Below are 72,089 nucleotides of genomic sequence, written 5' to 3'. Positions count from 1 at the left end.
CAGTTGTCTTGTGCAGGGTGCCAGAGGAATTGTACGAGTTGTTTGGGTGCTTGATAGTGGAGCGTCAAGGCACATGACTGGCATGAATTCCCTGCTGACAGAAGTAAGAGAGGCAACTGGCCCTTCAGTTACTTTTGCTGACAATAGCAAAGGTCGAACTGTTGGATATGGCAAGTACAAAGTTGGAAAGATCATCATAGAAGAGATTGCTATAGTTGAAGGACTTGAACATAATCTCCTCAGTATCAGTCAGTTCTGTGACAAGGGATACTCTGTTCATTTTGAAAAGGAGACATGTACAATCAAACATATCAAGAATGAGCGTCCTTCACTATTTGGCATAAGGAAAGGTGATATCTATGTAGCTGACTTATCTTCTGGACCAGGAAATGCAATACAATGTTTTTATGCAAAGGCATCTACTGAAGATAGTTGGTTATGGCATAAGAAGCTCTCACATCTCAACTTTAAAACTATGAACTCTCTGGTCAAGAGAGATCTAGTGAGAGGCTTACCTTCCCTGGAATTTACAACTGATGATCTCTGTGAAGCTTGTCAGAAAGGAAAAGCGAAGAGAGCATCTCACAAAAGCAAGACCATCAATAGCATCACTGATCCATTGCAGCTATTGCATATGGATTTGTTTGGCCCAGTGAATGTTATGTCAATTGATGGAGGAAGATATGCTTTGGTTATTGTGGATGACTTCTCAAAATTTACTTGGGTTTACTTCCTATCTTCCAAGGATGAAACTCCCCTGACAGTAATTGATCATATCAAGAAAGTTGAATTAGAAAAGGGTGTTCCTGTAAAAGCTATAAGGTCAGATAATGGTACGGAGTTCAAGAATCAAACTTTAGTCAACTATTACTCTGAGAAAGGAATTAACAGACAGTACTCAGCACCAAGGACTCCTCAACAGAATGGAGTCGTCGAAAGAAAGAATCGTACATTGATTGAAGCTGCAAGGACAATGATTGCTGAAGCAAAGCTTCCTTTGTACTTTTGGGCTGAAGCTGTGAGCACTGCCTGTTACACCCAAAATCGAACATTGATCAATAAGGATCATATGAAAACTCCATTTCAGCTGTTTAACAACAAGAAACCACATGTCAAACATCTTCATGTCTTTGGAGCTAAATGCTATGTTCTCAAGGATGGAGAAGAGCATTTGAACAAGTTTGAAACAAAGGCATATGAAGCCATCTTTGTTGGTTACACCAATACAGCTTATAAAGTTTTTGTGATTGACACTCTGTCAGTGAAAGTCAGTGTCAATGTAACATTTGATGACACTAAACTCCCAAGTCTACAATCTGCTGATTCATCTGAGTCTCTTAAATTTGACAACTATCCAGATTCAGATTCAGATGATGATTTGCCACCTGAGGTTGCAACAGGAGATGACAACAATGATGGTGATGATCTAGGCAATGGTGGAGGAAATGGTGGAAACACTGGAGATTCCACTAATGCTAGTGGTGGATCATCAAGTCATCCTGGCAGCAACTCAGGGGGAGCTGATGGATCAACTAGTCACACATTTCAGCATAATGACAATACTGCTGAATCATCAAGATCACATCTTCCAAGGGAAAGGATCTGGAGCAGAGATCATCCCTTTAATTTAATTATTGGTGATCCTGATGTTGGTGTAAAGACTAGAAGTGCTACGTCTAATGAATGTTTATTTTCTGGTTTTCTATCTCAATTAGAACCAAAGAAAATAGATGAAGCACTTGCGGATCCTGATTGGGTTCTTGCCATGCAAGAAGAGCTCAATCAATTTGAGAGACAAGAAGTCTGGGCCCTGGTTCCAAGGCCTAAGGGTAAGTCTATAATTGGAACTAGATGGGTCTACCGGAATAAGTTAGACGGTGATGGCATTGTTGTGAGAAACAAAGCCAGACTGGTTGCAAAAGGTTATTCCCAAGAGGAAGGAATTGATTACGATGAAACCTATGCTCCAGTTGCTCGTCTTGAAGCCATCAGAATATTTCTTGCATTTGCTGCACACTCCAACTTCAAGGTTTATCAAATGGATGTGAAAAGTGCATTTCTGAATGGAAAGCTTGAAGAAGAAGTATATCTTGAACAGCCTCCTGGCTTTGAAAATTCAGAATTTGCTGACTTTGTCTACTTCTTATTCAAAGCTGTTTATGGCCTCAAGCAGTCACCAAGGACCTGGTATGACACCCTCTCTGAGTTTTTAATTGAAAACAATTTCACTAGAGGTGTCATAGACAAAACTCTCTTTTACAAATTGCATGATAATAATATGATATTTGTTCAAATATATGTTGATGATATTATATTTGGTTCTACTAACGATGACTTGTGCAAGAGATTTGCTAAGTTAATGCAGAGTAATTATGAGATGAGTATGATGGGTGAGCTGTCCTACTTCCTTGGTCTTCAAGTAAGCCAAAAGGAAGATGGTATTTTTATTTGCCAATCTAAGTATGTTAGAGATCTTCTGCGAAAGTACAATCTAGAAGACTCTTCACCGGCAAAGACACCCATGGCCACTGCCACAAAGCTTGACCAGGATAAATCTGGTAAGAAAGTTGATATCTCAAGCTATCGAGGTATGATTGGCTCATTACTCTATCTCACTGCTAGTAGGCCAGATATTATGTTTGCAACATGTTTGTGTGCTAGGTTCCAAGCTGATCCTAAGGAATCACATCTTATAGCCGTCAAAAGAATCTTTAGATATCTTAAGGGTACACCTGGCTTAGGTATTTGGTACCCTAAGAATACTGGTTTTGACTTAACTGGCTATACAGATTCTGATTATGCAGGATGCAGGATTGATAGGAAGAGTACGTCTGGAAGCTGTCAATTTCTAGGACGACGGTTGGTTTCCTGGTACAGCAAGAAGCAGCACTCTGTGTCTACTTCTACTGCTGAAGCTGAGTATATAGCTGCTGGTAGCTGCTGTGCTCAGATCCTCTGGATCAGGAATCAATTAAATGATTATGGTATTGGAGTAAACAAAATTCCTATATTTTGTGATAATACAAGTGCCATAGCCATTTCCAACAATCCGGTTCAACATTCAAGAACCAAGCACATTGATATCAGGTATCATTTTATTCGAGAACATGTCATGAATGGTACAGTGGTGTTACATTTTGTACCCACGACTGAGCAAATCGCTGACATCTTCACTAAACCACTTGATGAATCCACTTTCTCTAAGTTGGTTTGTGAGCTAGGGATGTTAAATATGACATAGTTCTCACTGTATATATTTTTCATATGCTTTATATGTTTTTATATATTTGTTGTGAATTATCTGTGTAATTATATTTGTGTTATTAGATTTTATATGATATCCTGTAAATTATCTGATAATATTTTGTGTAATTATGCATGTTCGTATATTAGTCTTTAATTTTCTAAATGCTTGCGTACTCCCCTGTATTAGTTTCTAAGCATCTAGATAATTATTTGTAATTATTTTGTATTTTTCAAAATTAATTAAGTATAAATATCAGAATTTAAGTTAATTCATTTTATTGAATTAAAGTTAAGTTCATAAATATTTATATTTAATTAAAGTTGGAATTTACAAAATATTTGTGTAATATATAAATATTGTTTTTATTATTAGTTTTATTTATTAAACGTTTTATCTTTTTTTTACAATTTTTTTTTTCATTATCTTCGATACTCTGGCTGTACTAACTCGGCATTGTGGAACTTTGTCTCGCGCGTGTCTCACCTACTGCCGCAAGACAAATCATACGTTTGTCTTAATCAGTACTCACCACTTCTACTCATCCAAGACTACCAATCCTCTAGTCAATCCTCACACTACTCTCCATACCAATCACCTTCACCACCACCTCAAACAGAACAACTTCAACACAACTTCTTCCCTGTACAACAATTATCTATCCTTCCATCACAATCTGAACCTACACCCTCAAATGTCCAAACACAATACTTCCCCCAAACACAATCAACCTCTCAGCCACTACCAACTGATTCTGACATCGACATTGAGCTACAGGAGTTTCATGACGACTTACAGGTAGCTGAGGTACTTTCTAACTTCTCATCTAATTTTACTGTTGATGTATCAGATTATGATTGTGATATTGATCTTGTATGTCAGACTGCCAGCATTGAACCTGAAAACACCCAGGTTCATAACCCAGCTGATGATTTTGTTTCAACCACTGATTCTTCGTCAAACACTTCCACCAACACTACTACACCTGTTGTTAAGAAGGTAGCCCGGAAACGGAGTGGGAGTACTATGATTCGTGAACCCGCAGCTCTGTCTCATAAGAAGCTAAGGGTGGATGAACCTGAGACAACTGCAGCCGCATCCATTTCCTCCCAAAAGGATTTGGATACTGAAATGGTAAATATACAGTCTCTAGATTCATTCTCTCAACAGGATGCGTTTATTGAAATTTGTCGTCCTACCGCGGTACCCTGTAAAGAGTCAAGCACATCACTAGCACTCACGCTAGTAAACACTCAACCTGATCCTTTTGTTACTACACTTAATGAGTGCACAGATTTTCAAAACATGTTTAATGAAAACTTTTCTGATCACTCTTTCTTTATTGATCAGGGACTACTTGGCAGCTTGCAAGTACATCTGCCTTCACAGGCATCTGAAGGACAATTTGTTCCTTCACTACCTATGGTTCCATCTCAGGGAACTTTGGTAGTTTATACAGGTACTGGTGACGGTGTGATAAACACGAGTGAAGAAAGGCAAACACCGAGCGAAACACATGCACGTGAGAATAGAGATCATTCTTCGAGTGTTCGTGAGGTGAGTGCACACACCAACACGGATCTGTTACTGGAACAAATGGCTACTCTGAGAGCTGAATGTGAACGACTTCTTGCTGAAAATGCTAAGTTGAAGAGTGGAGAGCTAGTCACTCTACAGAAGCAAGTTGCTGATACTTCCTACACTTCTCTACAAAGGAAAATGGACGAACATGTCAAGGGTATTTACTCTCGGATTGACAAGAATCATGAGCTCTGTATGTCAAAACTTCATAGCGTGGAGCAAACATTGGCCCAGGTTGTTGATTTTTTGAAGATTCCTAAGTCTACAGCTCAGTCAACTCCAGAGGATCCCTCAACTAAGGGGGAGAAGGATAAGGACAAAGATCAGGAGGATAAGGGTGGAGCAAGCAAAGGGAAAGAAAGTTCAAAGTACTCTTCTGAAGCAGCTAAACATGACAAGTCTAAAGGCAAAATGCCTGCATCTGATGACATCTTCTCTAATCAAGATTATGATAACATTCCTGAAGATGTTGCTGATGATGATGCATTCGATGCTGCCTACTTTCAAGCTGAAGAAGAAGGTCATTTTGAGGAAAGCTTCTTATTCACCGAAGATGTGTCTGTTGACCCTGAGCACTTGGAAAGGGTCAGAAAATTTAAAGTTGAACATGAAGCTAGCAAGGCAAAGCTTCGTGAATTGCAAAGACTGGTGGATGAAATGAAGATTACTGATGAGTTGATAAAGGTGGAGAAACAGAGACTTTGGGATGCTAAGTGCAAGGAGAAAAGAGAAGATATTTCCCGGAAAGTTGGTGAAAGCTGGGACATTGCAAGGCAAATCTTCTCTGGACCTCAAAGGGAACCTTTCGAAGATGGTAAGTTCAAATCTTTCATCTATGACCTCAGAGAGGCTAATCCTAATGAGGATATGTTTATGCGTGCTCTTGCTCTTGAGTTAGATTATATAACTATCGGTGTCAAGAATCTCCTCGATCTTTGGGAGATTATCATTTCTACTCAGAGGAACGGAACATTCAGGGTTTCAATTGGCTTATTCAAGTTATTATCTCTTACTGAAATCTGGGTGATTCGTAACAAGATTCGACGCAGCTCAAATCTGAATGAACTCCTTCGTGACCGACTTATGGAACATGCTGTTCATAATAGTCCACAAGTCGTCAGAAATCCATACTGTGTAAAGTTCATTCACGAGAGCAAGTTTGGAACCTTCTACTTGGATTATCAACGTCTTCTCAAATATGACGTTAATCAGATGGTTCTTGTATCGACTATTCTGCGTACCAAGGGCTTCGCTTCGAAAGCCAAAGCTAATGCTGATGCTGAGATTGTGGCTTACTGCACAAAGAGAAAGGTACATCACTACTTCAGAAAGATGAAGTATATCAACCCAACTCAGCCATCAGACTTTATCGAAGACCCTGTGGATACAGAAGTTCAGTACCAGTTGTCCTTGGCTCGAGAACGAAAGAAGCGTGGTGAATCCACCATATCTGAAGAGCCTACTCAGAATGAGCCGTCTACTCCTATTATTCATGTGTCAGATATTGAAGAAGGAGAAGTCACTCGCTCTGAGTGAAATAGATTGACTAGGATATTTGTAAGATATGTTCATAGAACATCCTTTTGTAATCTATTATTATTCTGGTTCATGTTTAATTTAATACCAGAAACTTTTGCTATTTACATTCGTATGTTTAATCCTTTGTCTTATCTGTTAGTTGAGTTATCCTCTAGGAAATTTGCCTGTTATGTTAACAAACAAATAGGGGGAGATTGAAAGGCATATGTTTAGCCTATTTGTATTTAAAGAGGTACAACTCAACTCAGATAAGAAAGCTCAGTAAATAGCAAGTCACCGGAATCCGTACGACGAACGTCAAATGATTTATCGGAATTTTATGTCAGAAAAATTCCAGGATGCTGCTGCAGTCCACTGAGAGAAGTTCATTAATATGTTCAAGCCTCAGTGCACAAATAATCTTTTGTGGCACGTCCAGGAGTTCAGAAGGTATGAAGTTTCTATACTTTATTTATTCAGATGATTCCAATTTATGAAGAAGAACTTACAAGACGAAGACTCGACGAACAAGCCACAGCTTAATTGTTTTAATGACGAGGAATATTTTATTCAGCTAGATACAGATGAACCAGACAGTACATTTGTGTGTCAGCTACATGGATTAAATATTCTACGTCAAACAAAGGTGGTAGTTCAATTGATTGACAATTCAAGACGAAGATATTAAAGTTTCAAAGAAGACAGAAGCTCTGCTAAAGAAGGAAAGTGATTAAATATTAAATAGATTATATATATTCACTTCTAATATAATTATATTAGTAGTATATTTTATTTAGTGAATTGATTCACTCTTGAATTAATTTATCTAATGAATATACTCAACTAATTTAATTAAGTGGATTATATTCTATTTATTATTTACTAAACAAATCACTTTAAAGCTTTCTACATCTAGTTAGACAAAGAAATGCTTTGTCTAGCTCCTTTTAAGACACTCCAAGACATTGAAAAGCTTTGTCCTACCTTGTTATTAAAGCACATGGTCAAGACAACTCTTTTCTTTGCAAAGACAAGCTAGCACACACCAAGTACAAGACAACCATGTCTTTCCACATGCTTTCACATGCCATAATCGAGTGGTACCAATCAAGGAAGATTCCTTGTCCTTTTGATTGATTATGTGATGTCATGATTGGTGACAACTAGCCTTGTCTTGCTTTTTGTTGTCTTTCCCTTCTTTGCTCTTGTCTTACCCTTACTTGTTTTGTCATGGCAAAGCTACTAGTTTGTCCTAGCTTGCCATACTTTGTCATGTCTTTCTTTAATTGTCTAAGCCTTAGTTGTCTTAGTAGTTCAAATGGTTTTGCCTATAAATATGGCCACCATTCTTCATTCCAAGGTGTTCATTCACTCTGACAAACACAAGCACTTGTAAAAGCTTTCAAGTTTTGCTAAAACTTGTTATTGTTACATCCACAGTTTTACTGTGCTTTGTTACCGGTTGTTTTAATCACTAATCTAGAATATACCATGTCGAATTTATTCTACGAACATTAGTGGACATTAAAACTGAACCAATTTAATTATATAACGACTTCAAACATTGTTATATTAATTAATTAAAATCTGATTAAAAAAAATTATATTCCAATCAGATTTACTTCCGCGATTATTTTGTGACGATTGTATTCAACCCCCCCTTCTACAATCGCTTCCGGACCTAACAAAAGCACATCAGTATAAGATATCATTTTATAAGGGAGCATGTGGAGGAAGGATCCATTGAACTTCACTTTGTTCCTACTGATCAGCAGCTAGCAGACATATTCACCAAACCACTAAGTGAAGCAACCTTTACTAGGCTGGTGAATGAGCTAGGAATGATATCAGGAACTGAGTAAACATAATGGTCAGATCTTTCAAATTTAAATTGTCAATTTACCATATGTATTGCTCACACATTGACCATGATATACTCTAATTGTTAAACTCTGATGACATACTCTGATGATATACTCTGATTGATATTCTCTGATCGTCATTCTCTGACGATATTCTCTGATGTTTGTAAACTCTGAATCTTGATTAACGATCTCATTCTTATTTCTCTGAGACAAATAACCTGTGAAGATATTATGAAGCATGATCTGAATTAGTAATCATGAATCTCAGTTCAGTTCTTTAATCTTGATCTCAATTTTGTGCTACTATATTACACCATATGCATGTTGATATCATTGAGACTCTATTACTTCACATATCTTAATTATAAGTGAGACTGATTAATTTGCATTTTCTCTCAGTAAATTAGACAATGATTATAAACTCTGATGCTATATACACCCCTGCAAATAAGCATAGTACTCCTTTGAGATCTTAGATGTCTATATGACAGTGACTGGGAAGACCCACACACTTACTGGTATTAAGTAATTGCCAAGATTTTATAATCTATGGTGACCAGTCACAATCTCTGATTACTGGAGAAATACTGTTGCACAATAATATTTAAAGGTCGTGACTCATTTACACTGAAAAGCGTCCTTGAAAAAAAAAAGAAAAAAAAAAGAAAAAAAAAGGGGGTTAGTTTATTTTATATGGTTCTCCATCAGAGTATGCCTATTGTCTATGTCCTGAGAGTTCAAATAAATTATTCTTGTCTACCTTATAATTACGAAATTGTGAAATTCTTAAGTCTCTGATCTCATATGTTAAATCACACACATTATTTCACAAGCACATTATTGAGCTATGGATTTTATGACAAACTCTGATTTTTCGATGAATTTTCTATAAATTATGTCTTTATTCTGAGGTATTAAGAATTAATTTTCTTTGATGTAAATCTCAGAGTTTAAAATTCGAGAGATTTGTTCTTGATTTTCTAAACTCTTCTACATTTCAGGAGTTCAAATATTCAGAGAATATGAAGGGAGTATTCCAAACGAATGTATTGTTAGTGGGTTTTCATGAAAAACATTTTAATAGGAGAACGTGTAATCAGCATTTATAACTGCACATGTTTTACTGCGCTCATGATTATTACTCTCTTTTCTCCATCCCACTAACTCTCATCTACAAGTTAAAATCTGACAGGTGTCCAAGTGAACAAAGAGCCATGCGTGTACAGCTACACAAAATCTGAAGGGTTTAACACATCAGATTTTATTGCTTATCATTCACTTATACACTTAATCCTTACACACACACTCTCTTCACAAACTCTTACTCTCGTCCCTCTGGAATTTCAAATCTTCTCTCACACACTTCCTCAAACACCTTCTTTCATAAACTCTGTTCTAATGGCCACTACAGCATTCATCTTTGCAGGTGTGGAATTTGTCCCCAACAACTATGCAGCCATTCTTGACACTGCTGAAGCCCCAAGGGATTATCATTCCTTCCAGCGCTTCTTGGCACAGAGTGCTCTAGCCACAGCCCTTACAGCTCCTACCAGACTCTCTGGAAGTCAGATTATCAATTTTTGGAGGACGGGTCACTATGATAATGGTGGTAAAAATGGATCTCCATCCATTATATTCTCTTATGAAGGGGAGGAGTATACTGTAACTCCAGGCACAGTCCGTCAAGCTCTTAACCTACCTGAGCATTCCACTTACATCACAAATGGCGATGCAAATCTAAGAACCATGATGACTGACTTGGGCTACTATGATTCTCTGGACAAATTGGGCCAGTTGAAGCGTCCTGGACTCAGGAAGGAGTGGAGTTTCTTCTTCGACTGCATAACCAGAGCCTTCCAGAAGAAATCTACCAACTGGGATGCAATACCCATGGATATGCTGCAAATTGGGTATTCTCTGATCTACTCTACTAATTTCGATTATGGTAGATTAATTATTAGAAATATTGGTGAAAGAATGCATGAAAATCGTCAAGTTGTCTATTTTTCTCGCTTTTGCCAATTATTGTTCAATGCATCTGTTGGAGAGGTAGCATTTGATGATGAGATCAGACCTTTTAAGCTGCATAAAAGGGCTTTCAAAGATCTCATCTCTAAAGATGAAAAGAGGCCAGTTCTCAGGTCATTACAAGTTCCAGCTCAAATTAGAGATAGACTGAACATGCTTCCAGCAAATCAACAATCTCCAGTCTCTTCTCAAGTAGACAGGACATCTGCATCCAAGTCCAAGAGGGCTGCAAAGTCTGATGCAGCCCCCTCTACTGCCAAAAGAACAAGAACCTTTGTTGCTACACATGTTCTGAAAGCAAACTCTGATGTGCCGACAAACGCTGATGAGCCAGTAAACTCTGAGGCTCATTTAAACTCTGAGCCCCAAGCAAACTCTGAGATTCCAGTAAACACTGAAGTTGCTTCTCCTCCAAAGCAGAAAAGAAGGAGGCTTGTTGCAGCATATGAATATGATGATTTGGAACCTACTCCTGCAACAACCTCTGAACCTGTTCAAACCAGTCCTCAACCAAAGCCAGCCAGATTCAAAAGAAGGGCTCACAAGCCTGCAAGGGCAAAGGTACCCATCACAGAGATAACAGATTTCACTCTTGAGGAAGAGCAAGCATCATCTACCACACTACCAGAATCTTCTCAAGCTCTGATGGTACTTCCTCTTCAGACTGTTCCAATCTCTGATGGTGCTACAGCATCTACTACATCCTCTGAAGTAGATGAAGAAATAAAGTGTGATGAACCAATTACATCTGAAGCTGGAGCAACAATATCTGATCCTCAAACTCAATCATCTGATCATGGCCCCTCCACTCCAATTCCTCATTCTCCAATGAAAATTCCTGAGGATGCCATTGTTCATGATACAGCTCCAGAAAACTACAAGTCTGATGTAGTTGATGAATCTGACAAAGTAGCTTTGGAAGCTCTGCAGTCTCTTGCTAAGGCTGGTGAAGAGCCTAGCAAATCACAGTCTAAAACTCAAGAACAATCTGCTCAAGATACTGTTGAGAAAGTTGCTGATCCTCCATCTGATAATGATGAGGATGATGAAAGTTCAGATGATGACAATGATGAAAATGATAATGAAGTTCCTCAGTCACATCTACAACAAAAGTGGGAGTCTACCAGCCAATATCATGCCAGGCTGCAAACTCTGAATACAGACTCTGAGCCACTTCCCAGGGAACTTCAAGTTGATCCACCAAATGAAGTCTGGGATAAACTCTGGCTGAGCCACCAACATTCTCTGGAGCCAGCAAAAGCTGAAGATTTTCTGTCTATGGCAGAGAATAAAATTTCAAACTCTGATGTTATGTCAAGCCTCAAAGGCACAATTCTTTATCTGAAGACATTTCATCCTGCTCATGCCCAGACATCTAAATCAATAGATGGTCTAAGAACAGAAGTGGCTAATATCAAGGAGACAAATGACATGGAGAAGAAAAGGACTCTACTACCTCTGAAAGATAATGTTCAGAAGCTGGTGTCTGCAAATGAATCTCTGGACAAGAGTATGACTATCATTGAATCAACTCAAGAGAAGATGTCCAAGCAGCTTGAAGCCATCCAATCTTCACTTTCTCTGATCACATCAATTCTGATTCCTGATGAGGATGATGTCAAAAAGGGGGAGAGAGTAGCTAAAGTCAAATGCAAGTCTACTACTCAAACTCTGAAGAGAAAGAAGAAGGATGATGATGATGATGTGGATGACTTCACAAAGCACAAGAGATTTCAAGCAGGAACTGGTGGAAGAGTTTCAAACTCTGACAGTTTAAAATCTAAGCAAATGTCTGTTCCAGTGCCAACACATAATGTTACATCTGGGTCAAAGCAAAGACCAGTGGCTGGATCAGATAGACCATTAACTGATGAAGAACTTGCTAGATTGGTTTTTAAACAAGAAAATCCAGAAGCCAAATTGGATTTGGAGTTGATTGCTGCAGAGGAAGCTGAGCTGAAAAAGGAACATATTGAAGCCATAAACTCTGGAAAGGTCCAAAAGCCTGCAAATTCAAATATCAAGCCAAAAGAAAAAGGGATATTGATCAAGGAAGCTACTGTTGCTGATCAGAGTTTACCAGTCAAAAGGGTATACTCTGAAGATGAATATACATCCAAGGGCAAAAGCAAAGTAGATGAACATCTGGACAAAGGCTGGGATGAGAAGAAGTCTACAACCTCTGACAAAGATCAAGTTGTAAAGGAAAAGAAATCAGAAGCTGCAATCTCTGACAAAGCTCATGTTGCAGAACCTCAAAAAGAAAGATTAACCTCTGACATAGCTCAAGTTAATAAGGATGCAAAGAAAGACACAACCTCTGACAAAGCTCAAGCTGTGTTCAAACCAACAACTACTCCATTAGCTGGATTTGCAAAGCCTAGTCTGATGACTGAGATAAGCTTTGAAAAGGGACCAATTCAACCAATCTCTCATCGTAAAGCCAGAAGAGATAAAGGAGGGCTGGGATCCAAATATGAAAAATTTGATCAAAGTATAGGATCAAGACCAGATGACCCCTCATCTCTATGTGCTCCCAAGACTGGGGCTTTACAAGAAAGAATGGACAAATTAGATTCAGTCCAGTTGGTGAAGAATGACAGAGGAGATAATATTCTTATCTACTTCATGTCTGATGGAACAGTGTTTAGAGTACTTGAAGCAGATCTCTATGCTAAACACTGGGAGGAATTGAGATATGTATCACACATATTTCAAGTGAAAAACAAGTCATGTCAACACATCTCCAACCTGCTTAAAGATCAAATCAGAAGAAAGATGGGTATTACAGGAAACAAAAATGCTGGACCCTTCATTCCAAAATACTTCAACAGTCAAGGACAACTGGTTGAGATGAAGAAAAATTCAGCCAAAATAGAGACAATAGCTGGAGTCAGTGCTCTGAGTTTCAATGAAGAATCTGACAAAGGCCACATTATGCTGAATAAGGACATGAAGAAGAACAAGATCTATGATCTCAGAGCTGCAATTTATCAAACTGGAGTTTCAAATCCAGAACTAAGAGATGTAAAGATACAGATGGTAGCAGCTCTTGAAGAAGCAGAAAAAGAACTCCTCAGAGGATACTTAAAGACTGCTCATGGTGTCTATGAAGTTAGGGAGTAAAGTTTCTGTAAGTTTTAAAAGTTTTCTGTTATATAGTTAAACTCTGTTGCATTTGACTTAACTGTTTTGACATCATCAATTATCTGTTAACTTGCACATAACATATTTATGCACAAGTTGGGGGAGATTGTTAGATATAATTGATGATTACTAATGTTCTTAAAGTTTGTTTTAGAACAGGAATCATCAGAGTTTAATCTGGAAGCTGATCAGAGTTTAGTAAAGTCTGACAGAGTTTGATAAAGTCTGATCAGAGTTTACATAGTCAAGACTCGTCAGAGTTTACACGTGGAAAGAGCTCAGAAGCGGATATACTTCAAGGAAGGATAGAAGCGGAGGAGTGATTTACTGGCTATGGAAACTAAACAGAAAACTGGAGCAATCTTTGATTGATAGAATTCATAGCTGATTTATAGGATATCAAATCAGAGATTGATTTTGTAACTGTGTCTATATAAACACAGATTAGGGTTACTCTATATGAGTTGAGTTATCAAGTACATTATTAAGAACCCTAGCAGCTCTTAGTGATACAATATAAATCACTGAGAGAGTTTTTGTAACCATATAAGCTTTGTGAATATAACAGTTTACTGCTTTCAATCTCTCATATTGTCTTACTGTGTTACAGATTGTGATCACTATATCATATTATATAGTGAGTTTATAGGACCTAACAATAAAATCAACAACTAGACCAAAATAAAATGTTACAAAATAATTCGAAAAAGATAAAACTGGTACATAAAAATAAACTAAAAAATATCAAAATATTACATAAAATACTAATTCTCAAAATTAGTATATTTTTCCACAAATTCTCAATTATAGCATTTTGAAGTTTAAGATGGGCATGTTTATCTTTTATTTTTCTGTAGCGATTGATAAATTGTTGAAATCGCTCATTTTCATCATTCGGAATCGATGATTTAGTTTTTATTTAAAATTGTATTATCGTTTAATTATCTATGTTGTATTATTTTATTCCATGTTTTTAATTTTCATGTATTTTGAAATTTTGATTTATAATTAACCGTCGTATTAATTATATTCTAATATTAATTAATCTATCTTTAATAACATTAACAAAATCATCAAATAGTAAAAGTAATAATATTTTAATGTTAAAAAGATTTGGATAAGTGAACAGTAGTGATCCAAATTTGGACCAGTACTATTCACTGATCCAAATTTGGATCACTTTTTAGTTTACGGTTGGAGTGGTTTGGGGCAAAAATGCCCCAAATTTGGATTTTTGGATCACGATTGGAGATGCCCTTATTGCCTACTTGCTACTAGCGATGACAATTTGTACCGAACCGATAAATACCCGAACCGTACCGACCCGATTGGGTTTTACCGAACCCGAATATTTTGGGTTCGGGTTTAATTTTTAAACCCGAATTATTTTCGGGTCGGGTCGGGTTTATGGTATACCGTTTCGAACCCGACCCGAAAACCCGGAACCCGTACCGAACCCGACATGAAACCCGTATATATATATATATAGGCAAGTGCTCAAATACAAACTCCTTAGTGTACAAACGTACAAACAATCACTAAATGACTAGAACAGAATCACTAAATGATTGAACAGAATCACTAAATCTACCAGGAGGGTCAGATGGAAAGATAAGGGGAGGGGAGCACTTACGGGACGGCATAGCCGAGTGGTGGTGCAGCGCGGCGGTGGCAACCGCGACGCCGGCGCGAGGGCAGTGCTAGAAACACGATTGAGGGATAGAGACACGATTGAGGGAAATGAGAAAAGCAGTGGTGAATGTGTGTGTAGCACTAATCGGTGAGGGAACAACCAGAGAGAGAAAGCCGCTGGCAGCAGTGGTGGTGGTGGTTGGTGGTTGGTGGTGGTGAGAGAGAGAGGCGCTGGGTAGTGGTGGTTGGTGGTGGATGGTGGAGAGAGAGAGAGTGGCTGGGCAGTCGTGGTGGGTGGTGGGTGGTGGGTGGTGGGTGGGGTGGTCGTGGTGGTGATTGGAGCTGATTGTGGTGCGGTGGTGATGGATGTATGTATGTATTTGTTAAATTAAAATATGATAATCACTAAATATTATTATCATAATCACTTGTTTGTACGTTTGTACAGTAAGGAGTTTGTACTGGAGTAAGACCCTATATATATATAGAGTCATGCTCCAGGGAGAACCAATATTATGGTGAGATATGAGATCTAATCTCAGCCACTCATTTAAATACATTATATTCATCTCTCATCATTCATTTAATATTTTAATATTTCATCATCTTCTAATTCAACTACCTATCACCTTCGGCCACCACTGACCACCACCACCACCTCCGCCGACCACCACCATGTTAGGTCCAGATATGATTGTAGAAGGGGGGGGGGGGTTTGAATACAATCAGTACCAAATCGTCGCGGAAGTTAATCTGATTGAATATGATTTGTTAATCAGATTATAATTAATTAATATAATTAAAATGGTTCAGTTTTAATGTCCACTAAAGTTCGTAGAATAAATTTGACAGGGTATATTCTAGATTTAGTGATTAAAACAACCGGGTTATCAAAGCACAGAAAACTGTGGATATAACGATCAAGCAAGTTACGAACAACTTGAAAGCTTTACAAATGCTTTGATTACAAAGTGATTGAACACTTGAAAATGAAGGATGCAATGCCATATTTATAGGCAAAGCATTTGTACTTGTAAGACAATTGAAAGACAAGACAATTGTGATTAGCAAAGACAAAGTAGCAAGGGCAAGACAATTTCAGATTGCCTTGCAAGCACAAGACACAGCAGAAAGACAATTTTAAGGCTAGTAAGACAATTTAACACTCGGTCAGACAATCTCCATTCGGTCAGACAATTGAGAATTGTCTTGTAAGCATTGCCTCGGTCAGACAATCAAGATTGTCTTGCTGTTCTTCATTCGGTCAGACAATCTTAGATTGTCTGGGAAGCCACAGACATTGTCTTGCAGACAATCACAAATTCTCGGTAGGACAATCCTCCTTTGTCTTGGCAGTGAAGCATTCGGTAAGACAAATTAAATGTCTTGCAGACTTTCTTAACCATTCGGTAAGACAAAGAGTTTGTCCTGGCAGTTGTCTTCACCTTCGGTAAGACAAATTAAATGTCTTGCAGACTTTCTTAACCATTCGGTAAGACAAAGAGTTTGTCCTGGCAGTTGTCTTCACCTTCGGTAAGACAAACAATCTTTGTCTTGCAGACATTCAAAGAGATTCGGTAAGACAATTCCAATTGTCTTGCTGAGCTTGAGTAGGTGATTGAATGTAATATGTAGATTATATTAAATAGAAAATTATCCACTTAATTAATTTAATCATATAAATTCATAAATTAAATTAATTCGAGAGTGAATTAATTTAACAAATAAATTATATAATTAATTTAATTATTTGAGAAGTGAAATAATAATCTATTAAATATTTAATCACCCATTCATCAGTAGAATTGCTTCCCGTCTTCTTTAAACATTAATAACTCCGTCTTGATCAGTCGAACGAACGAACCACCAACTCTGCTTGACTTCAAATATTTAATTTGAATAACTGATACACAGATGTACTGTCTGGTTCATCTGTATCTAGTTAAATCAAATATTCTTTGTCAAATAAACATTAGGAAATTGATTTGTTCGTCGAGTCTTCGTCTTGTAAGTACTTCTTCATTAAATGGAATCTTCTGATAAAATAAAGTATAGAAACTTTATATCTTCTGAACTCCTGGACGTGCCACAAAAGATTATTTGTGCACTGAGGCTTGAACATATTAATGAACTTCTTTCAGTGGTGTGTAGCAGCATCCTGGAATTTATCTGACATATAATTCCCATAAATCATTTGACGTTCTTCGTACGGATTCCGTTGACTTGCTATTTACTGAGCTTTCTTATCTGAGTTGAGTTGTATCTCTTTAAATACAAATAGGCTGAACATATGCCTTTCAATCTCCCCCTATTTGTTTGTTAACATAACATGCAAATTTCCTAGAGGATAACTCAACTAACAGATAAGACAAAGATTTAAACAATGGAATGTAAATAGCAAAAGTTTATGGCTTGCATTAAACATTAAACCATGATCATAAATAGATTACAAAAGGATGTTCCTTGAACATATCTAACAAAATATCCTAATCAATCTATTCACTCAGAACGAGTGACTTCTCCTTCTTCAGCATCAGAATAGTGAATAATTGGAGTAGAAGGCTCATTCTGAGTAGGCTCTTCAGCTGCAGTGGATTCTCCACGCTTCTTTCTTTCACGAGCCAGAGCTAGCTGGTGAAGAACTTCCAGATCCACAGGGTCTTCATGAAAGTCAGATGGCTGAGATTTTGTTACACCCTTCATCCTCCGAAAGTATTGAGAAATGTTTCTTCGAGCGCAGTAGGATGAGATTACATCATCAGCATCAGACTTGGCTTTAGATGCGAAGCCCTTGGTCCTTAGTAATGTGGATGCTAGAGCCAGACGTTTGGCAGGGTACTTTGGCAAAGCCTCTTCATTTAGATAGACAGTGCAGAGGATTTCCAAGTGAACAAACTTGACACAGTATGGGTTCTTAACAACCTGAGGACTGTTGAAAACAGCACAATCCAGCAGTTTGTCACGAAGAAGTTCATTCAAGTTTGAGCAACGCTTGACTTTGTTGCGAAGTACCCAGAGCTCAGATACAGAGAATGATTTGAGAAATTCGACAGATAGTCTGAATGAACCATTCCTCTGTGTGTAGACAATCAGCTCCCATTCTTCTAGCAGTCCCCTAACAGCAACAGTTACATATTCTAGTTATAAGGCAAAGGCATGCATAAAAACATCCTCATCAGGGTTCACCTCTCGAAGATCATAGATCAGAGATAAGAACTTCTTATTATCGAAGGTTTCCCTTTGAGGTCCATTGAATATTCTCCTAGCAATGTCCCAGCCTTTTCCTTCTTTTCTTTTAATCTCAAGATTCTTCTGCTTGATCGCAGCATCATAGATTTTCTGCTTTTCAATCTTGATTTGTTCCTCTGTGATCAACTTGTCTTCCAGAAGTTTCTGATAATCACGAAGCTTACGCTTCCTCGCTTCATTTTCTGCTTTGAACTTCCTGACATTCTCCTCGTGTTCAGGATCAACAGATTCTTCCTGAAACAAATAGCTTTCATCAAATTTACCTTCTTCTTCAGCCTGACGATAGGTAGCATCGAATACGTCATCATCATCCATGTCTTTGGGATAATCATCATAATTGTCAGTGTTGAAGACATTTTCAGATTGATGTAGTGGTTCTTTGCCTTTAGACCTTTTATAGCTTTTATCAGCTTCAGAAGATTCTTTGCCACTTGCTCTTTCTCCATCCTTGTCACTCCGGTCAGCATCATCCTTATTACTCCTATCACCAGCATCAGCATTGCTGTGATCATCTTTGTCCTTATCTTTCTTATCCTTCTCCCCCTTAGTTGAGGGATCCTCTGGAGTAGACTGAGCTGTTGACGGATTAAGCTTTAAGTGATAAACAACTTGAGCCAGAGTTTGCTCCAAGTTTCCAAGCTTTGTCAGACAGAGCTCCTGAGATTGATCAAACTTGTCCATCCTAGAGTGAATACCCTTGACATGAGCATCTAATTCCTGTTTGAGAGAAGAATATGAAGGATCAACAACCTTTTCCTGTAGAGTCACCAACTCTCCACTTCTGAATCTGGCATTCTCAGCATTCAACCTTGAAATCTCAGCTTTCAGAGCAACCAATTGTTCCTGTAACAGATCAGTGTTGGTGTGTGCACTCACCTCACGAACACTCAAAGATTTATCACTATCCTCTCGTGCATGTGTTTCGCTCGGTGTTTGCCTGATTTCACTCGTGTTTGTCACACCGTCACCAGTACCTGTATAGACAACCATAGTACCATAAGATGGAACTGTAGGTTGTGAAGGAACAAATTGTCCTTCAGATGCCTGTGAAGGCTGATGTACTTGCAGGTTGCCAAGTATAGCCTGATCCAAAAAGAAAGAGTGATCAGAAAGTTTTTCATATGACAATTTTTTAATATCTGTGCTCTCTCTAAGTGAAGAATCAAAAGACAAAGGTTCAACTAGCGTGAGTGCTAGTTGCGTGCTTGACTCTTTACAGGATACCGCGGTCGGATGGCCAATTTCAAAAAATGCATTCTGTGGAGAGAATGAATCTAGAGACTGTATATTTACCATGTCAGTGTCCAAATCCTTTTGGGAGGAAATGGATGTGGCTGCAGTTGTCTCCGGTTCTGCCACCCTTTGCTTCTTATGAGACAGAGCTGCGGGTTCTCTCAAAATTGCACTACCACTCCGTTTCCGGGCTACCTTTCGAACAACTGGTGTTTGAGTAGTGTCGGTTGATGTGTTTGACGAAGAATCAGTTGTTGAAACGAAAACGTCAGCTTGGTTATGAACCTGGGTGTTTACAGGTTCAATGCTGGGAGTCTGGAAATCAAATCCAATATCACAATCAAAATCTGCAATATCAATATTAAAGGTATCAGTGAGATTAGAAAGTACCTGAGCTACCTGTAAATCTGTCCTGAAGTCCTGTAGCTCTGGATTGATAGCAGAATCAGCAGGCAGAGGCTGAGAGGTGGATTGTGGTGGAGGAATGGTATGTGGATGTGTAGGTGAAGGTATTGGTTCAGATTGAGATGGAAGGATGGAGGCTTGTTGGTCTGGGAAGAAGTTATAATGTGGAGGGGATTGGTGTTGAGATTGTTGAGGAGAGTGGTATGATGTTTGGTGAGGTGATTGATGTGGTGAATTGTAAGGAGGGTTGTAGGGAGAGTAATGTGAGGATTGGCTGGACGACTGATAGTCTTGTAGGAGTTGAAGTGGTTGAGGGTTTTGTGGAGGTGATTGTTGTTGCGGTTGTTCTTGTTGTTGAGCTTGTTGTTGTTGTTGTGGTTGATATTGTTGCTGTTGTAGTGGTTCTGGAACTTGTACAGGCTGAAAAGGAACACTGAATTGCTCGAGCATGAATGGAGTCACCACCAGTGGTACATTGTCATGCTTTTTCTTGTTGACCAGCCTAGTTTGGATCTTGGCACAAGTCCTCTGAATAGGAACAACAGGAGAATCGACGTACATGTGCCTATCATCAGCATTCATCTTATCATTCATAAACAACATCAGGAATCTGGGGTAGAAGCATTCAACTTTGTCATTCCTCTGAATTGATCTCTGTGTAACAGGCCCCATCTTCCTGATAATTTCCCTTAGCAATATCTTCCCAAAGTTGATCCGACGGTTATAAGCTATGCTGAATCCAAAGATCTGCAGCATCGAAGATATATTGCCAAAATTCTTTCGATTAGTGGGAGCAAACACCTTGGCAAGGGTGTCGAAGAACACATCCCATTCAGCTTTCAGATTTCCCTTTGACATCTTCGGGAGAAAAATTTGACCCTGATAGTGAATATCCTGAAAGAACTGTCTCAATTCATCCTCTGAAGGATCTGGCTCAAAATTGTCCCTTGGAAGTCCTAAGATCCGGTTCACATCATCGACAGTGATTACAATCCTCTTCCGGTTAGGTAAATCCCCTATTATCTTGTAGTTTTCCAGGGTCGTAGAGTTGACAGCATTTGAGTAGAAGTCAAACAGAGGTTGCAGCTTGACTTGAATATCTGCAGTCAGTGCCGTACTGACTAAACTCTGTCGCGAAAGAAATCTGACCCAAGTCCGGAATCTATCAGAGCAATCATCAGGGTTGAGGCTGGCACAGTAGTTAGTCTCAGCAACCACGAATTCTCCGGCCATTTTTAATAATTAAAAATTGAATTAAGCGAGAATTTTTCAAATTAAATGTGAATTCTCAAATGTCTCGCAAATTTCAACTAATAATTAAAGCTTAATTAATTAATTAATAATTCGAAATATTAAAATAATATCGAATTAAAAGTTAATTAATTTGAATGGCACTAATCAAATAACACTTAACTAGATAATCACCAAACAAATCTTTAAGTCCAAATACCAATTTTGCACAATAACACACGCGCCAAACAGTCCCTTAAATCGAAAAATCCCAAAACTTCAATCAAGAACCCTAGATTTCGAAAGGTAAGAAACTCAGATAGTAAGCTTCGATTAATCAAGCAAACGGTACTTCCAAGTCAGTAAGTTCAAGAACAGGTGTAGAACCCAGAAAATCCAAAAGCACTGAGTTGAATCGGACGAAAATCGGGCAGCACTTTGTGACAAAATCGAGCAATGAACGAGTGTCCAGCAAGCAATAGAGCTTGAAAAATCGAAGCACAGCAAGTTTTTAACGAATAAACTTGAAAAACGATGAATAAACGCAAGTGTGTATATGTGATCGTGTGTGTATATGAGTGAAGTGAAGAAGATGACTTCGGGCAAGACAAACGAAATTGTCTTGTTCGATTGCCAAACAGATGGTTAAGTACAAGCTAGCAAGACAAACACTAGTTTAGTCTCGGTAAGACAATTTAAGATTGTCTTGCCGAGATTTTAATCGACGCAGACAAAACGAGTGTCAGTAAGACAATTTCAATTGTCTTACTGATACAACAGGCGGTCACAATGCATGCTCGGTAAGACAATCTAATTGTCTTGCCGAGTTGTTTGAAACTTACTGAAAAACCGGTTCAGCAAGACAATTAAATTGTCTTGCCGAGCTAATCAGTAGACAAATCAATTGTCTAACGAAACAAATAATAATAATAATATGATGTTTTGATTAATTTAAAAGATAAAACTTTTTGTAATTAAAATCAAAAATCTATAATTAAAACAATACTATAAATTACACACATATTTTGTAAATTTCAACTTTAATTAAATATAAATACTTAAGACTTTAACTTCAATTCAAAAAGATGAATTAACTTAAAATCAAATATTTATGCTTAATTAATTTTGAAAAATACAAAATAATTACAAATAATTATCTAAATGCTTAGGGAATATTACAGGGGAGTGTATGAGCACTTAGAAAATTACAGACTAATATACAAACATGCATAATTACTCAGAATATTATCAGATAATATACAGAAAATCATATAAAATCTAATAAAATAGAAATAATTATACAGAAAAAAAAATATATAAAAACATATAATGCATATGAAAAATATATACAAGAGAACTATGTCAAATTTAACATCCCTAACTCACAAACCAGCTTAGAGAAAGTGGATTCATCCAGTGGTTTAGTGAAGATGTCAGCAATTTGCTCAGTCGTGGGTACAAAATGTAGCACCACTGTACCATTCATGACATGTTCTCGTATGAAATGATACCTGATATCAATGTGCTTGGTTCTTGAATGTTGAACCGGATTGTTGGAAATGGCTATGGCACTTGTATTATCACAAAATATGGGAATTTTGTTTACTACAACCCCATAATCATTCAGTTGGTTCTTGATCCACAAGATCTGAGCACAGCAGCTACCAGCAGCTATATACTCAGCTTCAGCAGTGGAAGTAGACACGGAGTGCTGCTTCTTGCTATACCAGGAAACCAACCGACGTCCTAGAAATTGACAGCTTCCAGACGTACTCTTCCTATCAATCCTGCATCCTGCATAATCAGAATCTGTATAGCCGGTTAAGTCAAAACCAGTATTCTTAGGGTACCAAATACCTAATCCAGGTGTACCCTTAAGATATCTAAAGATTCTTTTGACGGCTATAAGATGTGATTCCTTAGGATCAGCTTGGAACCTAGCACACAAACATGTTGCAAACATGATATCTGGTCTACTTGCAGTAAGATAAAGTAGAGAGCCAATCATACCTCGATAGCTTGTGATATCAACCTTCTTACCAGATTTATCCTGGTCAAGCTTTGTGGCAGTGGCCATGGGTGTCTTTGCCGGTGAAGAGTCTTCTAGATTGAACTTTCGAAGAAGATCTCTGACATACTTGGATTGGCAAATAAATATTCCATCATCCTTTTGGCTTACTTGAAGACCAAGGAAGTAGGACAGCTCACCCATCATACTCATCTCATAGTTACTCTGCATCAACTTAGCAAATCTCTTGCACAAGTTATCGTTAGTAGAACCAAATATAATATCATCAACATATATTTGTACAAATATCATATCCTTATCATGCAATTTGTAAAAGAGAGTTTTGTCTATGACACCTCTAGTAAAATTGTTTTCAATTAAAAATTCAGAGAGAGTGTCATACCATGTCCTTGGTGATTGCTTGAGTCCATAGACAGCTTTGAATAGGAAGTATACAAAATCAGCAAACTCTGGATTTTCAAAGCCAGGGGGCTGTTCCAGATAAACTTCTTCTTCTAGCTTTCCATTCAGAAATGCACTTTTCACATCCATTTGATAAACCTTGAAGTTGGAGTGTGCAGCAAATGCAAGAAATATTCTGATGGCTTCAAGACGAGCAACTGGAGCATAGGTTTCATCGTAATCAATTCCTTCTTCTTGTGAATAACCTTTTGCAACCAGTCTGGCTTTGTTTCTTACAACAATGCCATCACCATCTAACTTGTTACGGAAGACCCATCTAGCTCCAATTGTAGATTTTCCTTTTGGTCTTGGAACCAGGGCCCAGACTTCTTGTCTCTCAAATTGATTGAGTTCTTCTTGCATGGCAAGAACCCAATCAGGATCAGCAAGTGCTTCTTCTATTTTCTTTGGTTCTAGTTGAGATAGAAACCCAGAGAATAGGCATTCATTTGTCGTAGCACTTCTAGTCCTTACACCAACATCAGGATCACCAATAATCAGATCAAAGGGATGATCTCTGCTCCAAATCCTTTCCCTTGGAAGGTGTGTCCTTGATGATTCAGCTGTATTATCATTTGGCTGATGTGTATGACTAGTTGATCCACCAGCTCCCCCTGAGTTGTTGCCAGGATGACTTGATGATCCACCACTAGCATCAGTGGAATCTCCAGCATTATTGCCATTTCCTCCACCATTGCCTGGATCATTATCATTGTTGTCATCACCTGTTGCAACCTCAGGTGGCACATCATCATCTGAATCAGAATCTGGATAGTTGTCAAACTTCAGAGATTCAGATGGATCAGCAGATTGTATACTTGGAAGTTTAGTGTCATCAAATGTAACATTGACACTAACTTTCACTGACAGAGTATCAATTATAAAAACTCTATAAGCATTATTTGTATAACCAACAAAAATTGCTTCAGAAGCCTTTGGCTCAAACTTGTTCAAGTTCTCTTCACCATCCTTGAGAACATAACACTTGGCTCCAAAGACATGAAGATGTTTGACATAAGGTTTCTTGTTGTTATACAGATGAAATGGAGTTTTCATATGATCCTTGTTGATCAAAGTTCTATTCTGGGTATAGCAGGCAGTAGACACAGCTTCAGCCCAAAAGTACAGAGGAAGCTTTGCTTCAGCAATCATAGTCCTTGCAGCTTCGATCAGTGTACGATTCTTTCTTTCGACGACTCCATTCTGCTGAGGAGTTCTTGGTGCTGAATACTGCCTTCTAATTCCCTTTTCAGAGTAAAAGTTGATTAGAGTTTGATTTTTAAACTCAGTTCCATTGTCTGATCTTACAGCTTTTACAGGAACACCTTTTTCCAACTCAATCAACTTGATATGATCAATTACTGTCAGGGGAGTTTCATCCTTAGAAGCCAGGAAGTAAACCCAAGTAAATTTTGAGAAGTCATCCACAATAACCAAGGCATATCTTCCTCCATCAATGGATGCAACATTCACAGGGCCAAACAAATCCATATGCAACAAATGAAGTGGATCTGTAATGGTATTGATGGTTTTGCCTTTGTGAGATGCTCTCTTCGCTTTTCCTTTCTGACAAGCTTCACAAAGATCATCAGTTGAGAATTCCAGGGAAGGCAACCCTCTCACTAGATCTCTCTTGACTAGAGAGTTCATGGTTTTGAAGTTGAGGTGTGAGAGCTTCTTATGCCATAACCAACTATCTTCAGCTGACGCTTTGGCATAGAAACAGTGAACTTCGTTTCCTGGTCCTGAAGACAAATCAGCTACGAATATATTGCCTTTCCTTATGCCACATAGTGAAGGACGCTTATCCTTGATATGTTTAATGACACATATCTCCTTTTCAAAATGAACATAATAACCTTTGTCACAAAATTGACTGACACTCAGGAGATTATGTTGAAGTCCTTCAACTATTGCAATATCTTCTATGATAATCCTTCCAATTTTATACTTGCCATATCCCACAGTACGACCTTTGCTATTATCAGCAAAACTGACTGTAGGGCCAGCTCCTTCTCTTATGTCCTCCAGCAGGGATTTATTGCCAGTCATGTGCATTGACGCTCCACTGTCAAGCACCCAGGTAACACGAACAACTCCACTGGCACCCTGCAAAAGACAACTTGATTAGACAGTCTTTGGGACCCACACTTGATTGGGTCCGGCAGTCTTAAAGAACTGATTTCTATTAGGTAATACAACAGAGCCTCTTGGACTGATACTTGGTTCAGACTTGACTGAACTTACTTCCTTAACAACAGCCTTATAAACCTTAGTTTTAGGCTTTGGAACATAAGTCTCCTTCCTAACCTGAGTAGGACTAGCAGTCTTTGATCTAGCATGCTTGTTGTTTGTGTGTTGTCTAGGTGATGTGTTTTCATTTTTAGCATGCAAATTTTTAAAATAAGCAGACATCAAATTGAAAGCACAAGTCATACAATTATCAACACTACAAAATTTATGACATGCATCAAAAGCAGGAACAACAGGAGTATCAGTCACAATAATAGGAACATCAACAGATTCTACTCTACTATCGTTAACAGTTTTAAAATTCTCAGTAGAATGACATCTATTGTTTCTGTTCTTACTATTCACAAAGTTATTAGGCTTGTTGAACTTAGTTCTTTCAGAGTTGACACCTAAACCAGCTTTAGGCAACTTAACATTGCCTTTCACTTTAATTGGTTTCAGGTTTGTCAGAATCTCATCTCTCATCTCATTACTCTCTTTCATTTTAAGGTCTTCCTGTTTTAGTTCATATCTAATGACAACAGGAGTCTCTAAAAGAGGTTCAGCTTCTGAGGTTTTAAACAATGGTTTAGGGGAATCTTTTAAAACAAAAGGAATCCCTCTCTCCTCAGCACTCTTCTTAAAAGGAGTAATGTTACTAGCCTTACCTACAGATTTGTTATAGTCAAAGCCTATTCCAACAGTTCTCTTGATCTCTTGTTTATCATTAAGTTCTTTGACTATCAAGGAGGCATCCTTAAAGGCTTTACATTTCACTTTCTCTTCGTCTAGCTGAAGTCTTAAAGCAATCTCACCTTTCTCTAGAACTTTGACTTTAGCACATTGTAATCCTAAATCCATAGTCAATTGTTCTATTTTAGGTTTTAATACTTTCATCTCATTCATCTTATAAGCATGAATTTCTAAGACTAAAGTATCAATTTTAAGATTAGCAGCTTTCATCCTTTTAATAGCATCATCTCTTTCAAGTCCTAATTGCATAAACAGTTTAGGGAATGTAGGATCTACCTGAAAGCTTCCAGCAGGAGGAGGTGAAGATGATCCAGTATTAGCCATGAAAGCAACATTCCCTAGCTGCTCCTCTTCATCACTATCTGTATCATCCCAGCTTTTGCCTTCTGCCAGATAAGATTTGCTTTTGAAACTTTGACTTCCAGAAGTACCATGATGCTTTCTAACCAGTGCATCATACTTCTGCTTCAGCTCATCATACGAATCCTTTCTCTTTCCTTGAACCTTGGGCTGCTTGCACTCAGTTGCAAAGTGTCCAGGTTCACCACAATTGAAGCATTTGAACTTGCTTCTGTCCACCATCCCAGTCTTGTATCCTCCTTTGCTTGTAGAAGATGAATAGCCTCCCTTCTGAAACTTACTAACAGTAGGTTTGTATTTATAGGAAGGGTTCTTCCGGAATCTCATGTTTCCAAACTTCTTGGCAAACAGTGATAGAGATTGATCTTCTAACAGTTCAAGCTCTTCCATTGTATAGAACTCTTCGTCACCACTGGTAGAAGCAGTCTGACCCATCTCAGGTACAACAAATTCCTGAGTAGTCTTAGAAGGAACAACAACATCCTTCTTCTTTTCTTCCAGTACAGGTGACTCAACAACTAGAGCTCTCGAATGGTTCTGTGTTTTACCCCAGCCATATCTCTGTTTACTCTGAACTTGCTCCAGTTCATAAGTTTTCAAAACTCCGTAGAGTCTTTCCAGAGAAATCTCATTCAGATCTCTGCTTTCCCTGATGGCAGTGATTCTGTGTTCCAGATGTTCAGGAAGGGTTAAGAGAAACTTCATGTTGACCTCTTTCTTGTCGTAGAATTTCCCATTCAGATTTAAATTATTTATCAAATTATTAAGTCTGATAAATACTTCTGAAATCCCTTCACCGGGATGGGAACCAAACTGTTCATACTGAGCCATCAGTATCTCTTTCTTGTTTTCCCTAACTTCCTCTGAGCCTTCATTGATAATCTCTAATGTATCCCAGATTTGCTTGGCGTTCGTACAATTTACAACAGCATTGTACATCACTGGATTTAGAGATTCAACCAAGATTAGTTGAAGAGCATCATCTAAGTTCATCTGTTCACTCTCTTCATCTGTGTACTCAGAAAGTTCTTTCGGAATGACCTGATGAGGTATCAACACACCATCCTCTTCGTGTGCTAATATGACCTTCATCGGAGTAGTAACACCTTTGTCTAAAATCCCAATGTATTTTCTGTTCGCTGTTCGAAGGAATAGGAACATGTGCCTTTTCCATAGGCCAAAGTGTTCCTGGCTGAACGGTGGGATTTTAATGCTACTGATCTTTTGCGTACTCATTTTTTAGGAATTTAAAGTGAATAGTGTTTGGAGAGATTTAGATTTTTGAAAGAAAAATATTTTTAATCAAAATTAATTTTTGGAATAAAATTAATTCGAATAAAAAATATTTGGACGTTGAGTGTGTATAGGATCTGATACGGAAAAATGGTATCAACCGCTCTGATGCCAATTGTTAGGTCCAGATATGATTGTAGAAGGGGGGGGGGGGGGTTTGAATACAATCAGTACCAAATCGTCGCGGAAGTTAATCTGATTGAATATGATTTGTTAATCAGATTATAATTAATTAATATAATTAAAATGGTTCAGTTTTAATGTCCACTAAAGTTCGTAGAATAAATTTGACAGGGTATATTCTAGATTTAGTGATTAAAACAACCGGGTTATCAAAGCACAGAAAACTGTGGATATAACGATCAAGCAAGTTACGAACAACTTGAAAGCTTTACAAATGCTTTGATTACAAAGTGAATGAACACTTGAAAATGAAGGATGCAATGCCATATTTATAGGCAAAGCATTTGTACTTGTAAGACAATTGAAAGACAAGACAATTGTGATTAGCAAAGACAAAGTAGCAAGGGCAAGACAATTTCAGATTGCCTTGCAAGCACAAGACACAGCAGAAAGACAATTTTAAGGCTAGTAAGACAATTTAACACTCGGTCAGACAATCTCCATTCGGTCAGACAATTGAGAATTGTCTTGTAAGCATTGCCTCGGTCAGACAATCAAGATTGTCTTGCTGTTCTTCATTCGGTCAGACAATCTTAGATTGTCTGGGAAGCCACAGACATTGTCTTGCAGACAATCACAAATTCTCGGTAGGACAATCCTCCTTTGTCTTGGCAGTGAAGCATTCGGTAAGACAAATTAAATGTCTTGCAGACTTTCTTAACCATTCGGTAAGACAAAGAGTTTGTCCTGGCAGTTGTCTTCACCTTCGGTAAGACAAATTAAATGTCTTGCAGACTTTCTTAACCATTCGGTAAGACAAAGAGTTTGTCCTGGCAGTTGTCTTCACCTTCGGTAAGACAAACAATCTTTGTCTTGCAGACATTCAAAGAGATTCGGTAAGACAATTCCAATTGTCTTGCTGAGCTTGAGTAGGTGATTGAATGTAATATGTAGATTATATTAAATAGAAAATTATCCACTTAATTAATTTAATCATATAAATTCATAAATTAAATTAATTCGAGAGTGAATTAATTTAACAAATAAATTATATAATTAATTTAATTATTTGAGAAGTGAAATAATAATCTATTAAATATTTAATCACCCATTCATCAGTAGAATTGCTTCCCGTCTTCTTTAAACATTAATAACTCCGTCTTGATCAGTCGAACGAACGAACCACCAACTCTGCTTGACTTCAAATATTTAATTTGAATAACTGATACACAGATGTACTGTCTGGTTCATCTGTATCTAGTTAAATCAAATATTCTTTGTCAAATAAACATTAGGAAATTGATTTGTTCGTCGAGTCTTCGTCTTGTAAGTACTTCTTCATTAAATGGAATCTTCTGATAAAATAAAGTATAGAAACTTTATATCTTCTGAACTCCTGGACGTGCCACAAAAGATTATTTGTGCACTGAGGCTTGAACATATTAATGAACTTCTTTCAGTGGTGTGTAGCAGCATCCTGGAATTTATCTGACATATAATTCCCATAAATCATTTGACGTTCTTCGTACGGATTCCGTTGACTTGCTATTTACTGAGCTTTCTTATCTGAGTTGAGTTGTATCTCTTTAAATACAAATAGGCTGAACATATGCCTTTCACACCACCTCCGGCAACCACCAGAAAATCACCACCGGCAAACATAAAATCACCACCGGAAAACATAAAATCACCACCAGAAAACTAAAAATCACCGCCTGAAAATTAAAAATCAACACCAGAAAATTAAAATCACCACGACACCACCTACTACAAAACCACCATCACCACCCCGAAACCCAAAAAACAACCAACTACAAAACAAAATCACCATCGGCAAACTCAAAAACACCACCAAAAAACAAAAATCACCAAATTTAATCACATACAATTACATTGTCACCGTTAAATAAAAAATCACAACTAGAAAATGAAAAATCATGGCCTGCAAACGCAAAATCACCCTTAAAAACAAAAATCACCGGACCTTGTCACTACCTCTACCTATCAAATCCAACCACTGTCACTACCATCAAAAGACCATCCACTGTCTAACAAAATCATCGACAACACCCCAAAAATTACCTTAAAATTAACACAAATCAATCAAAAGTGGAAAAATCACCACATTTTCTTCTTCAGTATAATAAATCCGGCTTAATCGCCGAATCACTTAATTTGGAGAATGGGCGGCTCATGGCGGTGATGGAACGGAGTCGATAGCGCGACTGGCGGTGTCGGAGGGAAAGGAAGAAGTCGGGAAGGAGAGTGGAGACATGGACTACGGGAGAGATAGCGGGGCTGGAGGAGAGAGAGAGCGGCGGTGTTCAGATTTGGTGGAGGCGGTGGGCTGACCTCGCCGTGGTGGTGGTGGGTGCGACTGGTGGTTCGACTGGTAGAGGAGGTCGACATGGCTGGGGCTGGAGATGTGAGAGAGAGAGAGAGAGGGGGGAGCAGATCTGATGTGTAACGGCGGTGGCCGGCGGACTGCTAGCGGCCGGGGGACTGCTGGTGGTTGGTGGTGGGTGAGTGGGGAGTGGGTGGTTGGTGGTGTGAATGAAAGATATGAATTATAAAATAGAGATTTAAATGTGTGGATGTGATTTAATTCAGGGAGAAAAATGTGTGGCTGAGATTAGATCTCATATCTCACATTAGTTTGGGTTCTCATTTGAGCACTTGCCTATATATATATATATATATATATATATATATATATATATATATATATATATATATAGGGGAGGGTTCTGGTACAAACTTACAAACTTACAAACTTTTTTTGTTCAACGCATATATAACTTGAGTTCAACATTTTTTCCACATTTTTTGTTGAACATTGACTAAAATAGTGGTGGAGAAGTACGTAAACCAATTTTTAAATGTAAGAACTAAGGTAAACATGTTATATAACTAATATTTATGTTTCTAGACCCTACCCAAACCCCAGAGGTATAGTTTAAACATCTTTTTAGATATATTCAACACAATGATAATTAGTGTTCAACACCCGATGTTGAACCCCAGTTATAAATGTGTTGAAAACGCGATTTATTTATGCGTTATTTTTAAAAATTGTGATTTTTTTTGAAGAATTTTCAACATGGATACTTTATATAACTAAGGATTAACACGATGGGAGAATAAAAAAAAGTTTGTAAGTTTGTAACTTAAAAAAGTTTTTATTTGATCCTATCCCTATATATATATATATATATATAGGCAAGTGCTCAAATGAGAACTTTCTTAAAATGAGAACCGTGAGAACTTTTTTAATTTATCAATATCTCATTCATTTGAAGGGCCCCGCCAGGGGCACCTTCACAAAAAATGTATATAATTAAGGTCTCCACCTAGCTAGTCGAAAAAAAATAAATAAAAAAAAAAAAAAAATCACTGATGATGTGGCAGTGGACTTTTTTTTTTTTGAATTTTTTTTTGAAATTTTTTTTTTGACTAGCTAGGAAGAGACTAGTTTTATATACATTTTTTATATTGGGTACCCACTAGTTTGATGTTTAGATTAGCTAAAATATGATAAATTAAGGAAGTTCTCACGGTTCTCATTTTAAGAAGTTCTCACTGGAGTAACCCTCTCTCTCTCTCTCTATATATATATATATATATATATATATATATATATTAATATTAAATATTAAATTAAATATATTAGTAATATGCACATACTTGATACGTAGTTTACTCTAATATGCACTATTACTGCCATTAGATTTTGATGTCCCACTATGACTATCCCTTTCTACTTAAGTGGATGGATATTCATTTGTTGATGTGTGCACTAGCTAGTGTGTTTGAACCTCATTTGTTTTAATGCAAGTTGTTTTAAGTCTGGAACTTGAAAATTGGAACAACTTCAGAGACTTGCTGCTTGCTGGTGCTGCTTTGACTTTGTATTGTGGTTCTAAATACTTAATATTTGAATGCAGCAGACTAAAAGAACAAATGGCTTTCTAATGCTTAAATTTTCATCTTTTCTAAACTATCAATTTTTTTGGGTTTCGGGTTAACCCGAACCCGAATGAAACCCGTCGGGTTCGGGTTTTTTCGGGTTCGGGTAGACCATATAAAATCGGGTTCGGGTTTGGTTTGAACTAAACCCGTTTCGACCGACCCAATTGCCATCTCTACTTGCTACAGTAGTTTCCTCCTGCTAAGAGTTTGTCCTTCAACTTTTAATAAATTACTCTTTTGCCACTCTTCTTAATGTCTTTATTATTGGACACTATATTGCCACGTAGTAGTTTATTTTTCTCTCCATTCTGCTGCAAAAACACACGTGCACTAACATTTACACGTATCCACATACAAAACAAATACAAACCAAGAAAGCATAGAAAAGTAAGGCTTCCGGCAGAAACTTTCAAATGAGTGTGCAGATTGCTGCTTATTCGCTCTTTATGTTCTTCCTCATTATTACATAGACATAGATAATAAAACTTGCTACTTTCTTTCAGTTTCAGACCATGTCAAATGTATTTGAATGAAATTGATTAGCCTTATTAAGTTTTTATTCAAGACATGTTTAGTTTTTAACTCATTTCTTATCAGAGATAACATAATATTAACTGTAACCTGTGTTTTTGTAGCATGAAGAAGATTTCACAAGATCATGACACCTATTTACCTTTGAAGATATGATCCAAGGTTTAATTTTGACATTTTTTTGGCTTCTGATTGTCGTTTACTTCATTCGAAGACTTTATGTATAATAACTATTAGGTTACAAATCAAAGAGTGTTAGTAAGCGCAGGAAATATGGAGAGAAAGAGAATATCTCTGGAAATTCCGCTAATCGATTTACTTTTCCTCTTTCTCCACTAACACTTGATAACCATGGTATCATCAAATATTTTTGTTTTTGATTTTTAAACATTTTGTAGTATTATAATGATGTAAAGACTAATCTATCTACTTCATGTAGTTATATCATACCCATGCAAGTCCTAGGACCTTCAATCATAGAAACTCCAGTATAGCAGATGTAGTTATTTGTAGAATTAACTCTGTGTTATAACTAACTTTCAGAAATTTTAACTATTCGAAATTTATAACTAAATCTATTTTAGTCTGTTTGTAGGCCTTAGGAAGAGGAGCGTTATTACTAGGACACCACAATAAAGTTTCCACAACAAGAAATTCGCTCTCTAACATAAGTAACATTATGGAAAATAATTTTTCCACTCATAGAAGGTCATATACCGGAATATATGAAAATAATTTTGAAGATACAACAAAAAAGATTTTTCCTGAAAGTTCTTCTCAGAATCTAGACACAAACAAATATGCGACATGATGACATTGTTATGTTTTATATATCACTTTTGTTGTATGTTTGGAACTTCATTTACAATGTTTTCACTTTGTCACATTATCTTTATTTCAGAGTGTTCAACTGTTCAAGAATATCTTGTGTATTCAGATGAATCTGACAATGATTAGTTAAGTGGTTAGTATGTCATATAATTTCATATTATACCCGCTAAACAGAATATCTATATTTGCCAATTTGGACAGAATTATCATTCATTTTCACAGGTTATTCCAACACCGATGAAGACTACAACCCTGCTATAGATTTAGGTACTTATAGTGGTCAGTTTGCTATGTTACGATAATTGATAAAGTATTTATTACATCATTTACATTTAACAAATATACAACCCGACCGTAGTAACAAAGTTCTTTGTTCTCAGATTTTAAAGACCACAACGAATCAAATCTTGTAAAAATTATACCAAAAGAATATGTGAGCCTTAGGAGTCTAGACTGTATATGTTCAAAATGCAATCCACGTCTTTACAAAGAGGAATGCACAAATAAGAATGTCACAAAAGGACTTCCAAGTTTCTTCCCCTGAATCTGATTCTGATATCTTTTGTCCAAGTTTTTTGATGAAATTTGAAATTCAATATTTTAATGCCCTCCCATTTCCATCTATTGCTATTTAATTTCTAAAATGTATCATAACATTTCCCTCTTTGTGTATCAATTTTTTTTTCTCTTTTTAATTTAAGGTTTACCCAATATCTCTTGTAATCATTCCCCTACCCCCACGGCCCACCTAGTATTTCCTTTCATGATGCTTTTTTAATTTTTATTTATAATTTATTTCAGAATTCATTAATATTAAATATAATATGTTAAATATCTTTAAAAATAAAAAAAAATTAATATTGTTATGATATATTAAAAATAATTTTGATATATAGGTCATAGTATTTAAAATATTAATGACATTTTTAAACGATAAATTGTATTAAATTATGAAAATGTAAAAAATTATATTATTATAAACATAAATATATTTGACTCTTTTAATATTATTTAATATTTGAAAAATCTAATATAAAAATAATCATATAATTTTTTATTCCGTTTCCGGATTCAAACGCAGTACAATTTAGTATCATTTCTTTTGTTTCTCTTCATTTATCTTTATGAATTTCATTTTGTTTTCCTGAGTCAAACCAAATGACCCTTAAATCATAATCGCTTGATTCGAACGATTTTTACTCCATCATGCAGAATTTTTACCAATAATTATTGATAGATTGTGCGTTTATAAATATTAAAAAATCATGTTATAAAAGATATTTTTTTTAATACGATGACTTAAATATTAATATATTTTTAATAAGATTTTTTAATCCTGTTATATATATTCATGAAAAGTATGACTTTCAACTTCTTAAAATTACAAATTTTGTAATTTTAAGTCAAATAAACCAATTTAAAAAATGTAAGAATAATCATCGTTCTTCTTAATTTTGGAGTTTGTAATAAAGTTTTGGTGTCTTTTTGAGAATATACTCATTTATTTTTTACAAAGATATATTTGTTTTTATTCACATCCATTTTTTTAATTACAATAAAATTTTCACATATATCTATAAAAGACAGTCAAACCATCAAATAATTAAGGGGTTAAATATCAACCGGGTGATTGTTTGCGGCCCGATGACTCAATTTGGTCACTGAATGGAAAAGTGACTCAAATTAGTCACTCATTTAAAAATTTGTATCAAAACTATCACTTTATCATGAGTCGAAATTCTAAAAATATTATATCTTGAGTTTCGCACATTTTTTATGAATGATATTACATCCAAATGAAAGATTTTGAGTTCTACTATTTTAGCTAATATTGTTAGATTTTTAAAATTTTATCAGCTATTTATTTTTATTTAAATCAAGTAAAACAATCAAAAAATTAAAAATAAATAGTTGATAAAAGTTTAAAAATCTAGCAATATTAGCTAAAATAGTAGAGTTCGGAACCTTTCATTTGGATGCAATATCATTCATAAAAAAATGTGTGAAACTCAATATATAATACTTTCAAAATTTCGACAAGCGATAGAGTGATATTTTTGATACAAATTTTTAAATGAGTGACTAATTTGAGTCACTTTTCCATTCAGTGACCAAATTGAGTCATCGGACCGCAATCAATCACCTGGTTGATAATTAACCCAATAATTAAGAACATATTCCTAAAATTTATATTCTTACTCTAGAGACAGGGGTATATTAAATTTTTTTTTACTCACCTGTACTTTATAACGGATAAAAAGGTCACGTGGAAATCAATTTAGGAACGAGTATTGCTTCACTACATGCGGAATGAAAACTGAATATAGGTCTAGTTCTAGAGTAAATAAAGAACAGTCAACGTCCAATCAAACCTGTCAAGAAGCTTCAACGTAGTCTCCCTAGTTTCTTTACACGCCCAATATTCAGTCAAACAATTCTTATTCAGCCCCTACTTATCATTACTACAGTTTACACGTACACAAGCAATCAAGCATAATCTGTATTGTTCCTTCCTTTTTTTAATTATAATATTAAATTTTCCAACATATTTATATTTAAAAATTTTATTTAGTTCTGGCAAAAAAAATAAATTATTTAGTTTGTAAATAATAATATACGTTACAACTGAGACAATGAAAATTCTAATTTTAAAAAAAAAATTAATACTCCCTCTGTCCCAAAATAAGTGTCGCTTTGATTTTATTCACGTATTTTGAGGTGCAAAAAATCATACTTCTACATATTATTTTTAAAATTCCTTTTTCTGAATAAAAGTTTAACATCTATATTTTTATTCAGAAAAAGAAAATTTGAAAAATAATACATGTTTTTCTTGCACCTTAAATTACGTGTAGAAAGTCAAAACGACACTTGTTTTGGGACGAAGGGAATATTTGATTAAACTATATTAAGAATTTTGGAAGAGTTAATCGTTTATATTGTATCTCCGACACCAGATTCTAAGTTTTTTTTTTATTTGTTTTTCTATCAGTTTTTTAGCTTGTATTATCATGTTGTTGTTTTTCCTTTGTCCCTTTCGTATTTGTATTTGATGGTAATCGATATTCTTGATTTGGTGATGAAATTTTGTATAAAATTACAGTTTTGATAGATAACTCAAACGATAGCTCTTTCGGAACATGATGAAGAGGATACCAATAATTCTTCAAAAATGTGTGAAGTGAATCTTATATTTGTATAATCTTCATAATATCGTGTGATTGTATCTTCATAAGAACATATTATTACAATTTATTATTTATTCGACTCGATAATTAGTGTAAAAATTATGTGATTTTTTATTGTACATAAGATTAGCAACTTTATTTTAAAAAAAGGAAACAGGAATAATATATTAAAAAATAGAATCAAAAACCACCTGCGGAATATATCCTTAACCGCGTAACTCTTTAACAAACTAGTACTACCGAGTCCGACTACTAACGTTGATTTCCTTGTGAAACTTCTCGTCTCCCTCTTCTCTCCGCGTTCACACGCTTCCTTTTCTTAACTTAATATGCATATCTATATATACATGGATTTCTCAATTTCATCACTTCAAATTCTACTTACAAATATTACTTACAAGCTTCGATACAAATCATCGTCTACTTGTGCAATCTTATGGAAATTGGTTCTCATCCTTTTCTCAGCCAAGACGAGTTTTCTAATTTATTTGGCTTCTTCCAAGAGTTTGAGGGTTTTGAAATGGACAGCTTCAACAGCAAGAAGAGGCAGAAGGGTGGGGAGTTTGAAGGTTTTGAGGGATACCCAGGTCAGGGTTTCGTCGGGTCTTTGGATTTTGGTGGTGAGCGAGCCGGGTCGGGTGGCGAGATTTTCGGGGTCGGGTCGGGTCAGGAGCAGGTGTTGAAGAAAGTGGGAGATTCGGTGACCCTTTTCGATGATCAGTACGGGGGTGTGAGTAGGACTGGGGAATTAAGGGTGAAAAGGGCTCGTCAAGAAGGGGATGGTGGTGTTGGTGGCAATGGTGTTCAGGGGAGTGGTGGGCAGCAGCAGCAGAGGAGGTTGTGGGTGAAGGACAGGTCAAAAGCTTGGTGGGATTTGTGTAGTAGTCCGGAGTTTCCGGAGGAGGAGTTTAAGAAAGCTTTTAGGATGAGTAAAGCTACATTTGATATGATATGTGAGGAGCTTGATTCTGCAGTGACAAAGAAGGATACAATGTTGCGGTTAGCGATTCCGGTTCGCCAAAGGGTTGCTGTTTGTATTTGGAGGTTGGCTACTGGTGAGCCATTGAGGCTTGTTTCAAAGAGATTTGGATTAGGGATTTCGACTTGTCATAAACTAGTGCTTGAAGTTTGTGCTGCAATAAGGAATGTTTTGATGCCTAAGTATCTGCAATGGCCTAATGAGAATAAGATGAGTGAGATCAAGAATGAGTTTAGAGGAATTTCTGGGATTCCTAATGTGGGTGGATCAATGTACACTACTCATATTCCGATCATTGCGCCAAAAAATAGTGTTGCAGCTTATTTCAACAAGAGGCATACGGAGAGGAATCAGAAGACGTCTTACTCGATTACAGTTCAAGGGGTTGTTGATCCTAAAGGGGTTTTTAGTGATGTTTGTATTGGATGGCCTGGTTCGATGTCTGATGATCAAGTCTTGGAAAAATCGGCACTTTTCCAAAGAGCCAATAAAGGGCTTTTGAAGGATGTTTGGGTTGTGGGGAATGCTGGTTACCCTTTGATGGATTGGGTTTTGGTTCCTTATAGTCATCAGAACTTAACTTGGGCTCAACATTCGTTCAACGAGAAGATCGAAGAGAATCAGAAGGTGGCGAAAGATGCATTTATGAGGCTAAAAGCTAGGTGGACTTGTTTGCAAAAAAGAACAGAAGTGAAGCTTCAAGATTTGCCGGTCTTGCTTGGAGCTGCTTGTGTTTTGCATAATATCTGTGAGATGAACAATGAGACTTTGGAACCTGAGTTGGAATTTGATCTTTTTGATGACGAAATGGTGGTGGAGAATAGCGTAAGATCAGTGAGTTCAATGCAAGCTAGAGATCACATTGCTCATAATCTTTTGCACCATAATATTGGCGGCTCTACATTTCTATAGTTTGAAGGTTTTTCGATTCTTTCGATTAAAGTTGTATACCTTAGATGATTCTTTTCTCCATGGCTCTTTTTGCTAGCTATGTGAAGTATAATGTTATTCTTATTGTTTATAAATTCATATACATTTACAGATACTATATATAGAGTAAGTTTTATCTTGCATATGCTAAGATGCTAGTTTTGTTTTTTGGAACAACCAATGGTGAGAAATAGTAAAGAAAAAGACTAGCAGTTTTGCGCTCACTTTCTTAGGAAGTAAATTTAAAATAAAACTAAGAACTATACGGAAACAAGAAATTAAATTTAATTGATGGCTCACAAAATTATTTGACATGGCAAATCTTGAGTGGCCTACACCAACCTTAGAACACCATGTCCCCCATATAGCATTGAGAAGAAATATACTAAACAATGCGAAAATACAAATATAAACAAAAAACTGCCGGCATTGTTTTGGAGGCTGCATTGACATTGTATTGGTCATGATCTCCTCCTCTTTTCAATATATTCTCTCCTAAACCTAACATATACATACATATAGATTACATATAACTGGTGGGATTAAATTGACGGGGTAGTTAGGAATAATGGAGAGAAGGAAAGGAGAGACAGGGGATTCTGATACAAAAGAATTTGAAGAAAATGGAGAGGTGGCAAAAGAGACATTGGAGAGAGTCGCTGCTGCTAAGAAATATATTGAGAGCCACTATAAATCTCACATGAAACACATTCAGGACCGCAGGCAAAGGTATAATAATATTATCATACGCACATATGTTTCCTTGATCTTTTTTTATGCATGCACGCCCCTGCCAATTAAACATTTACAGGTTGTTATGTTTGTATATCAGGAGGTAATGTTGTTACGAGTGAATAACAACCAAAAGTTTTGTGATTTTTGTTTATTTTAATTTTAGAAGGTGTTATATGAGTCTGATCATGATGGTTATTGTTTTAACATAGATGAATATCTGCAATACAAAAAGGGGTTGAAATGTTCTTAGCTTAGTGTATTACCCTTCTCTTGCTAACAAAAATTCGAGGGTGCAAGCCTCAATGAAGCCATTATCTTTATCAAGAAGTCATAAATCAAAGGTTTGAAATGACCTTCTAGTTAACTATATAATGGCACCTAACAACATCCTTTCTGTTTCTTATTGAAGCAGTTCAAGCTGTAGTTTGTTTGGATAGGCATGACCTCATCGTCAGTTCAAAATGTGTAATGTTGCAAATATGTAATGCCACATTTGTTTATATAAAAGATAAATTTACCAGGTGAAACAACATTCATTAAATTTTATGTGTTGGCATGCAGTGGGCCAAGGTCATCCAAGTTGATGATCTCAGACAATTGTTTATATCCTATTTCAACGCAGATTTAGGTTCTTGCACTGTCATTTCTTCTATCAAATAATTCATGTACATGACAGCCGTTTTAGTAATAAAAGTTTCACACTTCACATTGGAAATCGAAGTGATATCTCGTCACAATTTTCTTTTTACAGGCGTGCTTTACTTGAAATGAAGTTAAATTCATCAGATGTCTCAGAGGAGGAGCGACAGAATCTCTTGAAAGAGTTGGAGCGTACGGAGACAGAGTATATGCGAATTAAAAGGCAAAAATTTTGTGTTGATGATTTTGAACTTCTAACAATCATTGGGAGAGGAGCCTTTGGAGAGGTCCTATACGTATATTTTTTATGTGCATTATGATCGTAGCTGCTTTTTCAACGATTTATATACCTTTCTTGTTTTGATTCTGAGCTTTGGTTATACCATGGAATCTTGATGCCAAATGCATTTCCCATCCTCCTGACGCCCATTTTACCGAGGGTGGAGAAATATGTATTGACATACAGATTTTGCAACTTAATTGATTGTCCAGATATGCTGATGCAAAATTAAAACTTATAAGATTATATCTACAATTAAGTAATTAGTTTAGATTAAGCAACTGCACAGGTAACACAACATGTAGCAGAGCTGTAGAAAAGAATACATCTACTTTAGCAATATTGTTTGCAGGGTGGAATCAATGTCTAGGCATTTCTCATGGCAATAGGATAGCACCAGAAAAAACTTTAGATATTAGAGCTCAATACTGCACCACAGTAGACTTCTGCAACCCTTTGTTCTGTAATAAGGTTCTATTTTTTCGCCTCTGCCCTTTTCTTTTTATGTACGTACCATAAACATGCATATTTAATACTCAGCAAGTAATTTATTTGGGATGACTTTGAATACAATGTGTGACAACTCTTGTTTAATTCGAAAGTAACCAATTGGATTTTAACTAAAATATATACCAAATCTCAAGCTACAAAGTGGCAATCAACATACTGTAGTTGTAATATCCTAGCTTTCAGGAATATGTAGTGATAAGTCCAAATTATCCAAGTGCAAAGATAATTGTGTGGTATAGTTGTAGTGGAACACCTCAGTTCTTTTTTAGCTTGCTTGGGTTGTCCTTTTAAATTGTTGTATTGAAAATAATGATTTTATCTTATCAGAATGCATATCTATATTAGGTGAGAGTGTGTCGAGAGAAGAAATCTGGAAACATATATGCAATGAAGAAGCTAAAGAAATCAGAAATGTTAAGCAGGGGACAGGTGAGTTATACCTATTTAGCGGTGGGAAGTATTTTTGCTTATTGTATCAATTCTTTCTGAAAGCACATACTAGATTTAAAGGTTTTCATGTAAACCTGATTAGACCCTGGTGAACAACAATTTTTGTTAATTTGTGTTTTCACCTGTATTACTTTCCAGGTGTTAATACTTGGTGAAACTCTTGAAGGGTTTATTAATACAAGAGATACACTTTACAGATTACTAGTAATACAATTAGCAAATTTAAATGTAGCCATCAAGCAGAAGTCTATTATATTTTTCTCGCTGAGAACCTCTTTTTCTTAATATAATCCCCACCATATGTATTATGTAGGTGCCTCATAGCATACTCTTAACTGTGAACTGCTTCTAGAAATACCTGATTCATCACAGATTATTTGTGCATTGTAGGTTGAACATGTTAAATCTGAAAGAAATTTGCTTGCTGAAGTAAATAGCCAATTCATTGTGAAACTATATTACTCGTTTCAAGATGCCGACTACTTGTATCTAATATTGGAGTACCTTCCCGGTGGTGACATGATGAATTTGCTGATTAAAGAAGAAACTTTAACTGAAACCGTTGCTAGATTTTACATTGCGCAAACTGTTTTGGCCATAGAGTCTATTCACAAGCATAACTATATTCACAGGTTGATACATTTCTTCTCTGGTGGTGCTACATTCTTAAAGTCTTACTAACATTTGGACTACGCATCTTATATTTTTCAGAGACATTAAACCTGATAATCTTTTATTAGATAAAGATGGTCACATGAAGCTCTCTGATTTTGGTCTCTGCAAGCCTCTTGACTGTACAAATTTAACTACTATTAGTGAGAATGAATCACTTGTCAGTAAAAGCAATTCAGATAGTGCGAAAAAGAGCTTTTGGAAGAGCCCTCGGGAAAAACTTCAACACTGGCAACTAAATAGGAGGACGCTGGTAAGCATGTATATTTTCCCTACACTTCACGCAGCGATACTAATAGAAGTATTGTTTGGGTCCAAGTCCCTGCAGAAGTTGTCAGTAATAAAACTTACATTAGAAAAATAGATAATATGAAGCATCTAAGCGAATGCTTAGCATGGTGAAAGGTAATTACACAATCTGGAACAATCATGTATGGGGAGGGGAATTTATATGTCATGGATAGTTCGGCTCCTGATATACCTCCAAATTGTTTTTGTTTTTGTGAATTACAGTGTTGGTATTTTCATTCCTGTATATTATAGATTAAATATGTTAAGATTTGATTGTGATTGATTAAATAGGCATGCATGCCTGAGATTGCTTACAAGAAAATGTTGCTATTTCTTGATTCTTTTATTTATTTGTGAGATGGCTGTTTATTAATTGGTCATATTAAAATATATGTAGAAATGGGACTAATTAAGATTAAATTAGTTAGATAATTTATTATAAATGAAATAGAAATTTGTATATATAGTTTTAGAACTATTAAGGAATCCACCACACATAATACATTGTATACTATCTTTGTATGCTGTTAAATTCTAGTGTATATTTACTGCATGACTGTTCTGCCCAACCAGATTGCATTATGCATTTTCCCCCCTTCTTCTTAGTCCTTTTTGCAGCTTCTGATATAATTTCATATTCTTTTATTAAAAAATCATGATTATTTAACATCTGTTGATTCTTTAAATAATGAACAACTTGTAAGTGCAATATAATGCTATTATCTTAAACAATGCTCTTTAGATATTTCTTTTTGTCAAATCATATGTTTTTTGCTTTAGAGCTACTTTCCTTCGACAACTATATTTTGAATTCTAGACATCTTTTTTTAGCCATGATACATGAGGTTTGATGTTCATCCCTTCATTTCAACAGGCATTTTCAACTGTTGGAACACCAGATTATATAGCCCCAGAAGTACTATTGAAGAAAGGCTACAGTTTAGAATGTGACTGGTTAGTTTAACTGAAATAGACAAGTCTCTAGTAGTAAGTTGTACATGTCATACTTTTTAATTTTCATTAATGATATGTGTTGTTTCATGAATGCACAATAGTTTATGTAATAGCCAGTGATTTAAAAGAAAAGGTTGCTATTATTATCATTTATCATAATTATAGTATTTGGATGTGATTAGGCTGAATTATGATCAGCTGTTTATGTTTGTTAGTTTGTAAATGAGTCCGATGGTTATGAGCATTTGTTAATCATATGTTAAATTGACCAGTTTGAGATTTTAGGAGAATTTAACTTAAGATCTAACATATTCTTCTGCATGCATGTTTATTATATGGCCGTTGGCTTTTAATAAAGGACTAGCTTACAACCCGTGTCATGCACAGGTGACTTATAATATTTTTATTTTATTTTATATATTAATATTTAGTGTATTGTGAAGATAAAATTATATTAGAATAATATTAACTAATAAACGTGTTTGTGTTAATATATTTTTATTGGGTGTGTTATTTAACATTGTTGAATAAGTTTCTAATAGTTAAGCACGTGAAAAAACTAATTAAAAATTGGCCAAACAGATTTTTTCGATGAGAATGTTTAAATACGTTTTAATTATAATAAAAAGATCTATTTGAACATGTTATAAATTAAGGAGTAACGTAGGCCCATATACTGACCGACCGACCAAACTTTTAATGTTTTAGTTTAATAGTGTAGTATAGATTTCATCAGACACAAGATGTTTTTCCTGTAAGTTTTGCATAATAATTTTACTGTTAATTATCTCTTTTTTTTCTTTTGTTGGTAATTAACAGTAAAATCGACTCTTATATATGAAAGGAAACATCCACAAGAATCAGTTGCATAGTTGCGATTTTTGGTTCTCTCTATATAATTCTTTTGTTAGTTTTGACTTCTGAGGCGACTAGTTAGCTATTACAAAGCAGAGGGAGGGAAATTTATATATAAAAATTTAGGAAATTTAAGATGTAGTAGGAATTTCCCCAGCACTTGCACCGACTAACCGCAGACTTTGGGAATTTTGTAACACCTGGTTAGTGGTTACTGTGTAGCTTAGTAGAACATTTTTACTGGTTATTCTGAACCATCTTTGCTAGAGGTTACCTTGTTTCTATACTGTGGCTATCTTTATGATTGTGCCTTCTATGACAACAGATTATTATGTACCGCAATCCACTGATAATGTGCATAATTTTGCAAGTTGCAGTATCTTATGTCCCAACAATCTTGCTGTATCTCCCATTTCATGAATATTTTTACTGACAGGTGGTCGCTTGGTGCTATAATGTACGAGATGCTTGTTGGTTATCCCCCATTCTATACAGACGACCCAATGTCAACTTGCAGGAAGGTCAGTATGTATTCTGAATATTTTTGGTATCATATTACAGATATAAGTTATTGTGTGCAACTATTTAACTTAATCCTGTGAAGGATTCTAAACCAGCCTGAGTTAATCCTTGTTTGAGATATAAGTTACATCTCAGTCAGGTCACTAGATCATCTCCATAGATTCAGTTACGTTGTTAAATTTACTGTGTCTTTGTATTACTGATGGTACAGTGAAGGTCACTGTCCTTGTCTGCTGGCATATCATTGAAACACTGAGGCAGGTACAGCCATGGCCAGCGGGGTCACAGGACCCCTCCAGTCTTAAAAAAACCAATTATATATGTTACAGTGTTAAAAGTTAGCCTTGTATATATCAGAATTGGGTGTTAGCTTCATGAATTATGTTCTCGGAGCAACAACTTTAGACGTCCTCTTTGATTAAATAATAGCTGCTACATATTTTCCTTTATTTACTTTTAACATTGTCTTGACATTTTTATTAATATATATTAGATTGTCAATTGGAGAAGTACTTTAAAGTTTCCAGACGATGCGAGATTGACTCCTGAAGCAAAAGATCTGATCTGCAAGTTGCTTTGCAGTGTTGAGCACCGGCTGGGAGCAGATCAAATCAAAGTATGTGGTTATTATATTTATCTTCACTCTGTATGTATAATCTAAGAATCACTCTAGTACAATATTATCTTATCAATCACTATAAGAGTGTAAGTCTTAGCTCTTCCATGTCAAACACATAAACATCGACATGAAAGAACTCTTTTCACAAACGCTACCGAGTATAATTAAAAAAAATCCTACATGCTGTTCTCTGAGAGCCAGTTCTAAGAGAAAAGCTATTCTGCAAAACTTTTCTTGTTGATTTATTTTTTGCATCTACTATTACATTGACAAATTTCGTAGCGATACTTAGAAGCATTATGATTAATATACACCACATTCCTAACTTTTTCCTCTTAATTTTTCTTGGTCATTAAATGAATTGAAACAGGCTCATCCTTGGTTTAAAGACACTGTGTGGGACAAACTCTATGAAATGGAGGCAGCTTTTAAACCAGAGGTGAATGGGGAACTTGATACCCAGAATTTTTATCAATTTGATGAGGAGGTAAGATATATTATATGATGGAATTATATAGTCTTTTTGCTGCTTTTATTTATTACCTTCGTAGATAGATAGGGGAACATAACCAAAAGAGTATGTTGTCCAATATGATGATTGTAAAAATAGTGAAACTAAGAAGCAAAAGTTCACATAATGTATTGTTACACAATCCTGTTGGGTTCCTAAGCATAATTTCACAGTAGTATGATATAATCCGGTTTGGGCCTAGCCCGCACGCGTTTGGTTTTGGGCACCTCCCAAAAGGCTTGAAACTAGTGTAGTTATGTGGCTGCTTATATTCTAGCAATCTGCCCCTCCCACAACTGATATGGGACAACTCCTAACAAATCCTTCTTACATTTAAGGACTAAGTACTTTTTCATTACGTATCTATTTCCCTTTAATTTTGTATATCTACTAATGTTTAAACTCTCGAATTTTATGAGAGTAACACAATAACCTTCTCGTGATATATCCAGAACAGATTCTGTTATTATTTAGCTCCTTTTTTGTTAATATTAATGAATCAGTAAGTTTCATTTCTACAATTTCCTTCACGCTTGGTCTCGACAGGCAGAATATGAGCATCTGGATGCGAGATTACTTTGCTTCCTTATGTTAGTTTGTAAATGTATGCATGATGGATGTTGACATGATGAAAATACTAGTTCAATTGAAAACATTTGTGACTTGTTCTAGCTCGCTAGCGAAACTTTTGCGGAATCAAAGATGACAACACCACAATTTGTGAGTATATTTATGTAAAAAAATAAATTAAACTTTGGGTTGAATGACTCTAATTTTGTGAGCTTATACATCAAAAATCATCTTACAGAGTTTCCAAGGACTTATCAATCATGAAATATTCCATATAGCGGCATATATATAAAATACTTCATGATTCCTGGAACAACTTGATTTCTTTCCATTCTTTGTTTTTCATGTCAGCACGAAGTGACTCTGAAAATCTTAAGTGTTCCTGGTTGAGGGAAAATGATCAAAATAGCAACCAAATAGGGATTTAGTGCCCCATATGGCAGATCAAGAAAAGTTGGCACTTTTTGGGACCTGCATATCGTAATTATAGTGCCCAATATATATCTTTAAAACTTTTGTTTTATGTCTAACTATATACGTTTGTAAGAGGTTTGACAAACAGACTTGTGTCAAATAAATAGGGACTGTGTAGTGCTAGAAATTGATACCGAGTTGTTCTGAGTTAATTTTAAATGCAAGGATCGTTGATCCTTGTAACATATAGAGGTTATTCTTAATATATTGATGGATTTGTTATATCTGCTTAAAATATGCAGATTGAAGATACAACGCCAACAAGGACCGGTTCTGGACGCTTTAGTAAGGTGTGTTGTACTATAATGGAGAAGACAATCCTTGCCCCTTGTTTTTCTTATAAAATAATATAACATGTGAACGAAAAGTTTGTAAAAATAATATAAAACCTGCAGATACAACGTAGATCCGAGGCTATATTAGTGGTGGCCAGTTGTTGGTATTTAGTAACCTATTCACCTGTGTTGATTTGGGGTTTGGGGTGCTGTCAGATGAAATATGTTGCTTCTATTAAAAAAAGAGTTATGAAAGGATGATATGTGGTCAACCCGCCTTTCTATTACTCCTTCCATCCCAAATTAGATGACCCTTTTGAGAGAAAAATATATCCCAAAATAGTTGAGCCTCTCTCTTTTCAATGCACTTTTATCAACAATCTTCCATATCTACCCTCTCTTATTTATCATTTCCAATGCACCATCTAACTAATATTATCAAAAGTCAAAACAATTAATATGGGCAGAGATGGAAAAATGAACAATCATTTAATACTTCTTAATATGTGTGAAATGAGCAGCTCATCTAATTTGGGATGGAGGGAGTAATACATATCATTAATTGCTTGATGACGATAGATTGCAATTTTCATGTTGCTTCTATTATAAAAGAAAAGTTATCAAAGGATGATATATGGTCAACCCGCCTTTCTATATATACATGTCATTAATTGCTTGATGACGATAAATCGCAATGTTCTTATTTCACAATAATAAAGCATCAATTTTAATTAAATTGTAGCATATATGAAACAGTGCTGCAGTCTTTCTATTTTGGTGATTTTGAACTTTTGCTGGTCATCACCTATCACTCAGACCATCTATATGAATATTGCATGACTTTGTCTTGAATCTTAATTCACAAGTATGTTTCTTGGATACCTCATCATATTTCATGGACATCTGGAGAATCTAAAGTAGCATACTCTACATTGAAAATGTGTTGGCAGATGAAAGATCTGAATTTTGTTGGCTATACCTACAAGAATTTTGAGGCTGTCAAAGGGTTACGGCGTTCTGGTACTTACTATGACTCATCTATTACACTTTGATCTTACTACTTATATGTTACTTATTTTTTCTTCTCATGAGTCACGAGTATCCGATGTTTCTTATCTCAGCCTCTGCTTTATGATTTTCTGAATTCTGTAACATTTTTGAAAAATTCAAATACTTTTTTTGGTAATGATTAATTAAAAAATTTAATAAATCAGCACACATGCATCCCTTGAGGGTTGAACTCTTGACTTATTTTTACCTAGAGGAAAGGAGTATTTAGAACAATGCCAGGAATTTTATCCTAATTTCTGAGATATATCAATATTAAACAAAAGTGGACAGCCTTGCATACTGTGTTAGTTCTCATACAAGCCTTCCTAGTCATGAGTGAAGCAGTGTGACCTACAATTGTGCTAATATCATTATCTGTCTTATCCAGTTTTTGTGCTTTATAGATACCAGAGGAGGAGTAGGGATACAGGAGTTACTTCTGGGGACTTCGTAGGAAAAATACTAGAATAGTAATATAGTTAACTAGTTAAGTTAAAAAAATGGAAAAACTTGATATTGCCAATGGAAACTGGATTACCCTTAATTACCAGCTGAGTATGGACACAAAATGTACTTAGTTTACTTATAACTCCTACTGGTCATGGCGGATCTGCCTATGTTAGATATAACTCTTTGTATACCTTTAAATCAAAAGGATTCACAGGATACAATACATTGATTCTGTTATCACTCTCTTCGTTAAAATGGAGTAGTTCATTATAACTTTCATATGCACTACGGCCTGCTATTTTATGTTCACCTGTATTAAACTTTTTGGGATGACTTGAATGTACTAGGAAGGAGTACATCACCGGATCGTCAGTCTACTGATTCTCCTTTAGGTAAACAAATCTTCAACTTACCAAGTTAGCTTCTTTTTAGACGCCATTTTAAATCACAAATGTTAATCGCAATGTTGATTCCTACATTTGTCTGTTACATTCCATTTCTAGGTGATTCTCCAATAGGTAATGCTGGCAAATAGATGCATGATAAAATGTTGATGCTTGTAAACCAATAAGAAGTTTATCGACAGGCCACTTAGTTTTTATCAGATTCTTAATCTACTCATTTGGTGAAGCTTTATTGCTTAGTAGTTTACTACTACATTAGTTCTGAAGAAATTTCTTAGGGATATGTCTAGTTGTAGTAGGGTTTACAGGAAGAAATTCAGCGCGCACAACGGGATGCAGGCTTAGCAGAATGAACAATGTGTAGCAGTTTTGGTTGGCTTTATGATTTTGTTTCTCTGTGAACTATGTATATATTTTGAACCTTGTCACTGAGATTCCATAACTTTAGAACCTTGTGTACATGTATAACATGTCCAAAGGTGTAAAAAATTAAATGTCTGTTGTTCTTTGAAATTAGCAAGAATTAATAAAGCTTATAACAGCAGGATAAATTTGGTAATTTTATGTATTGGGGTAGCCTAGTTTTAAGGGCTATACCCTAGTTATCCAGAAAAAGTAATCTCATTTTTGGATTGCGGTTCGAAATGATAATATTTTGGTCAACATTAATTATCCAAAAGAAATTTATTTGTCATTCGAATAGGATAATATTTTAGTAATCCAACACAAATTAATTGAATCATTACAAAAATATTAATCACCAATAGTCACATACATTTTCCATCATAGTAACTCACAAAAACTAACGACTACTTACCATCATCATACAATTTCTCTTGCGACTTTCTAGCATCAAGAACCTTCCTACGGATGAAATTGATCATCTATAATCGATTATCAATTGTTTAGATAAGTAGATTTTCTCAATTTTGATAATAAAAATCGCTGTTTACATACTGTATAAAAACAGTGATTAGTGCACCATAGTTTATAAATAGTGGTAGGGAAACTGGTTTTTAGTTTGTATTTAGAGTTGGTTTGTATTTGATCACTTGCCTGTATATATATAGGGCCTTTAATATTTAGTAATTATAACCCCACCCCAGCCCCCAGAAATCGGTGATATGAAAAGTTATATTTAACAATTATTCAGTTATATCTCATCCCTAGTCCCCAGAGACCAGTGATCAGAACAGTTATATTTAGTGATTATTCAATGCCCGTTTGGCTGAGCGGCTGAGCCTATGATTTATTACTTAACGTGACTTATTCAATAGGTCGAGAGCTTAAAATGTCTGTTTGGACAATTTTGATTTATTAATGACTTATGAGTTATTAAAAAATCATAATAAAAGTAAAAGTGATTTATGAGTAATTTATGACTTAAGAGTAATTTTTATCAAAAAAAAGTTCAAAACAAATTAGTAACTGCAAAAAGTACCTCAAACTAACTTCTGGCTTTAAGTCAGCTTCTGGCTTATTTCTGATTTTAAGCCGACTTCTGGCTTATTACACAAACAGACAATTTTCAGATTAAAACCAGAGATGACTTAAAACCCGAGTTTTAAGCCCAGGAAAACATGCTCTCGGTTTTATCACAGCCCCACCCCAACTTTATTTCTTCATTCGATCACTGTCATCATCTTTGTTTATCACCATTAATTCCCACTACTAATTGTTGTTGATCTACTACAAATAAGGGGCATAAACTTATTTATTAGAATAAATAATATGCATTTAGAGAGTTTGGGGGGGGGGGGGGGGGGTGGGGGGGAAGATAACCAGAAAAGACAAGGTTGTCGGAGAAGCTTGTACACTAACCTTTGAGTAGATTGGGAAATTATCACCTAGAAACATCCTGAAGCGATCCGAAGAGTCAAGGTTTCATGCAAGAAGACAAAAGTGGTGCTTAGACCTTTGCTAGAACTATTTAAACTTTAAAAAAACTAAGGAATTTATGCATGATACTTGAAGGATGTAATCATACATCCAAGGTTATCATTACAATAGAAGGCATGGATCTGAAGTTGTCATAAGGAGGCCAAGGGAGCTGAGACACATTCCTTCTTTGGAGAAGCTGAAAGCAAGGTTCGAAAATCCACCTCCGGTGAATGCATTGGAACATGTTTGCTTTGAATACCATCGCTTCAAGGATTGATTATTTTGTGTAGAAGCGAACACAACTTAGGGAAGAGAGGGCGACAAAGAAAAAAGTTGATGTAGCTGCTCTAAATGCAAAAGTTAAGAAGACAAGGAAGACAAGCTCAGACTAGATGAACACTCCTATGAATTTTGTATTTACTTTTAATTGATTCTGTAAATTATAAAATATGATCCAAAATGCACTTATTATTATTTTATGTCATTTAGTAAGTTGTATTTTCATGTGTCGGTTGAGTTATCATCTTAAAGGATTCAATTGCCGGACTCTAATAGACAAATAGAGGGGAGATTGTAAAACATAATGTAACGTAATATGTAATGACGATAACTCAACACTATAACCGAAACAAAAAAAAAATAAGTATGATATATGAATCAACAGAATGAAAAATAGATAGATACAAAATTAGACGATCTATAAAATGAAGAAATCACAAGTCACTAGAAGAAGTTAATTAATCTGTTAAAGTCCTAGTCAAGAATAAAGTTCAATATATGTCAGGGAACAACATTTATCTATAGATTCAAGTTTCAGTGTAATCCAGTATCGACCATCTAATTATTTATAAAAAAACAAAGCATTTCTAACCTGAAATGGACTGATCATGATTATTTATCAAAGTTGGTATAAATTTCAGTTTCAGTATTAGTCGTTAAGGAATCAAATTAATGCATCAAACGTCAACACGTACAAAGCGGTTCATCGTATTTATTCAATGGAAAAATGATCAAGTCAATATTGCAGCATTTACAAGTTTAGGAAGTCAATATGCAACCAAAAGGAATTATAGAGAATAAAAATATATGTTTATATATTTATTTTAAATGAATGGGTAATTTCCAAATTTAAAGGAATTATTATTAATAAATATACATTTATGTACACAAAAGTTGAGAGTAACTTCCATTTTTGGCTAAGGGGAAAAGGAGTTTACGCCTCCACTATGTTCCACTGGTAAGCACCAACTCATCCAGTGTGAAATTTTGTCTAATTAACAGCCAGTCCGCGCCTTAAAATGAAATAGGGTATTCACGGTGGCATAAACTCATCTTGAGTTCTATTTTGACTAATCATAGAAGGCAGTCTACGCCTTTACTCGATCTGTGTATAACTAGAGGCGCAAACTCAACATGAAAGTTTTTCTACTAAAGAAATTAGAGAGTTTGCGACATAGAGACTGTAATACACTTACCTGTGATGGTGCTAACTTCTTTAAGGAATTAATTAGCTAAGTCAAAATGGAGAATGTTCAATCAGCAATATATGTATATGCATAAAAAGAACGAACTCATAAATGAACTTAGAAACTATTTGTGAAATGAACTCGCGACTGAACTTAGGAACTAATTGTGAAACGAATTCGAGAATGAACTCGGGAACTAATAGTGGAATGAACTCTGAAACTAATTGTGGAACAAACTCTCGAATAAATTGCGGCAGCTAACCATGGTTGGAAATGAACTCTAAATAGAGACAAGTAATTTTTTTTCAAACTAACAACACACATTATAATTGTGCACACTACCACCTTAACACTCTACACCGAATAGTCGAAATAGATTGAAAGGTTTGTTGAGCGTATTAGTGAGTAGTGATTGTTGTCTGTAGCCGAAGTAATAGTTGGATTTGTAGCACCCCTTGAAGACTTAGTCAATATGATTATTCTCGGAACTTGTCGTGTCATTTAATTATGATTAAAAATGAACATAAAACGAATAATTCCGTAAATCAAATTAAAAACCAATAATTTTGCGTTGACGTATTCACCCCTACTATATCAACTTGGGACTAACAAAATGATATATTACATACCGTTAATACATTGAAACACACCCCATATAATAGAAGGATTAAATTAGTTAACTACAGTTGAACTTCGATTAAGTAATAATTGATAAAGTAATATCCTCACTAAAGTAATATTTTTTTCTAGTCCCAACATAATGTAAATAGTGTATTTTTACTTTCAATAAAATAATAAACTCGATAAAGTAATTTTTTTCATGGTCCCAACGTTATTACTTTAAAGAGGTTTAGCTGTATCAATAACATAATTTTTATTCTAACAATAAACATAAAGAAGCCGTTTAACTATTCGTGATAGAAGTAATTATTACTTGTATGTGGAATTGTTTTATAATTCTCTTAATTTATGTGTTTGGATAAAGTATTGATATTTACACTTATTATTTATAGAAATTATTAATATGATAATAAGAAATCATAATTTTTTCTGGCAAAAATAAGAAAAGAAATCATAAATTTTAAAAATAAGAATAAGCTACTAAAATAAATTAGGAGTTACGTGCATGTTTTGCGTGTAAAAAGTCGAGTTTTTTAAAACAAAAATTGAATTTTTACTTTTCTTAACTCGTTTATGCAAGAAAAAGAAGCACTTCTGACAAACTCTCGTGAGAGTGGAAAGTTGAGAAAGCTGACTTTCTCTTATACAATTTCCACTCTTTTATATTATTTTCAAATAACACTAAAAAAGGCCCCATATGCTATAATTTTCACAAATAATTTCCAAAATATCTGTTGGGAGAAATGACATGAAATAATCGCTTATTAACCCTAGAAAATTAAGTATTTTGATATTTGCAAGAAAACGTAACATCATATTGTATTTAGGTATGAAAATTCCCACAAATCGTAATATGATCTGGCATTTTAGTATGAAACATTATATGAAATAACGTTTAAGCTTTCAAAATGCTAAACGATATAACATTATGAACGCTCATAATCTACTTTTTAAATTACAAAAGGATACAAAATTACAAAATGATACTTAAAACATTTTTTCTATTGATAATATTTAAGGACTTTATCTCCAACAAAAAAAAAAATAAGACAAACACCTCCATTCTACGTGCCCAGAATCCCTGAAAAAACAAAAAGGAAAAGAAAAAAGGGTCATGAATCAAGCCATTGAAGCCCAATTCCAACATTTCCTTGTCGACAGTACCCCCGCTCAAAACCCCAACCACACGCTTCACCACCTCAACCTCAAGGGCAAAACAGTAATTCCAGTCTAAGAACTCTGGGCAGCCTCGTTTTACCTGGGCTTTGAACAGGAGCCCGTTTCCTCGATTCGCGAGCTCAAAAACACTCTCACACCCTCCCCTAAATCTCTTAATCAACCTATACATACACACTCCTGTACGTATACACTCTCATCTCCCGAGCTTCAATTGCACACAGGTACGCACAATTGCGTTTAATCCGTACTTCTAGGGTTTCATTATTGAATTATCGAAATTTTAGCTTAATTTTGTTGAAATTGATGCTTAATTATGTGTTCTAGGGTTTATTTGTGTATGAAGATGATGATGCTGATGTTATCTTTGTGTTTGTTTGTGGAATTGAATTGATGTGATGTTTTTTGTTGAAGTTGTTTACGAAGTGTTGAATCGGAATTGAGGCTGAATTTTTAGCTGTTAGTTGTTTGAATTTGTGTGTTGAGTAGTAGTGGAGGCTCGGAGTTGTCTCGTTGTGTTTGATTTATGGTGTAGAGGAGTATGAATTATGTAGGAATGTTGTGGACTGTTGTTATATAGGTGTGGAATAGATAGATGTGATTGGATTAGTTTACGAGACGTTAAAATTGGATTTGGAGCTTGTAATTTAGTAGAGGTATGGTAATGTGATGATCTGGATTGAAGTTTGCTACTTCTTTTATTGTCTGTATTCAAGGCAGATGTAGACATTTTATTCTGTGATTTGAGCAACGTTATAAATTGTGTGTGACGTATTACCTGATCATTATACATGTAATTGCGTGGATGAGCTGGGGTCGGGGTTATGAATATTATGTAATATGTCGTTATGCCTCGTTTTCTTTGCAATTTCACTGCACATATCTATCTGCCTTCCCAACATTTAATGCATCTTAAGTGTGGCGCACTTTGGTGTATTGAAGATTGCATTACGTAGACATTGGATCTAGTTCCTTTTTTCAGATAATTATAGCATAATAACGTGTCGTCACCTTTGTATATTCCCTCTTTTTTATATATATTTTCACAAGGTGCAGCCCCAATTTACCCAAAAAAGATATTAAAAAAAATGTATCCTTTGTGTTTACTTAAATATCCTTTATGCTTCTTTAACTTGCTATAAGTTTTAAGGTACAGTGAAAATGACATTTCTACTGATGCTGAGCTTGTTTGTTTACAACTAAAAGAGCTAAGATGGTGCAAAATTGGGTCTTTTGTCCATTAGAATCCCTGAGTTGAAATGTTTAGATTAATACTATATATATATGAAGTAGAAACTTAAGTTGTAATGATAATGAGTGTCTTTTGGGTTTCTTACTAAAAGAGGAGAAGTAGGTGATTCGGTTAAATGCATTCTGAGCGGTACCGCCCACCCTACCTACCACCTATAGGCGTCCGTCTGTCATACAGCCGTGATAAATGGGCTCGAACTCGAGTTTGTTAAATGGTGGAGCTAAAATATAAAACATTATTTTGGATTATCTTTTTCGAGCTCGACTTGCATTTAAAATTTTGAGGTTACTATAAATTTAAATATCCAGTGGCGATTAAATTTTTTTACATGAATAGCTCGATTCCTTTCAACTCGTCTTTTAAGAATTTAAGCGCGAACATAATATATTTTTAAACGTTAGACTAGATTAAGCTCGAACTCGCCGCCAATTATAGATCCAATTAGGTTACTCTATCGGTCCGAAGTTCTAAATTGAGTATAGCTTAAGCTATGAAAGTTGTTTTTGATAGATGGTGTATTCTTTTAGCTTTTATTATGCTGCTATCTATCTTGTGGCCCATATATGTTAAGAGTTTTAGGGACCTAAACGAACTTGAACTTATGTGCTTGAAGTATTAAGTAGAGATGTATCTAAGAACTCATAGAGTACCGGTGCATGCTCCGGGTTATCCCATCACGCTGTTCACCTGGTCCCCCCTCTCTGTCCACACACACGCGCGCGTGCACGGACATGCGTGCACTCAAATGAAATGAGTCCTGTTTTATATTTGTGCATCCTTGTGACCATGTCAGTACTCAGTAACAACACAGAGATGAGACGAAGCATACTATAATCTTTTTTGTGTGATTAAATTGGACTGGAATAAGTCATGTGGCCAATAAAGTTTATAATATGGTCACCATTTTCCTTGACATGGGGAGCAGGATCAATGAATATATATAGAAAGGTATCTGTTATTAAAGCAAGTAAGATAATTTTATGGTATGTTTAGAAGTTTTTAAGTTCAGTTGTGGCTGATGTAATGAATTTGACTGATATAGAACATTTTTTATCAAGTAGAATTATTTTGGTATAGACTGTTCTTTGAAATTTCAAGTTCCCTAATAAGCTTGAGTTGATATTTATATGTATCATATACTTATATTTTTGCCCTGCTTTTCAGTTTAAACTGGGAAATGGAATTTCGTGTATAAATATTTACTTGTGTGATGTGCTCTGAAGTGTTATATATAGGAAGAAAGCTATATATGAGGATAAAGTGATTACACTTTTCAAAGTATATTTATTATTTTAGACCTAGCCTTGCTTTCTTGTGTCCTCTATTTTCACCCAATTAAATTTGGCAACACACAACAGAAAGTTTTTCCATCTTATTACTGCAGTATTAAGTCTACTTCCAATTGTTTTTTGTTCTTATAAGAACTTGGGACCAAGCCAGCAAGGTGCTATGTGATCTGAAGATTCTGAACCCCCCCCCCCCCCCCCCCCCCCCCCCCCCCAACACACACACACACACACACTCTCACGTACACACTTCCAGTTCTAACTTTACCTATATAAATGTGTACTGATGATTATACTTATTTTTAACAGCAAGCAAACTTTCTTTTATTAGTCTATCATATCTTATTTTTATGAGAGCTCCCCAGCAGAAAACATAATTTGTATAGAGAGCACTTTGAGTATCTGGGAAGTGGGAAACTTAACGCGGGCAGGGATTTTGTTCAAGTATTAACTAAACCGCTTTATCCGTTTCATTATGACTAATTGATCAAATAATGGTTTCAGTTAATACTGACAAGCAAATTGAAATTGTGAAATCTAATATAATGGCCTATGAAGTATCTCAGCCGTCTTAATTGTGACAATATATATATAAACATAAATAATGTATGTAATACATGTGCATTGCTTTCTTTTCCCCGAAAGTAAGTTAGGATGCAGTGTGTTGGTGTACTGTGCAAAGTCCAGCATTGGGGGTGGCTTTGTGCCTTGAATAGTTCTAGTGCCATTCTTGTTTGTATAACTTTTACTCTGTGCTTTGGTAGGTGAATGTGTGATAAATATTCGCTCTTTTAAACTGGTTGTTCTGATATGTACATTTTGTAGGGTCATCTAGGGCTCCCCTTGAACTCGATATTCTTCTTTGAAGATCATTTCTTTGCCTACTCGGGTCAAGGGTTTGTGCACAGCTCTAGTATCCAGGGGTGCTATCATATTGTCATGGGCTTCGTATCAGTAAGGAAGTTCTTGAACTAATGCAATGGCAGCATCTGGTAAATTTGATTTGTCTTCTGGAAGCCCGGATAGGCCCTTGTATGCCTCTGGGCAGCGAGGATCTTACTCAGGTGCTTTATTGGACAGATCAAGCAGTTTCCGTGAGAATATGGAAAATCCTATTTTATCAGCTCTTCCAAGCATCTCAAGAAGCACTTCACCTGTTGCACAAGGAGATGTAACTAACTTTTTACAGTGCTTGCGATTTGATCCTAAAGCAATGGTTGCAGATCAGAAATTCAATCGACCAATGGATTTTAAGCGGCTAGCTGGCCTTGCTCTTGGTGTTCCATCAGACGACTCTCCATCTGGTTCTGTGAAAAGCAATCTTGCTTCTTCATTACCTGAGGAAGTTAAACGTTTCAAGCTTGGTTTGCGGGAAAGTAGTATTAAGGCCAGGTATAGTTCGTGTCTTGATACTTTTCTTTCTTTGAGAGTTAAATTATATTTATAAAGTTGCACTGCATTAATATCAGGGAGCGTGTGAAGACTTTCAGCGAGGGGTTATCAGTGTTCAGCAAGTGCTTTCCAGGCATACCATCAAGAAAAAGATCCCGGTCAGATGTTTTATCCGGGGAGCGGTTATTTTCAAGTGATCGTTCTGTTAGTGGGCCACCTGGAGGTAAAATGGGTGCCTTGAGCCATACTGTTACTAGTGGTTTTGAACGTGACCAACAAAAGTCAGATGAGAGAATTAAGAATTCAATCCCGAACAAGCGCACCCGAACATCAATGGCAGATCCCAGGGTTTGTATATTGATTCTTATGTGAAATATATGTGTGTGTGTGTGTGTGTGTGTATTTCGTCGAAGGATAATTGGTATTTTATATACTAGCAATTCTTTAAATATTGTTTTTGTAACAATAATGATGTTGATCATACGCGAGAGCATTCTTTTTTCTCTTGAGACCCTGCGTTTATATATCTTTTTTTTTAATATGAAGTTCAATGGTCATGCCTTTGGTACCCTGGATATATATTACTCCCTCCGTCCCCCTCAAATGTTTACATTGGGGGATGGGGGCTCGGCACGCATTCTAATGCTCTCATAAAATATAGTTTGATAAATTATTTTGATTTTTTTTTTTCTGAATAAATATTTACTATCTAAATTTTTATACAGAAAAGAAAATTTTCAAAAAAAAGTAATGAAACTATGTTATATATGCGCCATAAAATGCGTGTCGAGCAATGTAAAAAAAGTGTAAAGAAATGAGAGGGACAAAGGGAGTACTAGATATCATATCCTACTCTGAGAAGGTTCCGGTTCCTCCCTTCTTTCTTTTATAAGTCTATTTGACATCACATGGTTTGGTGAATAAGCTCCCTTTAATCAAACTGCTATTAGCATGTTTCTTGGATATGTTAGGAACAGGTATTTTGGGATATAGCCTTCTTATTCTGGATTACAGTGTTCACATGCTTCTTTTGTTCGTCATTTACGCTAAATGATAGTATATGTTGCTGGACATACTAAATGTTCCTACCTTCTTCTGTTTAAGTATTTAATGTCCATTTTGTTAATGGTATTTTTTTTTTATGTTCCTCGTCTTCTGTTAAACACCCTTTGTTTGCTTAAAATCTTGTCACACTTCATATTATGGATTAATGAAACCAGTTTTTATATCTTATATAGAACTGATATATATATTTCCAACAATTTAGATTGATGTACGACCAAATACTCCTGCAAGGACATCTGGCAATGCTGATAGGGATAAAGAAGGGTCAAGACCTCCAAATAACAGTGTAACTCAGGTTGAAGACCGAACACTGCCTATAGGTGTTGATATTTGGGAAAAGTCAAAAATGAAGAAAAAACGTTCTGGGATAAAGGCAGATGCTGCTCCAAGTTCCATTGCATTAAAGCTAAATGATGGGTATCGGGAACCAAGACAAGGATTGCAGCCAAAGCATCTTTCGGAATCTCGTTCTAGGTTGAATGATTCCAATGGTTTAAGGTAATTTTTTATACTGCTAAGCATATTGTATATAGTTCGTAGAACTATTATCATATTTTCAATTTTGAAGTAATAATGTATACCTCTTATGTGGCATTAATTAATTAGTTGATCCTAATAGTACTTATGCATGATTAGCAGGTTTCTTTTACTTGCAGAAGTCTGATTTTTTTTTTTTCCCCCAGTGTCAATTCTTGTTCAGAACATTTAAATTTTTTCTCGAACTTTGATATTGAAACTTATAACTTTAGAACATCGGTGTATGACACTTTCCCTTGCACGTACAATTTCAAGTGTGCCGGTTTTGGATAACCAATGTGGCTGTAATAGTTTATTGTTACTTGTCATCAAAACAAATGTATGTACTCTGAAGACATGCAACGATCATGCAAGAATCCATAACTAAGTCTGCATAAGGCGTAATGTAATGGTCAGCCAGGTCACCCTTATTCGTTAGTTACTTGCTTGTCTGCCCAAAGGTCATAGTGTAGGTTTATTGGAAGCAAAGGTAAGTTTTAAGTCTATTATATGAACAAATCTAAGCCACCTGATGGGATGACAAATCAAATATCCCTACACTTGGCTCCTGACTTGATGGCTCGTTGGCTTTTAGTTTGAAGAAGTGGAATTCGTCTTCCTCGTTACAAAGATGCACCTGTAAATATATAAAAGTATTTAAAGCCCCAGTCTTACTTGTCTGTATCAACTGAATATTACAATTTTCAGTCACTCAACAAATCCACCTTGTAAGAGTCGATTATATGTCTAGCTCTCTATGGAAAAATAAGGTCTCTTTCATGCACATATATTTAATTATTTCCAATTATTTGTTTTTACACTACTTTTCTAAGTACTCCAATATGTATTATACTTAGGCCAGGAGCTGTTAATGGAATTATTGGGGTTGTAAAAGCTGATGGCGCATCACAGCCGGCTAGCCTGGGTGTGCGTTCTTCCATCCCTAGGTCTGAGCAGGACATTGCTTCTGCTCCTAACGAGAAAAGAGTAACTACTAGTTCGGACAAGGAGAGAGTTAATCCCAGAGCTGTCAACAAGTATGCAATGTGTTCAAGATTGGGTCCTTATAATACCTTTCTGTTTTCTTCCATCTCTTACTTCTTTCTATTTTCTTAGATCAGCTTAAATCATAAAAATATGCTATTTGTTTTGTCACCAGAACGAATACCAGGGAAGAGTTCACTTCTGCCAGTCCTACTTCAAGTGTAAAACTCAATGCAGCTTCTCGGGCTCCACGGTCAGGTCCAGGCATTGTTCCAAAACTATCACCGGTTGTTCCAAGGGCAACTGCTGCTGATTGGGAATTTTCTCAGTGTACAAGCAAGAACCCAACTGCTATTGGGACTAACAATCGCAAACGCGCTTCTTCAACACAATGTTCATCACCACCTGTTGCTCAATGGGCTGGCCAGAGGCACCAGAAGAATTCCCGTTCAGCAAGAAGAACAAACTTAGTCCCTATTACTAGTAATGATGAAACCCCTTCATTAGATACTATGTCTGATGCTGCTGGTACTGAAAATGGGTCAGTCTTCCCAAGGCGCCTTTCCAGCAATTCCCCTCAGCAGGTTAGAATAAAAGGGGATCAGTACCCATCGACTGCATTATCAGAAAGTGAGGAGTCTGGCGCTGCTGAAGTTAAATCTAAAGATAAGGCCAAGAACTCTGACGAGGCAGACAATAAATCTGGGAAGAATGTTCAAAAAACTGCTACTCTTGTTGTGCCACCAAGGAAAAATAAGATGGCTACTGGAGATGATATCGGAGATGGCATTCGAAGACAAGGAAGGACTGGACGAGGTTTTAGTTCCACGAGGTCCCTCGTTCCAGTGACCATGGAAAAGCATGGTAATATTGGAACCACAAAACAGCTCAGAAGTGCCAAATTTGGTTTTGACAAGACAGAGAGGTTCAAACCTTTTCCTTGCTTTTACGATTTAAGGTCTTTCATTAGTGTTTACTATAAATGACGGGTTACACTTGTTTAACATACTATAAATTTATGAAAAATTTACAGCAAAACAGGTCGACCACCAACTAGGAAGCTCTCAGATCGTAAGGCTTATACCCGGAAGCATACTACATTAAATGCTGCAGCAGATTTTCTTGGTACTCTACCCCAAAAACTGCTTTCTTATGTTTGGCATTAATTAATTAATTGTTTTTTGATTCTTGAATGCTTCCGCTGTTAATATTCTTAGTTGGTTCCGATGACGGGCATGAAGAGCTACTGGCGGCTGCGAATGCTGTTACTAGTACTGGTACTGTTTATTCATAAATATTATTATTATTTTTCTATTATCTATTAATATATGTTTGTCAGTCTGATACACATCATTATCATTGTAGCTTATGCTAGTTCAAGTTCATTTTGGAGGCAGATGGAGCAGTTATTTCGTTTCATTTCTGAAGTTGACATTGACTATTTAAAGCGGCAGGTATTGTGTTGCATTGATTTTATTTCTAAAGAATGTTTTGTTTTGATGGTCTGGAAAAAATGATTTAGGCTCACATGTTCAACATTTATAGTTTAAACATATTTCTAGCATTTATTATGGAGTTTTATATCATTAAAAAAAAGTATTATAATATTACTTATGATAATAGTTAATAGAGAAAGTAATAGCATTGAATCGCTCTACTTGTACGTTATCTGAAGCTGGTTCTCATTGTTTGTATCTGGTACTTTATATCTGAAGACTTGAATTTTGTTTTAATAATTTGTGAAATGGCATTTCAAATGGTAAAAGTCCTTAGTCCTCTAAGAGTGCAATACTGTAATAAATAAAGAAGTATTGGCATCCATCCTGCTACAAATGACATCTCATATAAGCTTCCTCTGTCTCTAAAGTGGCAATTTAAAGTTGTTTTGATTAACAAACCAAAAGCAATGTGATTTAACAAAAAATTTTAAGCACGAAAGCTTGTGCCTTTGACTTCCTTCCCGGGAAAAGCTAGCAAGAGGGCTACTGGATCTTGTTATGTTTGATTTTTAGGTCTGTTCCTTGAAGTTTCAAATACTTTTCAGTTGTAAGATCAATTATATTCGATCATGTGAAGATTTATCTTACTTCTTTCTTGTATCAGATAACAGTAATACTTTATGATTTTACATTCATATGATGATGCTATCTTTCTTTTATATCACTTTCTACCCAGCGCAGTATCAAAATTCTGAATTAGAATGCAAGTTGCTTAATTTAACACTTAAACAATTTAGTATTATAATCATATTAAAGAACTCCTTTCCTTGTTTCTTACAGGAAAATATTGACATTACTGCTCTTAAATCAAACCTGATACCATCAAACAGCCTGTTGCACAATGGAACTGTGTTTGACCGATTAAGAAACATGTCTGAAGGAAAGTATTCTGAATTTAGCTTAGACCAATTTAGCCCAGGAGCAGGATCTTCCAGTGACGTTCCCCTGTGTCAGATACTTCTTTCTGCTTTAATTTCAGAAGATGGAAATGAAGAACCTTGCTGCAGTGAAAACGAAGGATCAGAATATAACACTTATGGATCTGATGAGTTTGATGAAGAGGTAGAACCTGATTCTTTCAGCCACCAGTCATTACACAACTTTGAGCTTGCTGGGCGCACTGGTTTGGGTGGATATAGGATAACTGCCAGTGGGAGATCCTTTAATGAGCTGGAGCATGATGTGTCTGAGAAGGACAGTTTTTCCATGCCAGGCATGTATATTACATCCGGTGTCGATCATTCCCAAAACGACTCGCTTCCAAAACAAGCAGAAAAACCTGTTTTATTCTGCTCCAATTTTCAGTATAACAAAATGTCCATTAATGAAAGGGCACTGTTGGAGATTCAAAGTATTGGACTTTCCCCTGAACCAGTGGTATATTCCCTATTTGTTCCTAGTTTTTTCAGTTTTTGTTGTGTATCTCTGTGTTTGTGTGCAAGGGAGGGGGGGTTTAAATTATTTTCCTGACATTTTGCAAAGATATCTTCATTTGAGTTTCTGTTATTTTATAGTCCTCAAGTTCCTGATCAGTTTTTAATATTTATTGCCTCCTTTTTTGGTCAGCCTGATTTAGCTCAAACAGGGGATGACGAAATCAGTCGAGATATCAAAAAACTTGAGGACAAGTATCAGGAGCAGGTAAAATTTTGATTGTAAAATAGGTCAAAGTAAATTGTAGTTGCATAACAAGTGTTAGCTGCTTCTTGTCAGACCTTGTAATTTATGACTAAGATCCTTGTCAGGGCCAGTTTCAGGCTTTAGTACTTTATCCATAAGTTTTCCCTCTTGGATTATACAAGCAAGCCCAATGCAATGCCAAAGCATTGCTGTAATTCGGAACAAAATGTAAAGAAGTTACAACTCCAAAGGAGTTGCATAACTTGTTGCAAATATGCATAAATGAATACTTGGTCCCCATTTTGCAACCAAGGAAGCATATATGCATCTAGCGACATCATCAATCAACAATAAATGAAGTGCCAGTAACGAAATCTGGTTGATTTGTTCAAAAATTAATTACATTTTGAAATTATATGGTTGAATAATGCAACTTAGCTTTGTGTGCAATGGGTACTATTTTGCATTTTGTTGTATTTGCTCTAACAAATTGATTTGTAGGTGCATCTACTTTCTTGCCTTCAATTCTTGCTATAATTTGAAGTTGCATTTATATAAGTCACAATTCATGTACAAGGGATTAATTTGTAGTTTAGTGTATAACCATTAACCACCCAGATAGTCTTATAAAATTTGTAGGGTGGTTGATGCCGTAAATTCTCTCACCTAAATAAAGAACAGTCCTTGTACCACTTTTTATGTTATTCTCTCGGTTTACTTGAAGGTAGGAAGATAATTAGACTATTATCATTTCTTTAGAACCCTTATTCGGTTTTCTGTTTCAAATGATAGGTTTGTAGGAGGAAAGACTTCCTTGACAAACTGTTGAAGTCGTCAATAGAATCAAGAGAGCTTCAAGAGAAGTAATGACCATCTCCATTCTGTTTAGACAATCATTGCAATTGATAAACTTTATTGACTCTTCACATCTGGGTGCTAAGGTTGACATTGTTGTCGTACAGGGAATTGGAACGGAGTGCTCTTGAGAAACTTGTCGGAATGGCATATCAGAAATACATGGTAAGCCTTGATTTTTGGACAGAATCATATTTGCAGTATATAATTTTTATTAAAGTTAAAAGTAGTGTATAAGTTATTGTCTCTTATTTCCTTGTCCTTACAATTTCAATTCCGTCATGTTGCATGGGAAAATTGACAGCCTAAAAAGTAGCAAACAGTTTTATCTTAATATTTAATGAGCAAGGCTGAAGGGAACTGTTATTCTTAACATGATCTGTTTGTCTAAGCTTGTATTTATAGAAATTATATTTGTTTTTATTCGTAGCAACAGTGTGCCTAAATTATAATACATCTGCTCGATACAAGCATTGTATTATTACGTATGAAGGTCAGCAATTAAATGTAGATTCATGTGATAATTCTAGCCAATTTAGAGTTGTTATCTGTCTCTTTATACAGAATCACAAATTTTAGCTAATAAATACAAGTACTTGAGGGTGGCCTGTCCTTATATGCACCCCTGTGTTGAAATCACATGCAACAGACTGTAGACTTTTTCCTTAAGCAAGGCTTTAACCAGTGATTGCATGGTTGTTTTATTTGCTTTGCCCTGAATTGACTAAGAGTGGCCTAAAGGGTACTTGAAAGAATAAACAGAAGTGGATACTATCATACAGTGTTGCATTCTTTGAGTCATCTTGAGTGTGCAATACAATGTTGACAGTGTATAGTTGTGTACTAAAGAAGTTGTGGATGTGATTCTGTAATTCTCCTATTTCATTAAGGACTATGTTTTTATTGTATATTACATTTGACAGAGTTGTTGGGGTCCAAATGCCCCTGGAGGAAAGAGTGCTAGTGGCAAAATGGCGAAGCAAGCTGCTCTAGCTTTTGTCAAACGAACATTGGCACGATGTGTGGAATTTGAAGTAACGGGTAAAAGCTGCTTTGGTGAGCCTTTATTTAGGGAAATGTTTCTCTCTAGTTCTTCTCAATTGAGTGACGCTCAACAAATGCATGTCACTAGAGATGGAGAATCTGAAACACATTATGGTATTGCATCAAGACCTTCGAGGGAAGGTAGAATTTCAGGTATTGTTTATGTTAATTTTTTCACCAGTTTTTGGACATTTCTGCTTTTACCACGTCATGCCAAAAGTCGAATTTCATTGTGGATTTAGTCTAATATGGACTATTGATATATATGCTCACAGCTGGCATATTTTCACGCGTTTTGTTTCATATTTTTATGTAAATTTCTTCTTCAGGTCTTGTGGGTACACCGCAAACCCCTTCCGTTAGCAACCATGATGCGTATAGTCCTGGCGGTTTCTTAGGGAACTACCTCCCTGAGAGAAATATAGGCAAAGAAGATACATGGTCAAACAGAGTGAAAAAGAGGGAGTTGTTGCTTGATGATGTTGTTGGGGGTGTTGTTGGAACTTCACCAGGTATCTCTTCAGGCATTGGCACTTCAATTTCAAGTAGTACAAAAGGAAAGAGGAGTGATAGGGACAGAGAAGGTAAAGGAAATAACAGAGAGGTCTTATCTAGAAATGGGACTACTAAAAATGGGCGGACAACATCTGGCAATCCCAAGGTAGAAAAGAAATCCAAGTTGAAGAGTAAGCAGAAAACAACTCAATTATCTGCTGTCAATGGCATTATTGGAAAGATGTCCGAGCAACCAAAAAATTTACCATCTTCTATTCCCAAGTCTGGGGATAATGGAAGGGAAAAGGACAACTTTAAGTTGGATGTATTGGACAACACTGAGGCCATTGATTTTTCCACCCTACACATGGATGGGGGTCTAGATGTCCCTGATGATCTTGGTGATCAAGGGCAAGACATTGGTTCGTGGTTAAATATTGACGATGATGGGTTACAAGATGACGACTTTATGGGCCTTGAAATTCCCATGGATGACCTATCAGAGTTAAATATGATGGTCTGAATTTTCTTTCATTGTATAGACCTGTTTATTATACAGTTCACAGAGGAAACAGAATCACCGTTGTAAGAGGTGACAAGATACATGGATGGTCATGGTACTGCCCCTTTCATAAGCAGGCTATAGATTCTTTTGGAAATCCCGCATAAGTTAATCTCCGAATGAACCTTTCGGATTTTGCTCTGGCTTAAGTTGATGATGTTGACTGTAAAAATATTTGCGCACATCCGAGCTAGTATGTCCTAGTCATATCTTAGCAATGACTGTAGTCTGGATGTAACATTAAATATTAGGGCTAATAGGCCTTGTGTACATATTTTCAGTTTTCAATAAAATAAACTCGTTTAGTCAATGGTTATTCACTTCGTGCTGCTTCCTGAGCAATATGTGTTTATACTTACTAAAGTGCAAACCAAAGCATTAAAGTAGAGTAACTGTCATTAACATAACTAGCCTCTGCCAAGGCATCTGTGCATATAATTCCTAGTGGAAATTATGTGGCGACATTCCAGTGTGGTAGAGTCCTTTGGATGTTGATGAACGCATCAAACTGATTTGTGGATAGTACTTCATAGAGTGTTATCGTCTGGGATTGTCAATTTGTATAAAACAAATTGTTGGACAGATATAGCTATCGACCCGCTGGTTGAAATTTTAGTTTGGAAGTGTAAGTGTGTTTGGAATAATAATTTATGCAGGTATCTGGGCGTTGGAGTCACGGGCGCTTCAAGTTACCACCATCCTGGTTGGAAAACCCAATTCCTAATCGCATTTTCTGATGATTTAACTGGTTTGTAAAACAGACTAGCACATTAAACTCTTGTGTTTTCTCTTATTATATTGTTTTAATCATTTTCCAAACATTAATATGTTTCTCTACACAAAATGAAGTTTGATTCAATTCTTAGGCATAATATTGTTGTTGTTATAAAACTTAACTCGACATAAATTTATGCGCCTAAATTTGAAAAGCAAAGTAAGAGTAAATAGTTGATTGTATTATGATCGATTATAACAAAGGATCTTACACGATATTACCAAGGTTACAATTAAATTGTATGTTGGAAGCTCTGTTCTAAAAGTCGGTGATTAATCACGATTAATCACCGATTAATCTTTGTTCCGTAACTCGCCGAACTGATTAAATTTCCGACTAATCACCGATCAATTCAATTAATCTCCGATTAATCCTTGTTCCGTAACTTCACCGATTATGTCTGATTCCCGATTTTTACAACACTGATTGGAAGCGAACCTGATTTCATACCGTAGGTATTAATTAATCTTCCACAGACTTGATTCGCTTCTAGTTGTATCTCGCTTAAATTATACTCCCTCTGTCCCATAATTTTTGGCTTGTTTGACTTTTGATGGTCAAATTGACCAAAATTTGACCACAAATTACATATATAATATGATTAAGAACAATCATAAAAATTATATCATTAAAAAAATATACTTTACGTACTTTATTATGCAAAATTTATATTTTTTGAATTACAATAGAATTACAAGTAATTTGTAGTCAAAGTTCAGTCGACCACAAAAAGTCAAACAAGCCAAGATTTATGGGACAGGGGGAGTATATCAAAGCATACCTGATTCCATAATTTTAGATATTAACCTGAATTGTTAGACTTGATCTTCCACTGAATTGATTCGACTCTAGTTGTATCTTATCCAAACTGATGAGAATAGAGGAATAGAGGTTGGAATAGCCATGTGGACCAAAACCTATATTTTTCTTTATATAGTAGACTTATCAGACCTCATTAACCCTAATAAAATTTACTATTTGGGTATTACATATTACAAAACACATACCAAATAAAATGATTTGAGGACTCTGTATTTTACACCATTTAATTAGCCCAATAAATAGAATAAACATGATAGATATAACCTGTCTTTAATTAGTATGCCCATATATTATTATTACTCCCTCCGTCCCCCTCAATTGTTTACATTGGAGGGGGACACGGAGACCAAGACAATATATGAAAAATGAGTAAAGTTAGATGAAAAGTGGGTAAAGTGGTGGGACCTATCAATATATAATAATAGATTTGAGATAGTGGAGGAAAGTAGTGGGTGTAATAGTAGTTTTTATTGTTAAATATGAGATAGTGGGGGAAGATAGTGGGTGTAATGATGAGAAAAACTTACTATTTATGGTAATGTAAAGAAATGAGAGGGACATCCCAAAATAGTAACTGTAAACAAATGAGAGGGACAGAGGGAGTAGATTATTAAATATAATATAACAATCTCCCACTTGGGCTACATATTATACTAAACAATCTCATTCAATAACTAAAGATGCACACAAAATTGTTTATTTTTAGATATATCTTCTTGAGTCAATCTAGTCCATCTCATATAAAAACATGAACCAAAACGACCTTCGTCACATTATCAAAACTGGATCCTCAATGATCATCACATTAATATATTCAATGACATAAATCAAGTATGGATGTGTAATTTGAAATTACATGCAATGTAATATTGATCATGCCTATTTCCTAATGATCCTAAATACCTTAGTAAGATCAAAATCTTTATTCTTTCAAACCTTTATGTCAAACCACAATTAAAAGATAACTCATAAAGAGAAAATAGGGAGAATAAATTATGAACTTTATTCTGCTGAAAACTCAAAATTACATAATGTGTCACAATAGCGTCAACATATGAACCAAGTACCTAAAATTAAAAACAAAACAAACTCCCACTAGAACTGAACATCCTCCAATGAGACAACGCCCATTTGAGCAGTATGTCCATGAAAGACTTTAGGTGTCAAAGTTTTACTAAGCGGGTCTACTAGCATAAAATTTGTTTTTATATGCTCAATAGACACTATATGATTATGCACTCTTTCTATAAGAACTAGATATTTAATATCTATATGTTTAGAAGTTGTGGAACTTCTATTATTATTTGAAAACTTAGTTGTTGTTCGATTATCACAGTAAACTTTCAATTCTCTTTTAGTTCCATTAACAACCGGCAATCCTATGACAAAATTTCACAACTGTAGCATGATTGATTGCCTCATAGCAAGCTATAAATTCTTCTTCATGGTAGATTAAGATATGAGTGTCTACTTAAAACTCTTCCATGATATATCTCCTCCACCAGCTAACATGAAAACATAACCAGAAATAGATTTTCTTATATCTATGTAATCAGCAAGATCAGAATCCGAATACCTAATAATCTCTAAATTTACCGATTTCCGATAAACGAGCATGTAATCTTTTGTTCCTTGCAAGTACCTCATAACCCACTTGATTGCAATCCAATGATCCAATTTGGGTTTACTTGAATAACTGCTTAACATACCCACAATGAATGCCAAATCTAGCAGGGTACAAACTTGAGCGTATATAAGACTCCCAACAGCCGAAGCATAGGAAATGATTTGCATCTCTTTTCCTTCAATATCACTCATGAGGCACTGTTTGAGACTAAAATTTTCTCCTTTAGCAATAAGAGTGTTTTCATGCACAATCTTTTATGCCAAACCTAGCAGGTACCTTCTCGAGATAGCTTTTTTATGATAACCTCTCGATGTATCTTAATTTCTAATACAAAAGAGGCGTTGCCAAGATCTTTAGTCTCTAAATGATTTGTCAAAAATCTCTTAGTTTCTTTCAATAAGCCTATATCGTTAAATGCCAAGATTATATCATCGACATATAGCACTATGAATATGAATGTACTCCTACTGAACTTGTGGTATATGCATTTTTCAACAACATTTGGCTCAAAACCTTATGATAGCATAGTTTGATGAAAGTTGCGATTCCACATATGGGAAGCTTGCTTTGTACCATAAATGGATCGTTTTAGATTACAAACCAAAGTCTTTGGATTACCAATCTCAAAGACTATTGACAAAACTTTTGTCACCATTGACAAAAGTTGTCTTAACAACCGTGTGGTATAGCTCTAAATCAAAATGAGCCACAAATGCCATTATTTTTCAAAATGAATCTTTCGATGACACTGGAGAGATGGTTTCTTTATAGTCAATGCCTTCTATTTGAGAGTATCCCTTTGTGACTAAACGATCCTTATATCGCTCAATATTTTCCTTGAAATCTCTTTTGGTTTTAGATATCCATTTACAACCAATTAATTTCACACCTTTAGTCAACTTGACAAGATCCCAACTTCATTTTTTCTCATAGATTTCATCTCATCATTCATGGCTTCAGTCAACTTATCAAAATTTTCACTTTGTTTGGAGTTGACTGGGTCATCCTCCATTATCCTATGTCCAACTCATGCTCTTGAAGAAATATAATATAATCATCCGAAATTGCATTCCTTCCCTCTCTAGTGGATCTCCTAAGTGGCACTTCAACTTCTTGAGGTTGATTATAAGCGAGCATTTCATCTTGACATTCTCCGTGTATTTAAGTTATATTGTAATTAATTGGATTTTTATTTAAATAATTATTAATGTTTTATTGTAGGATGTTATAAATTTTAATCAGATATGGATTGAAATTTAAACAGCAAGGATTTGAAACTAATTCAAATAAAATTTGGATTCTTAAGAAAGCTGTGCAGCATTCACTATTTGGGTCATATTTGGAGTTCTAAAAGTCTAAATTAGATGATTCAAGATCTCTAGCGAAGCTTAGGGAAAGACCTGTAATGCAGATCGTGGTGTTGAATTTATATTCCAGTTAAACATTAGTTTGGTGGACAACGCACAGCCTGTCATCCCCAAACTAATGTGTAAGCTGAGTAGTCTAATAGAGAAATCAAGGGTCTTCTTCAAAAAAGTTTGGAATCTAAACATCAAGGATTGGTCTACAAGATTGGATGAGGCTCTTTAGACTTATCGCACAACGTACAAAACTCTGTTGGGTATGTCTCCTTACCAATTAGTTTTCGGAAAAGCTTGTCATTTATCAGTTGAGCTTGAACACAAGGCTTATTGGGGTCTAAAAAATTTAAATTTTTGATAGGCAACTGGCGGGTGAAAAGAAAATTTTACAGCTTGATGAGTTAGATGAACTCAGATTCTTATCTTATGAGAATGCTAAACTTTACAAGGTGAAGATAAAGAAATGGCATGATAAAAATATTCAGTCTCGAGTATTTGAGGTGGGACAACAAGTCTTATTATTTAACTCAAGGCTAAAATTATTTCCTGGTAAGTTAAAATCTTGATGGTCTGGACGCTTCACAATCTTGAAAGTATATCTGTATGTTGTCATTTCTAGTGCCCGTACCCATCGCGTTACCACTTCAGGTGGCCAAAATAATATTGATTTCGAAATTGGCCACACACATGTCCATGTACAGGGTTCCGTCCTAACCTCGTCCTCCTCTATGCTCTTTC

The 72,089-nt window shown here is 35.6% G+C and overlaps 3 protein-coding genes across 3 annotated transcripts; all 3 read left to right on the top strand.

Annotated features, from left to right (window-relative positions):
- Window positions 1-37,120: 37,120 nt before the first annotated feature.
- LOC108199707 (protein ALP1-like) lies at window positions 37,121-38,934 on the top strand. The gene has a single exon (XM_017367650.2). The coding sequence runs from the start codon at window positions 37,319-37,321 to the stop codon at window positions 38,771-38,773; it is 1,455 nt and encodes a 484-aa protein (XP_017223139.1). The 5' UTR covers window positions 37,121-37,318; the 3' UTR covers window positions 38,774-38,934.
- Window positions 38,935-39,183: 249 nt separating this feature from the next.
- Window positions 39,184-49,662, top strand: LOC108199706 (uncharacterized). Its single transcript, XM_017367649.2, has 13 exons — window positions 39,184-39,520; window positions 40,278-40,452; window positions 41,301-41,384; window positions 41,796-42,037; window positions 42,117-42,330; window positions 43,243-43,322; window positions 44,614-44,698; window positions 45,193-45,315; window positions 45,689-45,805; window positions 47,116-47,163; window positions 48,099-48,168; window positions 48,996-49,040; window positions 49,152-49,662. Exons 1-13 carry the CDS (start codon window positions 39,360-39,362, stop codon window positions 49,181-49,183), a joined length of 1,476 nt encoding a protein of 491 aa, XP_017223138.1. The 5' UTR covers window positions 39,184-39,359; the 3' UTR covers window positions 49,184-49,662.
- A 4,479-nt stretch (window positions 49,663-54,141) lies between these two features.
- On the top strand, window positions 54,142-67,076 carry LOC108199413 (uncharacterized). The gene is made up of 15 exons (XM_064082496.1): window positions 54,142-54,420; window positions 57,560-58,126; window positions 58,204-58,474; window positions 59,394-59,689; window positions 60,565-60,744; window positions 60,867-61,616; window positions 61,725-61,816; window positions 61,909-61,968; window positions 62,057-62,145; window positions 62,971-63,567; window positions 63,757-63,831; window positions 64,603-64,673; window positions 64,773-64,830; window positions 65,589-65,862; window positions 66,039-67,076. Exons 2-15 carry the CDS (start codon window positions 57,714-57,716, stop codon window positions 66,725-66,727), a joined length of 3,915 nt encoding a protein of 1,304 aa, XP_063938566.1. The 5' UTR covers window positions 54,142-54,420; window positions 57,560-57,713; the 3' UTR covers window positions 66,728-67,076.
- The last annotated feature ends 5,013 nt before the right edge of the window (window positions 67,077-72,089 follow it).

This window comes from Daucus carota, chromosome 8 (genome assembly GCF_001625215.2).
Source record: "Daucus carota subsp. sativus chromosome 8, DH1 v3.0, whole genome shotgun sequence".
NCBI lineage: Eukaryota > Viridiplantae > Streptophyta > Magnoliopsida > Apiales > Apiaceae > Daucus > Daucus carota.
This window is presented reverse-complemented; position numbering and strand designations above follow the sequence as displayed.

Bases quoted from the DNA above. Each gene is read 5' to 3' on its own strand.
- LOC108199707 (XM_017367650.2), top strand. From the start codon at position 37,319: ATGGAAATTGGTTCTCATCCTTTTCTCAGCCAAGACGAGTTTTCTAAT.
- LOC108199706 (XM_017367649.2), top strand. From the start codon at position 39,360: ATGGAGAGAAGGAAAGGAGAGACAGGGGATTCTGATACAAAAGAATTT. The intron at 41,385-41,795 runs GTGAGTTATACC...TGTGCATTGTAG, and splicing joins AAATGTTAAGCAGGGGACAG to GTTGAACATGTTAAATCTGA. The intron at 45,316-45,688 runs GTATGTGGTTAT...GAATTGAAACAG, and splicing joins TGGGAGCAGATCAAATCAAA to GCTCATCCTTGGTTTAAAGA.
- LOC108199413 (XM_064082496.1), top strand. From the start codon at position 57,714: ATGGCAGCATCTGGTAAATTTGATTTGTCTTCTGGAAGCCCGGATAGG. The intron at 60,745-60,866 runs GTATGCAATGTG...TTTTGTCACCAG, and splicing joins AATCCCAGAGCTGTCAACAA to AACGAATACCAGGGAAGAGT. The intron at 63,832-64,602 runs GTAAAATTTTGA...TTCAAATGATAG, and splicing joins AGGACAAGTATCAGGAGCAG to GTTTGTAGGAGGAAAGACTT.